General features: G+C 40.5%; 5 protein-coding genes across 6 annotated transcripts; 1 reads left to right on the top strand and 4 right to left on the bottom strand.

The window, feature by feature from the left end:
• Positions 1-6,024: 6,024 nt before the first annotated feature.
• Positions 6,025-21,241, bottom strand: LOC102299987 (voltage-dependent calcium channel gamma-1 subunit). Its single transcript, XM_005925470.3, has 4 exons — positions 20,534-21,241; positions 10,547-10,621; positions 8,469-8,606; positions 6,025-8,054 (listed from the first exon to the last, which is right to left on the bottom strand). Exons 1-4 carry the CDS (start codon positions 20,772-20,774, stop codon positions 7,822-7,824), a joined length of 687 nt encoding a protein of 228 aa, XP_005925532.1. The 5' UTR covers positions 20,775-21,241; the 3' UTR covers positions 6,025-7,821.
• Positions 21,242-25,456: 4,215 nt separating this feature from the next.
• On the bottom strand, positions 25,457-43,951 carry LOC102299673 (voltage-dependent calcium channel gamma-4 subunit). The gene is made up of 4 exons (XM_005925469.3): positions 42,884-43,951; positions 31,228-31,311; positions 30,199-30,339; positions 25,457-28,315 (listed from the first exon to the last, which is right to left on the bottom strand). The coding sequence occupies exons 1-4, from the start codon at positions 43,104-43,106 to the stop codon at positions 27,789-27,791; spliced, it is 975 nt and encodes a 324-aa protein (XP_005925531.1). The 5' UTR covers positions 43,107-43,951; the 3' UTR covers positions 25,457-27,788.
• Positions 43,952-45,912: 1,961 nt separating this feature from the next.
• On the top strand, positions 45,913-49,551 carry zgc:161969 (uncharacterized protein LOC569044 homolog). Its single transcript, XM_005925468.3, has 2 exons — positions 45,913-46,376; positions 46,684-49,551. Exons 1-2 carry the CDS (start codon positions 46,185-46,187, stop codon positions 48,394-48,396), a joined length of 1,905 nt encoding a protein of 634 aa, XP_005925530.1. The 5' UTR covers positions 45,913-46,184; the 3' UTR covers positions 48,397-49,551.
• Positions 49,552-50,054: 503 nt separating this feature from the next.
• Positions 50,055-54,174, bottom strand: aimp2 (aminoacyl tRNA synthetase complex interacting multifunctional protein 2). 2 transcript variants are annotated; one of them, XM_005925465.2, is made up of 4 exons: positions 53,920-54,174; positions 52,358-52,570; positions 51,813-52,047; positions 50,055-50,926 (listed from the first exon to the last, which is right to left on the bottom strand). In XM_005925465.2, the coding sequence occupies exons 1-4, from the start codon at positions 54,046-54,048 to the stop codon at positions 50,538-50,540; spliced, it is 966 nt and encodes a 321-aa protein (XP_005925527.1). In that variant the 5' UTR covers positions 54,049-54,174; the 3' UTR covers positions 50,055-50,537. The 2 variants fall into 2 exon arrangements, with proteins under 2 accessions (XP_005925527.1, XP_005925529.1); XM_005925467.2 differs by having other exon boundaries at positions 54,034-54,174.
• A 10,622-nt stretch (positions 54,175-64,796) lies between these two features.
• pvalb8 (parvalbumin 8) lies at positions 64,797-67,470 on the bottom strand. The gene is made up of 5 exons (XM_005925464.3): positions 67,233-67,470; positions 66,664-66,731; positions 65,971-66,103; positions 65,325-65,434; positions 64,797-65,064 (listed from the first exon to the last, which is right to left on the bottom strand). The coding sequence occupies exons 2-5, from the start codon at positions 66,722-66,724 to the stop codon at positions 65,039-65,041; spliced, it is 330 nt and encodes a 109-aa protein (XP_005925526.1). The 5' UTR covers positions 66,725-66,731; positions 67,233-67,470; the 3' UTR covers positions 64,797-65,038.
• Positions 67,471-71,028: the final 3,558 nt, after the last annotated feature.

Genomic DNA, 71,028 nt, shown 5'->3' with positions numbered 1-71,028 from the left:
TTGAGCCTAGTGACATAATCATGTTCCAAGCATCAATCAGAAGATGGGTATACTGTGGCTATAAAGGGATGGACATGTTTAACAGCCATGCTCAGGATGTGGCATTTAAGCAATGCTCAGGGGCCCTCGTGGTTTGTATTGCAGACCAACTCTGGATGGTGCTGAGACTGTGACAGACTCACTGCAGTATTCTCCTGAGCATTAAGTGTCACTAGTCAGACAAAAAAATCTGCATCAGCGCTGGAATAGGAGTATAGGAAGCTGCAACACGGAGCAATCTAGTTTCAGTTTTGCTATATTGTATTTGCCTTGGGAGTCAGATGTCAGAACTGGGAGTTACATCACTTCTGAGAGGGGTGTGTTCCAGTAGAAAGGCCACAAAAGCAAGGAAAAACAGGATTTCTTTTGGTAAGCTAGCACCACTCATGCATCACTAGCAATACAAAAAAGATGCTTCTTTTGCTTCTGCTTTTTTCTCTGTGCTTTAAAACTTCAGAACATTCACTGATAGATGGATGGACAGCGATCTGTGTATGGATTATTTAAGGAGTCACAAATCACAAGAGTGGCAGAACAGCTTTTCACTTTTACCAATGTTTACGTGTACTGCTACCATCCTGAAATCAGGATGAAATCAGGGTTGGTGGGGCTTCCTGGACTTTCTGAGTTTGAAGTGAGGACATACTTGAAAATTCTTCTTCAGAACTTGGAATTTCTGAATTCCTACTTCAAGTGGAATGCTGCATTTTTTTTTTCAACGTTTTCTCCTTTTTCAACATCTCCATCTGTATAATATTTAAATATGATATAAATCTATGCGCTGATGCACTTATATATTATGAAATGGTAGTAAAAAACCACCACGATTGTACACTTTAGCACACCTGCACTGGTCAGTCTGCCTGGGTGACATTACAAATATTGAGAGATGTAAGACCAGCTGAAACAACACCAAAGCATGGCTCACAGCTGATGTTACATTGCTTCTGGCGGTCACCACAGTTTGTGATAGTGACAACAGCAGGTATAACAGATCCTTAAGACGTCAAAAGACATCAAATTCTGTACAATTCAAATCTCACAGAAGAAAAGATGACTCATCGGATCAAGCAACTGTTACTAATTTGTTCAATTTTGGTGAGAATGTTGCAATTATTGCCTTTGTTTTCTGTTCTTAGCAGACAGGAGTGGCACAGGTACAGCAACTAAAAGGAAGACAAGATACTCGTCTTCATTCCTCGGTTATTATAATAACTGTTGCCTTCCTCTCAGCTTGAAGCAGTCTGACCACATACTCCTCTGATCTCTGGCAGCAACAAGGCTGAATATTTTTCTCTTTTTCAAACCATTCTCTCTGAACCCCACAGATGGCTGTGTGGGAAAATCCCAGTAGATCAGCATGTCTGAAATGCTCACACCAGCCTCTCTGGCATCAACAACCATGCCATGTTCAAAGTCTCTTAAATCACTGTCTTTCCTACTCTGATGCTCAGATGTCTAAATGCATTGACTTCCTGCCATGTGATTGGCTGATTGAATATTTGCCTTAACATGCAGTTGGACAGGTGTCACTAATGAAGTGACTGGGGAGCAAAATCAGTCCAAGTTCAGTTCTCACTGGACAGTTGTGCTTCTCTACAATATAAAAGCAGTTCAACAAACATTGTATAAATTTTTTTTTTTGTAACCAAAGACAATTCAAAGTCTAACTATAAGTGGGATGCAATGATAAACTGGAATTTACTCCTAAAGGCATCATTGCAGTTGCTTAATTAACTATGACGGAAAATCTAAAATCAAACAAATGTAGGATGTAGAAAGCACATGGGTGCTCTTAGTATATGCTCTAGCAATGCTGTTCTCATTCTTGTAAGGTAAGTATGTCATGAATGATTTAAAGATTTTCATCCATCCATTACATCCACTCCTGAAAAACCTTAACTTGCTGAATGTTAGGCGTCTGAAGACTTTCCAGTAGGTTTGTCTCTCAATTCAAGCACATTTTCTGGTTGAAAGCTTCCCTGAACGCGGTTCACTATTAATTCAGTGTTATTATGATTGTACCACAGTAACAAATGTCTCAAGTTGCTTTATACTGTAAGGTAAAGACTCCGTGGTGCTGAAGACACTGTAACTGTAAAGGCAAAGTGAAAAAACAAACAAAACGGAAATACAATGAAATGTTTGGTCAAGAAATGACTTAAAATACCACTTTTATTTTGAAATAAATAAACAATCCACTTTGTCACTCTAAAGCTAAACATATCAAAACATAATAGGAGGGAAAGGCCCTGTTTTATTAGTATTGATATGATTTCAACAGTAATGTAAGTACAGAGGCACTAGCATGATTAAGCATGAGTAATAAATTAGTAGACATTTGAAGGTCAATGTAGAAGAATATGCCCCCCCAAAATGTAAAAATTCAACATTTACTTGCACAAAAACAAAGAATTAAAAAGCTTTACTCAACTTTTTGATGAACATGATCTTATTCTTTAAAAAAGCTAATCACTGACATATAAGAGCAATTTTACAAATCAAAAGTAAAAATCACCTTGTTTATATAATTACTGTATTCACACTGAGTCAGGCTTTTTTCACAGAACTGGTATAAATGCTTTATTATACATATTATTATTATTATTATTATACATGTCTTGAGTCATTCTTTGGCTGTTAATTATTTTAAAAATGTGATGTCCAGGTTCAGTCACAGGATCATTTCACATCCTCATTAGTGGTTAACAAAATGAAGATACATGCAAGTTTTATTTAATATTCCTAAAATACAAAGGTGGATATTGTACTGGTGTAAGGAAAATGGGATTGTTCTTTCTCAGAAAGACCTCGGAGATAAAAGTAATAATGTCTTCTTGTGTTCTTGAGTGAAGCATCATCATTCAGGGATCTTTAATTTTGCTGTACCTGCACCAGCTGAATAACTCCGTGGCTGAGTGACTCACTGAGAAATAACATATAAGATGTAGACAGTTTTTTTTTTTTTTTTTGGTTAACATTTTGTTACAAAACGACTGCTGTCAGGTAAAATCAGGCATTGGAGTTTTTGTTGTTGCAGAGATCATCTCTGATTCATTTCATCTGTGAAACTGAATAAAAAGCCACATCTTTCCGATCATGGTTTTCTTTAGACAGCTAAGATATAAAATTCTTCATCATTCGAATTACTATTTTACATTCAATGACAATACTTAAAAAAAAAAAAACACGACTTATTCTAAATATTTGTGACCCCATAATGGAAAATAACCCCAACAAAAATGTGAATACTGCATTGGAATGAAAAAAAAAAAAAAGAAATCTTAATGGTCTTCCTGTTTTGTTTTGTTTTTTCTTTTAAAACAACATTACTATCTGGAGCAAAACTGGAACGATGGCCGATCCCGTTTAAAGGTAGACAAAAGCTTTGGCTCTTTAGTTTGGACAGTTTTTGTCACTTGTTAATTCAACCAGCTGTTGTTAGGTAGCACTAGGACTATTGATAAATTATAATTATTATTATTAAATTAATGTAGATTTTTAAATGTTCACAACTGATAAGTTGTAAGTGACAATCCCCTAAATAGTTAATAAATAAGCAGTGGATTGATAGGCTGGAGCTGCTGTTATGGCTTAGTCACACTGGAGTAAAAATAGTATGGCAACCTGTAGTATACTTGTAAATGACTGGTTAAAATCAGTGGTTGCCTGGTGATTGCACAGATTTTTATCTTGTTTGGGGGGGTGACTTGGAGACTAAGATTGCAAGTAGCTGTAATGACCAGCTGGTTGCTCCGAGGTTGAACGTGCAACACCCTAAACCTCTTGGTGACCACTCTCCGTGACCACTTTCAGGATGATTGCACAGGCTACCTGGTGGGAGGAAACTGGTCTCCAAGTAACTGCGGTCTAACTTGGACTGAGTGCAAATAATTGCCTTCTAATTCATAAACACAGACAGATTGCCAAAACATTTCAGTCAACAGGGGACACGACTCTGCTGGTTGCCAACTGGTTTTATTCTGGTTCTATTCTTATATAAACGTGAAGTTGCCGAGGGCGTGTGTCATGCTGCTGGTAGATTGCTGTCCAGCAGCAACTATGTCACTATTTGTGAATGTCTCTTTCATATCTACGAGGTTCTGGATGAATTCTGAATGTAAGTAGTTAATATGAATTTCTGTGTACATAAACAACAGGTTTGCAGCATACGGTAACACATTTGTGATTGCCATATTATCACAAACAGATGTAACTGCCAACTTGAACCTATTCAGCTGCAAACTGATAACAGATTGAGTCAATCTTATTGCCATTTTATCACCGTCTTGATGCACCAAAGAGTGCGATTGGTTGCAGACCTGATCCCCCAGTTCATTCAATAAATCATACAGCATTCATTGAACACTGTATAATTTTGATCTTGCTGTGTAACTGTTTAGCTTACATACCTGAAACTACAGTGGGGCAAAAAAGTATTTAGTCAGCCACCGATTGTGCAAGTTCCCCCACTTAAAATGATGACAGAGGTCAGTAATTTGCACCAGAGGTACACTTCAACTGTGAGAGACAGAATGTGAAAAAAAAAAATCCATGAATCCACATGGTAGGATTTGTAAAGAATTTATTCGTAAATCAGGGTGGAAAATAAGTATTTGGTCAATAACAAAAATACAACTCAATACTTTGTAACATAACCTTTGTTGGCAATAACAGAGGTCAAACGTTTACTATAGGTCTTTACCAGGTTTGCACACACAGTAGCTGGTATTTTGGCCCATTCCTCCATGCAGATCTTCTCGAGAGCAGTGATGTTTTGGGGCTGTCGCCGAGCAACACGGACTTTCAACTCCCGCCACAGATTTTCTATGGGGTTGAGGTCTGGAGACTGGCTAGGCCACTCCAGGACTTTCAAATGCTTCTTACGGAGCCACTCCTTTGTTGCCCGGGCGGTGTGTTTTGGATCATTGTCATGTTGGAAGACCCAGCCTCGTTTCATCTTCAAAGTTCTCACTGATGGAAGGAGGTTTTGGCTCAAAATCTCACGATACATGGCCCCATTCATTCTGTCCTTAACACGGATCAGTCGTCCTGTCCCCTTGGCAGAAAAACAGCCCCATAGCATGATGTTTCCACCCCCATGCTTCACAGTAGGTATGGTGTTCTTGGGATGCAACTCAGTATTCTTCTTCCTCCAAACACGACGAGTTGAGTTTATACCAAAAAGTTCTACTTTGGTTTCATCTGACCACATGACATTCTCCCAATCCTCTGCTGTATCATCCATGTGCTCTCTGGCAAACTTCAGACGGGCCTGGACATGCACTGGCTTCAGCAGCGGAACACGTCTGGCACTGCGGGATTTGATTCCCTGCCGTTGTAGTGTGTTACTGATGGTGACCTTTGTTACTTTGGTCCCAGCTCTCTGCAGGTCATTCACCAGGTCCCCCCGTGTGGTTCTGGGATCTTTGCTCACCGTTCTCATGATCATTTTGACCCCACGGGATGAGATCTTGCGTGGAGCCCCAGATCGAGGGAGATTATCAGTGGTCTTGTATGTCTTCCATTTTCTGATGATTGCTCCCACAGTTGATTTTTTCACACCAAGCTGCTTGCCTATTGTAGATTCACTCTTCCCAGTCTGGTGCAGGTCTACAATACTTTTCCTGGTGTCCTTCGAAAGCTCTTTGGTCTTGGCCATGGCGGAGTTTGGAGTCTGACTGTTTGAGGCTGTGGACAGGTGTCTTTTATACAGATGATGAGTTCAAACAGGTGCCATTCATACAGGTAACGAGTGGGGGACAGAAAAGCTTCTTACAGAAGACGTTACAGGTCTGTGAGAGCCAGAGATTTTCCTTGTTTGAGGTGACCAAATACTTATTTTCCACCCTAGATTTACGAATAAATTCTTTACAAATCCTACCATGTGGAATTCATGGATTTTTTTTTCACATTCTGTCTCTCACAGTTGAAGTGTACCTCTGGTGCAAATTACTGACCTCTGTCATCATTTTAAGTGGGGGAACTTGCACAATCGGTGGCTGACTAAATACTTTTTTGCCCCACTGTAAGTATTGGGACCACCACCCAAATTCTTTATATATCGAGTAAGATATTGCTGTTATATATAAATAATCAGCGATGTTCTTAAAATTGATGTTTGCAGTGTTTTAACTACTTTTTTCTGGGTCTCGACTAACAACAGAACATTTCTAACATATAAAGCACAGGCCAGAGGTTCAGCAGATATTATTGACAACAGTATGGATCAGAGCTGCTAGACCTAAGTCACCAGGGATCTTGAACAGTGACTCAAAAATCAATGACTTATGTCAACAAGGGAGTATCCGGGATGCGGTGTCTCTCTCACGATGATCAATGGCATAAATCGATTGTAGAAAGTTGGAGGAATGAAAAGGCTGCCGACCATTACAACTCATTAAAGCGTGTAAGCTCACTCTTCCTATCTGTTGTGGTGGGGTACAGATTTAGTTCAGTCTTTCTTAAAAGAAAAAAAGTCAGTCTTTCTTTTTCTGATTTATTTGTCGAATTTCAGTATAATAATGCATTTGAAAATGATCTTACTTTAATAAGGACTCGATTTACTGCAGTTGGACAGTACTGGTGTCAGATAAATCACAGATGACCAGATACATTATGAATGTATATGTAACTGCCCAGCAGTTTGGACTTCTTTACAGGCTAATGTGTCACAAACAACTAAATGTGATGTACAAATGAAAAAGAATCTGTCTACACAGGACGTAAAGAGCATTCCAGATGTTTTTTTAATGTGTTACTTCTTCCACATTTGTACAAAGCATACCATAATACTTTAGGCTGATTCATTCCTCAGTTATAGCCATCCACTTGTTGGATCCAATATCCAGTATTAAAAAATCAAACTGCTGATCTATTACATTTACACCTCATTAAAACCTGGCATTATATAGGCTCTTGACAGTGACCCCTGAAAACCCAGTCACACAGGCCTTGAGACCAGCTGGTGACGGCCTAGCAACCACTGGTGCCTGACTGATTGGTGAATTGTTGCTCGAGGTTTCTGGCTGTCACTGGGGTAAATTGGTCACACAGAACTATACAGTGTTGCACCAAAATCCTCCTTACAATTGCTTTGGTCAGTAAGACACTGCATTGGCTGCCTGTAGTTTGTGTGAAAGATGCTGACATGTCGGCACTAGCCAAATATATGCTAAGCAGAAAAACTTCAGACTTAATTTCCTTTAATGCAGTAACATTTCAGGAATGATTTACTGGTTGACATACAGACAAAAATGACAAAAAAAAAAAAGCCTGGGACTGTTTGAAGGAATCCAATCTTCAGATGTCACACAGCTTTTGCTAATCATTGTGTGTCCAATCATTTATTTATTGTCACAACGATATTTACTTCTTTCTGGTACTGTAACCTAAGTCATAGTTACTTGAAAATATGAATTTTAAGAAAAATAGGAGCTTTTAGAAATACAGAATAAAGATGAGTCTTGGCAAATCAGTCTCAGATCTCAGATATAACTTACCAACTTTTAAACAGTCCTTGGTCCCAATTGTTCTACAATGTGTTGATATTTTGTGTTAATATTTTGGTAAACACTGAATGAAACCAATGGATGTGATCATGAGAAATGATGCAGAAAATCTTTTAATGCTTTGGAAAATTGATCGCAATAATAACAGAAAGAGAAAACATCTCCTTTCAGAGTAAAGTTGGTTATAGTTACAGTTGTTTGTGTGTGTGTGAGAGTGTGTGTTTTTTTTCTTTGTTTTTTTTTAAAGATATAGCTGTTACATCACCTGTGGCTAATCTAAGGTGTCAGGCTCAGCGTCCATGCATGTCTCCCAGGGGTTACGTGGCATGTGAGGCATGGAGATGAGGAGTAGGGCGACTCCACTGAGGATGAGCAGCGTAAAGGAGGCACAGGCGCAGGTAAATGACCAGGAGTAGTAGTATTCAATCCAGATGGTCTCATCACTGGCGATCATGCGCTTCACAGACTGGCGCATTACTTCGACAGAGATGATGATGCAAAGGCCTGCATGCCAGAAAGAGAGAACTGGTTATAATCGGCTTCAGAAAAAGCAGATGCTTCATTTGCATTCATGCCATTTGTGTTGTCAAGACGGTTCAGTCAAACGCTGTCACAGTTTCTCGTTTATACTAGAAGATTGTCAGTTTTATTTTAAGTTTGGAACAGATCGGCGCTCACACCAATCATAGGTAATTTAACACTTAGATATTTGAAATTGTCACCTCAGAGAAACATCAACTCTATCGGCATTTGACACCTCTCTCTCTCTGTCTCTCTGTCTCTCACAAACATGAAACAATTTTATTAACTCTGCATAAGTAACATTTATCACCAGTGAAGAGGGTGTGCAACACAATGACAATGACACAGCTCATATTGAGCTGTAAATACAAGGCAAAATCATCTGTAATAGCTGACCTGCAAAGGCAAAAAACATCCCAGCAGGCCGGAGCAGATAGTCCCGCCCTTTCCCAAAGGAGAAGATTACACACAGGGTGCCCAGGATCATGAAGAACAGACTGAAGATGGCAATGGCTGCTGCTGAGATATTGTACTCTGCAGAAAGAGAAGAAAAAAAATTAGTAGAAATTAGTAAGAAGTAGATGAATGAAAAGGGGAAACGAAGAGAGGGAAAAATACAGTAAACACGGTCGTCTTTGAGAGCAGGGGAAGAAGAGAAAGTGGAGGTGATTAAAAACCGAGACAGTGGGTAGGAACAGAAGAGCAGGATTACAGTATCGTTTACATAATAATTGTTTCAGTACTGCGCTCAGCAGAGTTGTGTCACAGATAATTAGCCTTTAAATTAGCCCTACGTTTAAAACAACAGCCATTTATCCAAACTGGCAATAATGCCGCTTGCATGACAGATAAGATACTGAAGGCTTATAACAAGATGATTAGAACTTGTCGCTCTCTTCCCGCCCTCTTCCTTTTTGTCTGTTTTCCAGATAAAGATAATCTATTCTTTTCTTCTCTGTAACACTCCAGCTGTGACTCAAATGATCCTTGGAGCGTCCTATTCCATTTCAGCACCCCGGCTGGGGAATAACACCGAGTGTAAAACAACCTTACACTCCGTCTTTCCAGTGCAGGTTGTTTTTCAGGACTTTTGTCTGTCTGTGTGTATGAAGGTATGTGAATGCATCCCAGTGTTTGTGCATTTCAGACACAGTTACGTGTTTGTGCCTCACTGCTGAACAGGTGTTTTCAGACAGTCTGAATTTGATGTTGTTTCTTGTATTTTATTCTACGTAAAGTTTTCTGTTATAATTTATTTTTAGACTTTAAAAAAAAATCATATATATTGTTTATTGCATTTGGGTTTTTTTTGGTCTCAGTGTTGTAAGTGATGTTTCCAGCCATACTTGTATGAAACATATTATAAATGCCTTTATATGGAGTCATATAATAAAGCATGAATCTGTAGAAGGCAAACACGGCTTAATACACCATAAAAATCCACACATAAAGCAGTAACTATAGCCATAAATATTTTACATATATTTTTTCATGTATTTCTGCACATATTATTATCATATGAAAGTATATTTATCTTGTATTATTCTACTACAAGATAAAACTATGAATTCTTGTTTTTCCCATTCATCTATTTTTTAAAATATTCTTGATATTAGCAAATTTCATTAGTGTTTACAGGGTACTGTAAATGTCCTGCCCTGTCTTTACACTATATGGACAAAAGTACTTGGCAAGCTACAAATTACACCTACAGGAGCTGCTCAGCCATTCAAACCCCTGGTACGAAGCTCCTGGCAGACAGTTTTGCCAGTGTTAAGGCTGCAGGAGGTTTGTGACTCTGCAGTCTTTGAGTCAGCAAAGTAACGGTGACTTATACACACCATGGCAACCCTGGTTTGCCTATTTGTGGCTAAACACTTCCATATAACACAGCACTCAGTTGGTGATGGAAAATCTAGGAAGAGAGAAATTCAATGTGCTTTTTAGAGTGACCCATTTTTTAATAGATGTTTGTAAAGGCTGACTTCATGGCTAGATGCTTGATTTCATACACCTATGGAGATGGGACCTAAAGCACCTGAATTATAAAACTGAGAATATATAGTGTATACTGTGTAGTGCATTTATACATATACTGTACCTGTTGAGCGTACCTATAACGTTTATCTAAAGCAGTGTTCTCTAAACGTATATCTTTATGTCTGTGTGCAGTGTCTTTCTCTCTACCTGAAGTTAAAAGCATCAGCTTGTCATCATAAGAAGAGAGTCGCTTTTTCACTGAATCACATTTACTTTGAAAATACAAAAGGGATAAAAAGATCAAATCTGAGGCTGTAGAAGATTCATTTCTCATCTGATTTCTGAGCGAAATGGTGTGCACTGTATTTATGTTAAAGCTTTATCTTATTATATGGAAAATCAAAAGGCAAACCACAGCGTTCTGCCTGGTTTTTTTTCAGAGTTGGATGCTGTTGTAACACATGTAGCCTGTGTGGCTTTGAGGAAACACCCACCTTTCTGGGTCTTGACTTCAAAAACTTCAGCTTCCTCCCCCGACGTAAAGTGTTTGAAGTAGGAGCAGTTTTTTGCTGCAGAGTAAGAAAGGATGGGGAAAAGAGGTGAGAGAGAAAGAAAGAGGGAGATGAAACAGGAGGGTGAGACAATAGTACAGACTGAATCCTTGTAGTCTGTTAGAAAACCATATGAATTAATTACACACACACACACACACACGTCTGGTTTGCTATCCTCGTGGGGACATCCCATTGACATAATGCTTTCCCTAGCCCCTAACCCTAACCATCCAAAATGAATGCCTAACCCTGACCCTTACCCTAAACCTAACCATAACCTAATTGTAACCCTGACACTAAAACCACATTTTGAGAGTAAAAATTGCTTTCAACCCCGAGGGGACCTGGATTTTGGTCCCCACGGTGCAGAAACTCCCCACCAGTATAGTAAATGTCAGATTTTGGTCCCCACACACGCACACGCACACATACATATACAAAGCTATGACAAACTAAACAGGGATTGTGGTTTGTTGCATTTCTACTAACCTAAACCTAGTTTTTGTCCATGCTGTGCTTTAAACTACCTTATTTATCAGCTATTATTCTATCAATAGACTTTATGAAACTCATGCCTTGTGTATCTAGAACTAATTTCACACGCATGAAACACCTGATAATCATACTATACTGTAACTTGTAACTTTTTTGGAAGTTAATTATTGTTAATATAAATCTGTGTTTTGTGTTCATATACAATGTTCTTGATTTATTACTTCTAACGAGCAGTATTCTGGACTTAAATCTTTATGTCCCTTTACTGTGAAGGATGGCAATTTTCACAGTACAGTCTGTGGGATGCTCTAACGACTCCAGTCCACACCAGAGCTGCCGATTGATCACACTGACAAAGCTGAACAGCTTCCACCTACGTAGATCTGGTAGCAAGGTAACATTACTGACTGACATTTTACAGTTATGACTGATACACTACATTAAATGGTGCATAAGACTATTGTGAGCACACAGTACTGCAAAAACAGTCTTGTTAGTTTTATCATCTGGAAATTTTGTAGATTTGCATGAACAAATGTTTTTTTTGTAATACTGTTGTGACAATGAACATCTAAACATCTAAACTCTGTGTGTGGCTATATGTAAAGTGGCAGCCCACGAGGGAGGTTGAGAATGAAGATCCTGTGGGACTTCTATGCAGATGGATCCAGATACAAGCAGAGGAAGAAGGTCATAGTGACAGATGTAGCTATAACGAATCATAGCAACATCAGAAAAAAGGAAGATGTAAAGTCTGAGAAGTGCCAAGGGTGAGTGGTTCCATCAGATCCCACAAATGACATCTGAGATCTCTGTCCAGTAGAGCACAGTCCTAGGAACAGCAAAGATGCTGTGCAGGGCCCTTAAACTCTCATGCCTCTGGTAAAGGACCCGTGTTTGAAGGATTAAGATCGCCCACAGGGTGAGTTGAAAATCTGATATATATTGCTGTTAGGCTTTTAGGCATGTACATACTGTATAGTCAAGAAAACATACTAAAGCTCAAACTGAATAGGAATAAAAAGGAAATCGAAGGAACAGATGGGCTGGTCTACTGGCATTTTCTCACACAACCATTTCTATGATTTGCAGAGAATGTCCAAAAAAGAGAATATATCCAGTACCCTGGGTGAAAATGTCTCATCGATGCCAGAGGTCAAAGAAACTTGTTACAAACAAGGTATGCAGAAGAGCACTCTGACCACACAACACATTGAGCCATGACGCAAATAGACTACAGTAGACAATTTATATGGGCTCATCAAAACTGGAGAATAGAAGATTGGAAAAACTTTGTCTGGTCCGATGAGTCTCGGTTTCTCCCCCGAAATTCAAATGGTCAAGTCAGAATCTGACATAAACACCATGAAAGCATGGAGCCTTCCTGCCTTAGTTCAAAGTTTCAAACTGCTGCTGGTGGTGTACTGAAGTGGGGGAAAGAGAAAGAAAGTAAGAGCTGATACTTTAACTTGTGTTCTTACTGTCTTGGAGCAGCTGTGACCACATAATTTCCTTCCGGATTAATAAAGAATTCAGTTTCTGATTAATTTCTTGGCGCACCTTCGGTCCCTTAGTACCAACTTAGCAGTATTTAAACACCACAGCTCACCTGAGTATTCATGCTGACCATGCCCATATGGAAAAGATATATATATATAAATCTTATAAAGTTTGTATCTGTCTTGTGTGAAACTTGTATGAAAAGCATACAAGAGTGAAAACAGATATAAGATCCCTTGAAAAATTATATAAATGAAACTTGTATGTTTTGGATACTTACTAAAAAAATATATGAAAGTAATGAGAAAGTGGCCCCTTTCATGAGTAAATCATATAAGCCTTATATAATTCATTATATGAAGTAGGCCACATCTGATGCAAGTCTTTTATAAGTTTTTTCTTTTCCATATGGGTGTCCACCCATTTATGACCACAGTGTACCCACCTTTTAATGGCTGCTTACAGGAGGATATTGAATCATGGCACAAAACTCAGATCATCTCAAACCGATTTCCTGAACATGACAATGACTCCACAGTCACCAGATTTCAGTCCAATTGTGCATCTTTGGGATGTGGTAGAACAGGAGATTTGGATCATGGATGTGCTGCAGACAAATCTGCAACAACTGTGTGATGCAATAATGTCAATACAGACAAAATCTCTGAGGAATGTTTCCAGGACCTTATTGAATCTGTGGCATGAAGAATTAAGGCAGCAATGAAGTCAAAACGAGGTCCAACCTAGTACCAGCTAGGCATACCTTATAAGGTGGCTGGTGAATTTATGTAAATTAAATAAAAAGAAAGTTGTCCCAAGTTTGCTTCTTTCTTTTACAGGTAAGCTAATTTAGACTGTAAAATGCTAGCATTCTGCAAATTAATGCTAAGTGCTTGATTAAGGACATACGAAAACAATTCAAAAACAAACAAACAAACTTAATGTATAAATAAGAAACGGCCCTCCATGTCGTTTGATGGTGACCACTACAAAAAGGTCGGCGTCAAATATTCTCTGCTGCACGGTTCTGTGGCGTCCTTAATACTCACAACACTTAAAAAATCAACAATGATAATGGCTGAAGTTCCTCTTTGGCTTTATGATCTCAGTATGCTCAACACCCCCTCCAAGTCATAGCAGTGTTCTGTGGCGTGCCATCATCTTAGAATAAAGTTTATACTTAAATCCTTCACTGTCTCCCCTGTTGGCTGTATTCTTCTGAAATGAGTTCACACCGATTTCTACAAGGGAATGATGCATCTCTGCACTTTGCTTGCCCAAACTCTGCTCCTTTGACCACAATCTTCAAAATAACCTCATAGCTGTAGAAAAATGATTCCTGGGTGCAGTCATTTCCCACACATTTATCTATTTGTTGCCTCTGAAGGCAGCTTGGCTGAGAGCGAGAGGTGGAGTGGACCTTAAAGGCCAAGCGAGTGTCCCTTCGTTCCCTTCTCGCTGAGATTAAACCCATAAAGCAGACAGGTGCTTTCTCTGTCTACACAGAGATGGACAATGTTTGTGTGCCGGTGTCTGCCTATATGTCTGCGTGTGTGTGTGCATGTACTACGTGTGTGTACCAGGCAACAGTGGGGCTGTTTGTTACTCGGGATGAGAAAGAATCACTAAAGAGGTAACCTAGCAACAGGCTGCTGCAGGTCTTGGCTAGCCTGAATGCTATTTGCACATGTAAAAGCATATTAAGGGGACTGTGCTTGTATGTGTGAGCGTGTGCATGGGTGTGTGTGTGTGAGGCTGGAGGTGGGGCCGAGGTCAAAGTGCAGCACAGACATTATACAGATATTATTAAAACAATATATTATATAATACACAATAAATTCTTTTTATCGGTCATCTCTCATTAAGCGTTTTTATCTCTGAGGCTAATCTAATCTGACTTAATATGTGTTTGTGTGGCTGTGAGATTTTCTCCTGTCTCTCTGAAGACCATCATCTGCCTTCCACACAAAGATAAGACAAATAAAAGACCCTTAGAATTATGCAAAGAAGCGCCAAAAGACAAAACCGCTCTTTAATTGTTTTATCCTGATTGAGAGTTTCAATGTTGAAAGTAATAAAAAAGGATTGTTGCTAGTCCTCTGAAGCTTCCCCGTCTGTTTGCGGTTTATGTGGATAACAGTGATTTATCCCCTGAAATTTGCTGCACTTTTAAGTAAGTCTTTGATTTCAGTCTGTTTTCTTCTATTAGCTGCTCGTTAAAAAAACAAAGTTGAATATTGTCCAACTGCTGCCCCCTAAGCACCAGACATTCGTAGACATTTTTATAGCCTGTGTTGTGTTTTCAGGCTGTTGCAGACTTGAATTCAGACAGATACTTCCAATAATTAAGTGTTGCTTAGAGATCTAAAACATCTCATCATACAAACACAGCGAGTCAGGTTGAACCCGGTTCAAAAGCAAAGTTCAGTAGATGCTTGATCACACCTAGCTGTCTACATTCATCTAATGCATTAAACTGATATTTTGTTTATTGTGAAATGGTCATAATGACACAGCCACTCCATTTCAACATAATAAATAGACTTGAGAACGCTGGATACTTTCTCTGCTTTGGGCCAGATTCTGCAAACCCTATAGACTGTAAAGTATATAGTCACAATGCTGCTTTTACATGAGCAAGACAGCTTGGAGAAATAGCTTAACAATCTAGATGGAACACAAATGGTGACAATACAAAGTCATTAAAGAGCAATGTATTGTTTTTCCCTCCAGTGTGGGCAGGATTTAACAGTGCTCAGTCTCCATTCTAACAAGCTGATGACCTCTGTGGAAAGCATGGAAATAATAGAGCCTCATTGTTAATGTTGCAGCATGGAGCTGTAGCTACGCACAATGTTACGACACTTTCAATTAAAATTTAATCTAATTCCAGTAACCCTTGGGGAGTGAAAGTTTATGAAACACACTGTAGCACACAACTATAAGTGCGATTTTATGTATTTTAAAAATAATACACAGATGTATGTGAAATAAATCTGGAAAAATACAGGTTGATGGTTAACAAACTAAGTCATCATTATGACTTGTATACCTAGTACCTAACAGATATTTCACATTATGATCTTCCAACTGCATTTTTTATATTGTAAAAGCTTTAACAGAACTTGTTTGTAGCTTCAAAGTTAAATCAGAGCCTCAGATTTTTTGTTGTTGTTGCAAAAGTAGCATGCCAGTCTCCACATAATCATTTTTGTTACATTATGTGATTTGCTGATTCATTGAACGAAAAAAAAAAGATCATACCACATAACTAGAAAAACTCAAAGTGTTAGAAGATGAAAAGTCCAGAGAATAAATCTCTCTTTTCCTCATTGCTTAAAACAGACAGAAGACAGGGCGGGCAGCTCAACACATTTTCTATCCGAGGTGTCAAAAGCCGCCGGCATCGTGGAGATATGCATACGTGATTCATCAAAACAATTTAACCGCACTGCTGCTTTGTGCGTGCCAAAAAATTGTAACTTCTGTTGCCAAGTTACGGTTACCCTGTTGTTAGTATGATTGCAATCCAGCACAAACATTAACATTTTGAATTTTAGCAAAAGCACGCTGTCCACAAATAGTTAAAAAAAAAAAACCCAAATCAAGCACGGTGGTTAATCTAAACAGTGAGCATTCACAGAAAAAGAGAACATCTGGGTGCGTATCATCAACCTTGCAGTCAGGGTAATGTGGAGATTTAGTTCCAGGGGAGAGTGATTAGGACGAGCTATCGCCTGTCATTTTAGTTTCACCTCTTTCCATTAAACTCTGCTGCTGCCACCTTCTATCTTTGATGTTCAGCTTCCAATTTACCCATTCCTTACTCTTCATCCTCCTCGCTCTACCTGTCACTATGCCCGTTTCTTTCTTCCACCTTAGCTTCCTTTCAGTCTTCCCCCAGTTAAGCATTCCTGTGGTTTTTGCACTACGGTTAAACAGAATTGCTTCTATGTTTTTAAACATAATAACCTAGAAGATTGTACAGAATTTGCTGCAGGATTGTCAAAGAAAACATAATATTTGGTAATTAGGAAACTGTTCTGGTTTTCTAGCTTAACAGAGCAACCGGGTAGTTCTGGGTCAATGTGAATGGGATGCATCATGGTGGTATTTGAATGGCTATTCCACCTGAGCACTGGTATCTGGGACAAAACAGCACAGGAGAGTCCTCACTACCCTCATGTCTCCTGTGTGTGTCCTGACCTTTATTATGAAATTCAAAACAGTAAAGTTTCTTAGTCCTCTGCTCATCCTGCAAGCAACACCAGTAATTTCTCTGTAATTTCTTTTTATATATTTCTAATTTACATATCGTGGAATGATTCATCTGAAATTTTGAAGCTGTGAGTTGTTTTCTGAATACCAAATTCCAGCGACACACCTCCGCAGTTTTGGGCTCTGCGCTCAGAGCGTGGTTGGAAAGAAAGAGAAAAGGGTGGCTCAAGGGGATGTTGGTGCTACTGTGTCTATGAATCGAGGGCATTTGAAAGGCACTGTGTCAGAGGCAAGCTTTTATACTTGAAGGTGTTTTTTGGAGCTCCAAAAAAACACCATGATGGTTGACCTCTTGGAAGCACTAAAACATCATTGATAATGAACTCTTCTCCCTCGCTTCTCTGAGCACATATGTGAAGGAACACATACGTGCGCACAAAAGCACCATTTGTGCTCTTGATTTCCCAGCCGAGCTGCATGATGCGATCCATAAAGGGTTTGTTTGGTTTTTACAGCACTCAAGCTGTCATGCGTCATTTGTGGGAAGCTAATTTCAAAAGTCATTTGGGTTCACTGCTTTGCTGCCGCTGTTACGCAACCCCTTTCGCAAAAGCTGTGTAATTGTGTCTATATGAAAAAAGGGGTTTGTGTACGCTCCTCATGACGACTGACTCCCCCTCTCTTTGGGGAAAATGCAAATCTGTGTTATTAAGTCCAATAACTGCTGCTTGCTTGGGTATACTCTTCATCAAGGATGTAATCTGTTATAGTGCACTCATGAGCAACCTGTTTTTTTTCTTCTTTTTATGCTTGACACATTAAATTTAGAAGCAGATAAGGTAACACAGGTGTTAGCCAGTCAGCCCCTCTGCTTGCTTTTGCTTGCCTTCAGAATCTGGCATGCTTGTACATATTCCACATATTTTGGTGTCATATTTGTCGCCTGGACTAATAAATCCAAAACTATCAAAGTAATTAATTAGAACTGCATGGCCAGCCACACTAATTGGTTTTTAGCTGTTGTCTGCAATCAATTAGAACAGTCAAATTTACTTTTCAAGGCAGACCTAGTTGCACGGTTTTGTTGCCTGGCTTTTTAAATTCAAACAAAAGCCCCCTTATGTTAAAAAAAAAAAAAAAAAAAAAAAAAAGACACTCGAGTATTTTAGGCACATACAATGTGCGCTCTACCTAAACCCTCACCGCTCAGCCTCATAGCACTCCATCAAGAAACAAGAAGACCTCTGAAGGCAGAGAACGGCTGTTTCTTCCGCAGTCCTCTCTCGCCTCATGTCAAACTGCGCAGACCTGGCAGACTGATCTGGTGGATGGAAGTGGAGAAAAGCATCTCAGAGGATGCGTTTTGACACCTTTTCCTGGGCACTGGAGCGGGTCAGTCAGCCTGGTAAGGATGTTCAGTGACACAAAGCACAAAATAGGCTGACCAATCAGCGTCTTGCCCTGCGTCGTCTTTGGATTACAGTGCATAAAAGGAAGCTAGAACTAGAGAAGCACCGCCATGCCTACAGAGAGCAGCAGGGTCACAAATGAGAAGAGATGGGCTTGTGTAACCAAAACTATTCAGCCTGGCGTGGGAGTAAAATGCTAGGGCAACCACACACCAAAATCTCTTAATCTTTTCAGTTGATATAAGAGTGACTCATTTTCTCTCATTACCCAGATGTGAAAGCGTCATGGTGGTTGTGGGAATGTAGCCAAGGGGTGTCTGACAAAACAGCTGGTATATTTTTTTTGTTTCTCACTGCAGACCCGGAGAAATGGAAACAAACTTAAGGCTAAGCTGAACTCTTGGTGTGGCGCCAGAGAAGCACTTGAGATTTCGCACAAATATTCCGACACTGTTTTAGTGCTTCTGTCAGGCTGTGATGGTTGTGACTGGATCATTTGTCATACTACATGCTGCCCTTCATGCATTCCACAGGTGACTGACTTGTCCACGAGGAAAACAAATCCCTAGCAAAGGTCTTAATAAACAAAAATGTATCTGTGACTATTTTTGCAAGGTGTTCAGATTTTTATGACAGGTAGCTGTCACACTTCTTTTCCACCTGCCTTTTGCCTCCACCTCAATTTGCATGAGATACATGCAGTAAAATAAGGTGCAGCATCATCTTTCCTCTCTCTCCTCCATCTTCAGACTCTCTAAAAGAGCACCCAGTCTCGCTCTCTCCACATAGGCATTCCTGCCTTTACACGCCCAAGCAATCGTCTGTTTCTTTCCCCCCCAAGTCTTCTTCATTCCTCCTGAGTCTCCCAGGTGTACTCTAACTCATGAGCTGGAGCGGGAAGCCACACTTCATTAAGGCCTGCGCTGATCCTGAGGTGCTGAAGCCGGAGGCAAAGTCAATGACAGAGTCAGAGCGAAATCTTTCAGTTAAGCTGCAAGGCACGCACACACAGCCAGAGGCCAGGGAGAGACACTCTTTACCCCCAGGGCTGGCTCTGTTCAGAGAGTTTCTAATTAAAGACTTTTTTTTTTTTGGTGGAAAAAGAGTCTTAAATAAAAGCTTGACTTGTGTTTTTGACTTATTTTCAGAGTTACAGTATGAAATGTTACGCAAGTATCCAAAAGGACTTCTAAAATGACTGAAAATTACCTGACTTTTTGACAGATTTTGCACCATCTTTGGCTCTCTTGTACTTTTGCTTTCTTTTTTTTAACAGCTTGCAATTAATGGAGTTCTTTCCACAGCTGAGTGAATTTAAGCATCCTTCAAAACGCTGTTTATCAGCGGCATCAGAAAAAAATCCTTAAAAATGGCTCTCTAGACAGTTATGTCTATTTTGATCAAAGCCAGTTGCAAATCTGTTTTGACACTATGAGTCAGACAAGACAAAAGAGGTATCAGTTAAAAAGCATCCGAGCTTTCATTTTAATATAGAAAGAGTCAGACGGTATTTTGACAAATGATGTAAGACTATGCTGTTTTCTGAGAAACAGCAGGGAAATTAGAGGATAAGGCTGTGAGGTAAACTGACTTTTATTTCTCTTTGTACTCTGAAGGTTGAAGAGCCCGAACGGAACAAAATCAACAAAGTCGTGTTAACTGTGAAGTACGGCAAAAAAATAAAATAAAAACTCGCACTTCCGTTGCGAACTTGACTTCAGCCGTTGGAATGTGCTTAATTGGCAGTCTGTTCAGTGACTTCCTCTGAGGAAGATAATAATGGTTCGCTGGGAAGCTGGTCATAGAGCTGTTAAACATTCAGTCCAAGCACATGTCCGTGTGTGTGTGTGTGTGTGAGTTTGTGTGAATGCATGCACACATGCCAGCACGTGCCAACATATGTGCTGGCATGTGGCATTGTATGCGTGTGAAAGGAGAAAATAGAGAAAGGGACAGCTGCACAGATGGAAAAAAAAAAAAGCTGACCAGCACTGCTGCAGGCTCACACTGACACTTGAGCCTCACACGTTTAGAGAATGGGTTTGTTTCCAGTTCCTCCTAAAAATAATTTTAGGAGGAATGAATTTTTTTCTTGGTATTTTATCTATTCAATTATATGGTTTTATAAAGCTCTAATTATTATTCACCAATTCCAATCCACATGTCACAAAGTTTTCATCTTCTCACTATAACTCCTGGAAACTCAAGCCAGGAAAGCTTTCCATCAGCTACCACACAACAAATCCACAAATCAGATTAAATTAAAGATAAATAAGACATGAAGATCACCTTGACCTCAACGTACCTCCAGGTAAGCTGATTGGCCCGCAGCCTTTGCCCTGAGGGTCCTCTTCCACGATGAAGATGCTCTTCTTGCAGAGCCTCCAGAGGCCAAAGTGGGCCGCCTCGCAGGTGGCGTTGAGCTTCTCCACCCGGGGGCTGAGCACAGCCCAGTGGTCAGTCACCACCGCCGCCAGCATTGCTGACATGCCGACGACGATCACCACGGATGTGATTTTGACCTTGGTCGCCTGCTCCTCGAACATGCTTGTGGTCTTTTCCGAGCCAATGACGCAGGTTTGCACGTCCCTGCGAGTGTGCGAGTCAGTCAAGGTTGTCTTTGTGCTGTTTTTCTTCAGGTCCTTGGTGTCAGATGTTGACTCTGGAGGTTCCCACGTCCGGACTAAAGCTTCACTTCACTGCTGGTGTCCTCTCCTTCTCTCCAAGGCTCTTTCTTTCTCATTCTCTGCTTTCTGCCTGGTGGTTGGTAAAAAGGGGCCAGATAACAGTGCCCTAGTTTCTACCTCGCTCCTCTCTTCCTCTCCCTCCCTTGTCGCCTTTAGTGAGCTGAGGCCATTCAAATATAAGTAGACGATGTACCTGATAGAGCTGACACCTGTACACTAAACACTACCCACCAAGTGGGTTAAGATCAGATGCTTTCAGTTTAAGTTTTGCTACAGTCTGTTGATCATCTGTACTTTTGCAGTTTGACTGCAACATCAAAGATGATACAGTAAAAAATCTCCAGCAAATGTTGACAGTGCTTTTCAATATTTCACTGATATGCCAAATACAGATCAATCCATCATTTATCCAGAACATTCACTCTCCCATCTCTCTGTCATATTCTTATTCAGTCCAATCCATTTCCAGCTCAATTGTCTCAGGCTCTCTGTGCCAGGGGACTCCCGAGGCAAAGATGTCCTCTATTAGTTGTCTTCTGAATAAGCTGATCTACTTATTTAGCCAATCAGAAGTCAAGGTTTGACCCAAGGGTCCCACCTGATGCCAGCAGCTGATCCAGATACAGAAAAACACAAAAGAAGCCTCTAAAATTTGGGGTTTATTCGACTGACAGAAGAGTGTTATTTAACACGTGTGTGTGTGTGTGTGTGTGTGTGTGTGTGTGTGTGTGTGTGTGTGTGTGTGTGTGTGTGTGTGTAAAGACTGAAATCCTACAGGTGTCTTTGGAAAGCTGCATACAGAAGTGCTTTCATCATACCCCAAATCTGATTTTATACAAAATGCTTTTAGAGGTGTAACCAAAAAACAAAATATGACACTGTTTGAAGATGGGGGGAAAATCTGGTAAAGCCTGATGCACTTCAAAGGCACAATCAACCATTTTCCTATGAAAGGCTTGAATAAATGGACATGCTTTTAATAAACCACTGTGACCCACATTAGACAGGACTCTGGCCCATTTTCTGTCCTGCAACACTCACACAGCTCTGCGCTATTAAACCACTGAAAGGCAAAACATTAAACCAAGAGCACACAAAAAAGAAAAAGTCAGGGGAAAGTCGCTTGAGAGGATGAAGGATATAATGCTGGCACACCAGTCTGATATCTCATCTTCTTAGAAATGAACTTAATGTGTGAGGATCAGAGTGTTTTGTAGCCATCAGTAACTAACTCAACCTAGAAATTGATCATAAAAGATAAATCATCTCCTATTTGCCTTAAATAAAGAACACCCACTGTGGGGGGCGAGAGGAGATGAAAAACAGTTGTGTTCATTATCGCATCTCACCTGCAGCGAAAACTGCTTTTTCTCCCAAAGGGCCAGTCGCTTGTCAAGTCTGTGAGAGCAGCCACTTGTCTCTAACTGTGTAATAATAGTGTCTTTTGGTGCTTCCTGTCTTGCAGCGTGGCCCTCTGACCTGCTTCATTTGCTCGCGATCCCCCGGTGACTGTGGAGAGACCAAACACCTCACAGCGGCGCAGTCTCTAAGCAACAGCCGTGTCATACTGGAGGGATCACCCCATGCCAGTCGACCGGCGGGGAGAGACACTGAAAAGAGATGACAGCATCTGGCAAGAAGGCAGCTCTGACTCACTTGTGAGTGCCACTCGATGAATTGTTATCAGCATTACCGGGAGTATCACATGTGAGCCGTCAGTGCTGGAAATGTGCAATGACAGTAACGAAACGTACAAAAGCACCTCTCCTGAAATCAGGACTGCCACGTCTGAGCTCAGCAGTGATTAACTTCAATTATGGCAGCCAGCTTCCTTGTTAGAGTTTTTATTCCGGGATGAAAAACAACCTTAATTGGTGGCTAATTTTACCCATACCAGACTAGATTGCACAGCCTTCAGAGGGACCCAACTGTATTCATTTCCTAATGACAGGCAACATTACTCAAGCTAAATTAGATTACCCATGCCCCAAGGCCATTTCTATGAAGGTCATGTTAATATTCTTCTATAAAACGATGGGATTGGATACAACACACGTTCGCCTCGGTGGCACCACCCTCACGTTTTTGTCTTGTTCTAGCAAAAGCTTTGACCATCGATTTATGGGGCAAGGTTTAGCTAAGGGGATTTGGGATGGTGAATTGTGAGTTAATTGTGAGCATGGGTTGAAGAAAAATGAAATTAGACTGAAATTACAAAGGGTTGGTTTAGCTGCTGTACAGCAACATCAGATATTAACATCTGAAGATAACTCCCCTAATTAGATTAAAATGAACCAACACCAGTGTGATTACACCTATAAATGAGTAATGCAGTTTTCATTTTGGATGCGAAGCTAAATGTGGAGTATCTCACTGTGTATCCACCAGCACACATGATGCAGATATTCCATATATGGTGTATTGTGCAGTAATAGCAGCTACAACACATTTGACAAAATACATAGCCTTTTGGAAATGAGGAAGAAAATATGGGCAGCTTTATTTAGCATCACCAATTCCTCTCCTTTGCTCACAGACTGAATCAGCCGGGTGACTCTTGATATATATATTCTTAAAAATTGCTTCATTTGTCCAGGTGGTATCGCTGTGAGTGAGAGTGCAGCAGCTTTTCAACATTTTGATCTATAGATCTCTGCCATCAGTGTGATTCCTGCTGATTTATTTCTTTGTCAAACAATGTGGATCCTCCAAGGCTGAAGTGGCTCATAGTTTATTCAAGATGACAGTGATTCAGTCTCATGCAGCTGAATAGAAGAGGCATTTAGGACTCTGAGAAGGTCAGACAAACATCTGAATGAACCATTGAACTTTCATTGAAAAACAAGCTGCATGAAGAGGATTGCACGTGGCTGTAAATAGCTGATAAATTTGCTTTACTTGCCAGCATAGCAATGATGCAGTTGTCCCTTAACAATCTGGTAATGTTTTCATTTTGTTTGCTGCTGTTTCACCCCCCCCCCCCTTTTTTTTTTTTGCTAAACTGTGAATGCTTATTATCACAAAATCAACAGGTTCAACGTCAGAATGACTAATCAACGAGAAGGAAGAGAAGGCAGTGTAACTGCAGCAAGCAGTGCAATCAAAGCTGTCTGCTAACATGTCGCAAGTCTCTGATGCAAATTCTAAAAATCAGATCATCAGCGGCCACATGACAAATAAGCAAGGATCGTGCTTGTTAAGTAAACTCATGGAGACTAAATCTCTGTGTAAACTTCTTAAATGGGAACACAGATAGGTGGCACTCAAAGAAACCTCAACAGAAATCTCTGACAGAAGATTGTCCCTATAAGACTACTTTAAAAAGGTATGAAATTAACTTGCAAATAGTAGATGACCAACTCTACCTCCTGAACTATAGTACCTAAAATGCACTTGATTAACTGATCCTCAGCTTTTATAGAGAGAACCACTATAAAAGCTGAAGTTTTGACAGTTTGCTGCTCTGAAGCATTCAGGTGTGCATTAACACAATGCTACAATCTTCCCAGGAGTGGATGTCTCAGCAAATTTGCCCCAAGGTCAGACCATGCAATGTTCAGAAAAACTGCAACAAACCCAAGAGCTTTATCTCAGACTCTTCAGGCCGGCGTTAACACCTTGAATGTTAAAGTTCATGACAATCAAGTCAGTAAAAAAAGTCAGTTTGGGAGGGTTGCAGGAGAATGCCTCTTCTTCTTTAACTTTGCAAACCACAAAATCACGAGGCCAAAAGTGGAGAAGCACAGTGCCATGTTTCATGAAAATCAAACACAGCATATCAGCACAAACACATCATAACTGTCAGGCACGCTGGTGGAGGGATGATGATTTGGGCTTGTTTTACAGCCACAGGACCGGGGCACCTTGAGTTGACTATGATCTCCTCTGCATACCAAACTATGCTAGAGTCAGCTGTGAGGCCAGCTGTCCAACAGCTAAATCTTGGCTGAAACTTGGCCAGGTAACAGGACAATGACGACAAGCACCGCAGAAAAGGAAAAAAAATTGCAAGGCCCAGTCAAAGTCAGGACCTCAACGTGAGTGAAATGATGGCGGGACAGAGAGAGCTGTGCATATGCAAATGCCCCAAACCTCAATGAACTGATGCAACACAAGATAAGTGGGTCAAAACTCCTCCACAGTGATGTGAGGGGCTGATAAAAATCATGATTATGCCAGATTACTAGGCAGCAGTTCATAATAATAACACACTGTTGAGGAATGGTTAAGCATTACTTAATACTTAATTCATTATTTTAAAGTATAAACTAGTACTTTACTAATGATTAATAGTGTGTAGTTATTATAAAGTGTAACCAGTTGTAGCTTCTACAAGCTATAAACTCATTGGATGTGCTTAATTTTTCATGGGACTACATAAATACATGTAAACTTTCTTTTAGGTTGATTGTGATTTATAACTTCGCCGCCAACCTGTTAAAGATGATATGATGATATGATACCAACAGTACCACTAGCATGTTAGTAATGCCACTATGAACACGATAGTGTGCACTTAAAAATCACAGCTGAACACAAAGTTTAACCCTGATTTTGTTTATTTATCTGTACACGTGATGTTTGGGGTAGTACCTAAAAAGTGGCAGAGACAAAAACAGTGTAAATTCAGATTAAATAAAAATGCTTTTTGATTGGAACATTAAAAGCAGGTTTTACAATAGATTATACGTCGAACAAAGGCACTGAAAATATCCTTACAATAGTGATGATATTGTGGCCGGTTTGGTTGTTTTAACATGGAAATGTACTTTTTCTTCTCTGCCTATTTAAACAAAACAGCTCATCCGACTCTCTTCCCTCCAGAAAATCCATCCTCAAATGTTTACAGTTAATTTTCTTGATGAAGAAAAAGAATGTGCTTATATCCATAGTAAGCCATAAATCAACATAAGCACATACAGTAAGGTACAGCTGCTTCATACACATGGAATAGAAAATATAGTTTCTCTTCCTAAACAGACTTACTGCACTTCACCGTACAAAACAGAATACGTAATAGATTCACAGCAAAAACAGCGTGTGTTTATCTGAATATAAAAAGGTCAATTGAAACACATAACCACTGCCAGATTTATCAAGGCATTATTATTGTTCTGTAAAATAATGCTTTGAATCTCTGTTCATGTCTCTGCACATTCAGCTTTTTTTCTCTGTGCTTATATATACACAACTTTGCAGCTTTACATTACAAACATATTTTTCCCCACACTGTAATATAAAAGTGAAAGATTTACACTCAGAACAAATCATACTGATGGCTTCATATAACATGTGCTCAGCTGGATATGTGAAGTGATATCTCTAAAGGAATATCAGGCGCACTAAATACAATCAAATACTATTCTGTGGTTGAGTGAGCCGACTCCCAAAGAAACCTGGCTCTGAGATCAAGTTCAAGCAAACGCTCACAGCTTTAAATTAATGCCGTAACAGCATTTTGTCTTCTTTTTTTTTTATCAGGTTTATCTTTATCAACAGTCCATTTCTTTAAGGACCTCAAAAGCGTTCAACCTGCCAACACTGCACTGTATTTCCTGAGGACTTGCAAGATGAAACACACATATCTTGTTATTATAGCCAAATCTTCCAGGGACCCACTCAGCTCCCTCTGCTTCTGTCTGGGGCCTCTGTTTGACATAGAAGCCGGGTTGGGTGGGTAGGTGGGGGGCTAGCAGATGGACTGCCAGGCTTTGTGACAGACAGACAGACACACATTTGCCGCCTGGCTCCGATCCTCCTGGATGTCGAGACTCCATTCAGAGCTAAAGGAAGTCCTGACCTGTGCTGTTTTCACAGTTCTGGGCAGCCCTTTTTTTGTCAGCTTCTCTTCTTTTGTGACAGGCACATACACAATGTAGCCTCCATCAGGGGGTGTGATGGAAGGATCGCAGGCAGATATGGAAGTAGGCAAAAAAAGGACCATTGCAAAGAGGTGCTCCAGTGACAAAGAAAAGGACATTTTGCTCCACAGACAAATGTCAGAGAAGAATAAGGAAAGAAAAAAGGAGGAGACGGCAAGGGAGGCAAAACCCTTGCTACCTTTCTAACTTGCACAATCTACTACTCAAATATTAAACACTGTATACATTACAACTGAACTGTTTCATAAAGACACAGTACATAAACTTTCTCATTCAAACCCACAATTAAAGTATAGAGCAGAACTAAGTATGAGGGCACAATGCAAAGTTTGAAAAAGAGCCACGCTCATAAGCAGTGGCAGAAATCTTTAGGGAAAGAACTCTTTACTTATACCTTTTTTTTCAGTTTTCACTCATTGTTTGATTAGGTTTATGCAACAAAACTACAGGATCAGACATAAAAGAAAAGATCTTTGTTTCCAAAATGTTAATCATGGCTCACAGATCCTGCCTGTCAGAAAGCAATGAAGAGAAACTTCACCCACGCGCACACACAAAGGGAACACCTTTATGGTGAAGAGCACATATCAGTTAGCACCTTGGTATTTAATTTGTGGGCAGAATACTGCTGAATGGCACATCTCTTCCCTCTCAGGTTTACCCACGAAGCACAATCACCATTACTCAAATATCATTTACGATTGACACACTGCTCATATAAGAATTTTGGCACAGTTGAAAGATAATGCTAATGTTGGACTGGCTACTGCACATACAATATTAACTGTATTCCGCTTTAATATTCTCTAAAAGCAGATGATAAAGCGTCCTCCAGTCTTTCTTTGGTCCTTTTCAAAGTTGACACTCTCTCTGTGAAATGCCAGGTTGTCACAAGTGCTCAGTCTCTTGGAGGTTAGCCCAACGCTTTGTCATTCATTCATTTCTTTTTCTGTCCTTCATCTGGTAAACTTTGAGCTACACAAAATGCTGCTCACACTGGTGTGGTCCTGCGATTCACCCCATCCTTTAAATCATTGGGGAAACAGTTATGGACCTGGAGGAACTCAGCAGCAGCCTCATGTTCAGGGCTGTACGTGTTCTCTGTCACGCTGTCTCTTGCCAGGGCGTACATGGACAACTCATCCAGGGCCCCACTGGAAGATGCCGCCCCCTTCAGACCAACAATGGGCGAGTTCTCCCGGGAAGCCTCCGTAGAATGAGAGCTGGCGTGCGACGTCCTCCGGCGGTAGCGAAAGCTCGGAATCCTTGAGTACGGAGAAGAGGAGGAGAGTGAACGGATAAACTCACGCCGCGCCTTCCAGCGAACTTCCTTGTTTTTCTCGATGTAGATGTTGATGGCGAGGACGGCCACCGTTTCGGCTACAATGAAGGAGAGGGCGCCAAAGTAGAAGGACCAGCCGTAGGAGTAAGTGTACTTCTTGTCATCATCACGTTTGTCACTGGGATCTCCTGCATTGCTTGAGATGTAGACGATGATGCCAATGATGTTGCTCAGACCTGATAAACAAGAAACAGATGAAAGGTGAGGCTCAGTAACACGAGAAACTTCAACAACCAGCGTTTACAGGCTCTCGTCACAACCGAGGTTCTAAATGTGTACACTCTGATTCTTACAGTACAGAGAATCTTGAGCCACCACCTTATTTATTTATATGTTGCTTCCAAACTTGCTTGTAATATCTTAAAGTGGTCTTTAACAACAGTTCTCCAGGCTTTCTGAAGGTCTTTAATTTTTATTTATTTATTTTTTGTATGGGAGCGTTTACTGTTTTTTCAGTCCAGTCTTTGTATCTGACTATTTTCACTGGATTACTTTTCTTTGTTAAGCCACTTGACACTAACCCATGACTCACTGAAGCATAAAAAAGGCACCTAGCTCAGGGGATTAACCATTATTGTATCTACACATAACAAGCAACAGCAAAGAAACAATTTTGAATTGAATCATTAGCCTCTTTGTTACTGTCACAAACAAAACCTATAATTACTTCCCTCTTTAGCAGAATCTACAAAAATAGCAGAGTTCAACAAAAGTAAATCATAGTATTGTACCAACTAGATTATTCCTAGATAACTGCACAGTGTGTCCTTGAAAGGGCAACTGCACAAGCAGAGGACCAAAGAAGAAGTGGAAGTCCTAAGAAGCTATCTAAATTTGCATATGTACAGACAAATACATTTAAAAAACAAGAAAATTATGTTTTATTACATTTACACTGATTTTACGTTAATTTACATTTAATTTACATTTGAAATGTAAAATCACAGTCTATTTATGTAAATTTAATGATATTCTAGAAAAACAGTACAAAACTGTAAAATACACAGTAAAATACTTTTATATTACTTTTTTTTTTTACAGTGCAGATAAACAGTATCTGAAAGTCATGTCCTTAAGTAATGGGGGGGAAAAAATCCAGCTAAGACTTGACACAGGACCTGAGATGGCTGGGGAAACAGGCCTGCAAAGGCTGAGGTATGCCAAATTACACAAGAACTGGAGGTCTTATTGAGTGATAAATTTGAAATTTTTAGTTCAAATCCTCATCGATATGTGCGGAGGAGGTCAGGAGAGAGATCCAATATCAAGTGCCTACAGATATTTTAAAAAATACTCTGTCAGGGTATTTTGGGTAATTTATGGAATTTGGAAAATAGAAAACTGCCTCAGATTCATGTTCAAGTTCCTGTATTGATACCCTTAGGTAGATTTGTTCCCTTTTTTTGATTTTGATCCAACATATAATAATATCATATGGAAAACGTTGGCAACCTCTTCATTTTTCAGCATGACATTGATCCCTGGAAATCTATCAGTGATGGATTGGCCTTCCCAGAGCCTGGAGCACAACATTATTGAAGCAGTGTTGGATCATGTTGAAGGAGATCAGAACAAAAAGCAGTCAACATCCAAAGAAGAGCTTTGAATGTCCTTCAAGACGCCTGGAGAACTATTCCTGAAGACTACTTAAAGAAATGCCAAGTAAGCTTTCCTAAGAGACTGCTGTGGCTCAGGCTGTGTTAAAAATGAAGGTGGTCATACCAAATATTGACTTTCAAGCTCATTTAAATTGTACAAACCCTATTTTTGCCTTATTTGCAGTATTTCCATCTATTTCTGCACATGTCTCACTAATTCTCTGAACCTGGTTCCCATTTTTCTAATATAAATAAATCAGGGGCCGCGCAAGACTTTTGCTTGGTATTGTAAGATATGTGAAGAATGGATATGGTGCCTTTTTTTTAGTGGCAAATAAAGCTCATCATCATGATTGCACCTCTGACAAAGTACAAGTTACTTCCCTCCATTTGTAAAACCAGGATGCAAGACTGGACTTGACTGTAAACATGGACGACAGTGCATGCTTCCTCCAGCTCACCTGCAGCTACGAAGAGAATGCCAGCGCTTAGGAGCACATTGTTTGTCTTGTTGTAGACTCGGCCCACCCCAACACACAGTCCGCCGAGCATCAACAGGATGGTACTGAGGATGGGGAACACACTGGAGGCGCGAACTACACCTGCAGTGGATGGAGGAGTCACTGTAAACGGCTTTAAAAATGCAGTTTATTTCAAGACTGTATGAATTAATGTAACAACCAAGTTTCATAAATTATCAAATATATTATAAAATATATATTTTTTATTAACCTTTCGAGTCCAGTACCACTTCTTTTCAACCTCTTCTTTGATCTGTTTTTTAAGCTCCATTATTAGTCATGTTTTGGGGCTTTGTTGTGACAAAGCTTTGCTAATCAGCTGTGGGTTGCAACACGCACTCTCGCTGACTATCACCAACCCTAAAATGAATCACTGTGCCATTTTACAGGTTTCCAAAGATGAATGAGCTTATTCAATTGTAAAGTCCTTTATTAAGCCCTCCTTTTATTTAGACTGGCTAATGGACTGAGTTTGGACTTGACAAGTCTCCTTTGTTCTTGCATATTAGGCAGATTCTGAATCAGCTTTAAGTGATGGGTCTCCAGTGACAGAATATTCATTGTGTATCAGACTAATCACAAGTCATGTTTAAGCCAGTTTTTCAAAGAAAAACAAGGAAAACTCTGGTTTAGACTCATTGTAACAGTGATTTTGCAACTGAAATGTAAAATCTAAGACATCAGTTAATGAGTAGAATAAAGATGAAGGCTATCCAATAGATACAGCCAAAAAATTGCTTGTAAACATATAATAGTGTTTAATAATGCTTTAATGACTTTAAGCTTTGAAATGTGTGAAACCTCACTGTCTCGTATATCTTTCTGACTCTACATAGATAAGTCAGTTATCTGTCTGCTTTCACAATCAAATGACAAGATGCTGAATGTCAGAAGACTTCCTGTTTTTCCTTTTAGGACTAACACAGTTTTACCGGTACCAGACGAAATGTACAAGTCGGGAACACTTACGTAGCAGATACTCCGAACTGTCTGTGTCATAGTCGTTGTCATCAGGGAAATGGTTGATTCTGTAACAGCTGCCTTGATTAATGCCTGCAGGGCGAAAAGCACAAGAATGAGCCTCACTAGCCCGCTGTACACATCAAGGCTGCATTTGATTTAAACATTTAGGGTGATTTCTTTCCTATTCTTGGAAAGATATCCCAAAGTTAATCCCCTCCACCTTCCCCCCGTAACAACGTACAACTCATAGGAGCATGGTGCTGTCTAACATGTTTAAACAGTGACCTTTTTCAAAGCATCCCTTTCCAATTAAAATCTACAAACACAGGTGCTGCTGTTCACATTAATTAAGGACAGGCTCAAACGACATTAATGTAATTAGTAACACCTGTGTTTACCTAGTACTTCATGCCAAAATGGTTGCTGTGAAAACAATGTGTTGAAAAACGGGTGATAATCTACTCGCAACCCCAAGGAAGCCATTTTGACAGAAAGCGAAACTTAAAGATGGTCCTGGACAAGAGTCAAGCTTCCCCAGTGGGAAGTTAGGCATGTTTATTCCACCACCACTTCCCCTGCCACTTAATGCAGATTTTTGTTGCTATATATGCCAGATCAGTAGTGTTTATGTGAGTCATTTCAGACAGAAAGAACAAACAACCTATATAATCATTTCGTGGGTGGAATCGTTGCGTGATAGCGGCTGATGCTTCCTCCCTGTGGGCAACTTTTTTTTTCCACCAGCAGTGGCAATGTGTCTTTGTCACTGTGGCATAGACACAGGTCAGTGTGGTTTGACCTTGTGGGTCTGTGAGCTGTGTGTTAGTGTGTGTGTGCTGCTTATGCAAAATGTGGTCCTGGAAACACTGGTAAAAATGCTTCTAGTCTTACTGACAACTCAAAGTTTTTACACTACAAACGACATTCGCACATTACCTGCAGCACTTGATCTATCCCACACACTCTCACTGCCTGACCCTTTGATGAATATGTTTATGGTTATTTGTGTTCAGCTGTCTGGATATCCATAGATGGATGTTGTCAATGAAAAGATGGACATCAGTGACTAAAATCTGCCCACTTTGCTCACTCCCAGTTGAAGCCTCTTAGCACATTCTTTTTTTAATTTTGGGGTCTTCTCTTTATTGGCTCCTTTGAATTCAATAATAGAATTTAAAATCTTTTTTCTCACACACGGTCTTAAATAATCACGCCCCAGGTTATCGTGAAGACCTCATGATATAGTATTACCCCGATAGAGCATGTTGCTTTCAGACTGCTGGTTTACTCGTGGTTCCAAAGGTGCCTTCAGCTTTCAGGCATCTCTCTGGTATAGCCAGCTACCAGTTTGGATTTGGGAGGCAGACCCTCTCTACTTTTAAGATTAGGCTTAAAACTTTCTTTTCTGATAAAGTTTGTAGTTAGGACTGGTGGACGTCTTTACTCACCTCTTTTCTACTCTTTATGGGTTTATATTCCCCTTTGCAATTACTTAGTTATTATTAACTTCTGACTCTCTACCACAGTGTGTCCTTTGTCCTCTTTCCCTACTCTACCCCCAGTAGATCACAGCAGATAGCTGACCCTCCATGAGCCTGTATTACTGTGGGGCCATTAAGATATAAAAAGCCTTGAGGCTACTGTTGTTGTGATTTGGTGCAATATAAATAAAAGTGAAATGAACTGAATAAAATTAATTTGTATCTCCCTAGCTTATTAAAAATCTTCGTCTGATGTATAAATACAGAGTGTCTTTGCTAAGTCTGCAGAGATAAGATGCTTTAGTGGATCTAGATAAAAGAAGATGGAGTGAGAAGACACTTCTCAGATGACCTCAGACTATTTTTCATGTTTAATAGTGCTTCTTCTTCAAGGTAAAAGTGAAACACAGCATGGCTCCCACTGGGATTCATTTGGTCAACTATCAGGCAAATGTTTGTGTGTTCATGATGTTAAAAAGCCTTCCCCTCTTTCATAATAAGCTCTTTTTTCCTTTACCTTTTCTCTTCTTTCAGCGTTAGGCTGGAAACATTTACTTGAATCTGTACATGCAGCATGCAAAGGCTACACGTTTTCCCAGATTTCATTGTTAAGACTTTGACCTTTGACCAAAACTATTGTTAAGAGCTCGCTGAGTAGACCGTGAATTCTGCAAAGTTGAAATCACAGTTCAGTGCACACGCATTTGAAGAAGAAAAAGCGGCAGGACTATATAGCTGTGTGATTAAGATTGCAATGCCCGTAGGGATTTGATGGCTTGTGGTGCGTGTCCAAATCCAGCTCAGGTGAATGGTTGAATGCCAGAACAAGAAGTCTATTTAAACAACACAACAATAGACTGTGCGGGAAGCTTTTAACGCCAAGGTGAGCGAATGAAAGAAAGAGGAAAGAGGGAGGGAGAGGTTAAAGCTCAGAGAGGCCCTGAGCTGTAATTGAGCGCGAGTATAAACAACACCTTGTGAAGAGAAAGAGGGGTTAGGGGTGGGGTTAATGGATGTGCTCTGTGCAGTAGTGGTAATGCAGTGAGCTCTTTGACTATTCATTAACCATATGAACATCCAAACATCCAAAGTATTAGAGATGGGCTGCACTGGGCTCTAATTTGCATATATTTACATAAACATATCTACAGCCTATGTGTTGCATGTTCATGTGTGCTTGTTTGAGGTTGTGTGCAGAGGTATTGGCCATAATCCCTGCCACCTAGCATGTTGCTAAACGATAGGGAAAATGTAAAAATCGGACACCTCTTATTGTCTATGTGACTCATGTTAAAGTATTGTGTTTTGTTAATAATATGCTAATAGTCCTCATACTCTATTAAACCTATGTTCTAACACATGAGGACATCATTAAATATTTTCCTTTCTCTTTTGGGTTTGTGCTTTTAGAGGCTAAAGGCTCTTTAAACTTATTAAAGTCATTTATGTCTCATATTGAAGGACCTGCCCCCTACTTTGGCTTGTGAGGACGATGAAAGCCTGACATAGCTTTGCTAGTTGCCTCACCATCATTGGACAATTGGTGTTTAGGGAAAAAGGGGTCTGTGAATGGTTCATTAGCTGAGGCTCAGTTAAGCTTTGCCTGCCTCTGTAAGCATAAAGACTTCTACCCATGTCGAAAATATATTCCCCCTTTCATCTCCGCCTGGTCTAAAAGACAAAAGAGATGGGACCTGACCCGCTGCATGAACACCAACCTTCCCATTAACAGCACACAGACAGATACCTGTCAACTCCATTTCCCAGGTGCCTGAGGGTGAGCCACCGAACCACCTTTCTCTGTCGCTCAGCTTTTAAGGGCACGCTCGCTTCCATTAACTAGGTCTGCTGCTTTATAAGGGACATCAAATTAATTAGTGTCAAATCAGTCTGTGGAAATGGAGCACAAGTTTCTGTGTATAGTCACTGCTGGAAAAAAAAGGGTTTTGGACTATTTTAAGCAGCAACGTGAGACTTTGTGCCTGGTGAAAAAAAGAAACACACACAAACACATCTGGCTCATGTGGTTAAACAGCAAAAAAACAGGCACCTGAGCTGTGCTGTTAATTGCTGTGTAAATACCGGATCGTGCTGGAGCGGCAAGGCTTGTTGCAGATTTTACACGCGCATTTCTGTTTGCATGATTGGCTGTGTCTTTTTCTGCTTCTGCATCCAAGTGATTTTACACTTTTTATACGCTGCTTGCAAAAACAAACCTTTCACTGTGAACCTAAAATGTTACTAATAGCCAGTCCAGTCTCAGCTACTCAGCCAGTCTGATGCCTCTGTTTTCCTCTGTGTGTGTGTGCGTTTAGATGTTTAGACATCTTTGTGAGGACAGAAAATTGGCGAGCTGCTATATTCGTGGGGACCAACAGTCACTTGGCGACAAAATGCCCATCAACACGGGTTTGAAGGCATTTTTGAAGCTCAAAATGTGTTTTTAGTGTCATTGTTACAATAAGGTTATGGTTAGGTTTAGTTTGAGGGTAAGGATCAGGCATTTATTTTTGATGGTTAGGGTTAGCGCCTAGGGAAAGCATCATGTCAATTAGATGTCCTCATTAAGATACCAAAACAAGTGTGTGTGTGTGTGTGTGTGTGTGTGTGTGTGTGTGTGTGTTTGTAAGAGAGTGAGAAAGAGAGAGAGAGAGAGAGATGTAGATTGGAAGAGATAGAGGACAATGTTGGTACTGATTGGAAGTCTTTTTATAAGTGGATGCCTCAAGGTTAATGATTTATGAGTGACAGTTATCAACACAATATCAGGGTTTAGTGTGTGTGTGTGTGTGTGTGTGTGTGTGTGTGTGTGTGTGTGTGTGTGTGTGTGTGTGTGTGTGCAGGCTGTGAGATGGACCCTTCATGAAATGAAATAAAGTCTGAATACTGAGCAGGTGGGAGGAGGAGGGGTGAAGCGGAGATTAAACAATGGAAGAAGGTACAAGGAAATGAAACAACAAAGGCGAGCAGAGGAACGGTGAGGATGGCGTAAAGATAGGAGCCAACCTTAAAAAGGAGAAAGAAATTAGGACGGGGAGAGAGCGTTTAAGGGCAGAGATCTGAGATCAGCTGCAGGAGTGCTGGTGATTAAAAAACTAAAAAAAAAAAACTAAAAAAAAAAACGTGCTTATCAGGTTGATGCTTCCAGTATGACTGGGTCGAAACAAACTGGGAATTATTCCTACACAGTCAACATATTAGTGGGGAAATGATGGGTTCCCAGGGCCTTATTCGAGTTGTGAAACCCCATGCTGAGCATCCCGTTTCCCTCTTCTCCATGGCAACCCCTGTAAGTTTTTAATAAGCTCATTTACATAAACAATCTCAGAGGATGCATTTGACATTTTCATTATATCATGATACCCGTTAAATAAGAGACTTCCCCCTTCAAAGATCTGTCAGTGCTTAAGCGGGCATGGCTGTGAACACAAATGGGCACGTGCCTATACAAAAAACAACAAAAAAACAAAACAAAAACACGTGTTCATACACACTTACACACATTCATTGGAAGCAGCTGCCACAGCTGTGGTGCCACTGGCAACAGCATGATGCACGTTGTCGTTGTTTTGAATTAGAGCAGCTCAGCCTATAGCAAATGACAGGGCGGCCTCGGTGGAATACACCAAATAACGTTGTCTCATCAAGTCACTGCTCGCTCACCCCGGTGTCTGCAGGAGAACTGCAGGTGATGGCAGTAAGCTTCATGCGACACGTTCCCTCACTTCCTCGTTTTCACACCTTGCTGGCTCTGGATAGATTGATGTGTGAACCAATCAAAAGGGACATCAATGTTGCATTTCACTGGAGCTGCGTAGCCTCCTCTAAGCGATGCACCTTACACTCTTTACAACAAACGGGCTCAGCAGCAACCTGTTCTGCTTTATTATCCTTACTTCTTTCAGCTCTGCGACGGAGAGCAGCTGATGAGGGAGAGCGCTCTGAGCTTTACAGAAAAAGGAGGGATGAATCCATTTTATGAAGCCGTTAACAGACAAAACACTGTAAGCGACGATACCACAAACGACTCGCACTGATTCCGCGTACGATTATTGCGCTGCGAGCTGGGGATGGCAGGACAGGGGTGAAAAAAAAAAAGAAAAAGAAGAAAAAAGCTCTGTGTAATAAAACAAACCCCTCCTTTCTTTTCAGTCCAAGTGAGGATGAGAGAAAAGCAATTTGGCGAAGACATCAGTGATTCAGTGTTGATATGACTGACAGTTGGTTAATTAAATTGTCACCAGGCTGCAATTTCTTCAAACACAGCTCCGCTTGGGTTCCAAGTTGTTGGAAGAAAACTGTGATCTATCACGTAGTCTGCTGTGAAACCTGTTATGCTCTGCCACTCATTTAAAAATGTACATGTATAATGGATTCTCAACATGGTGCTTGAGAGGTCATTGTAAGAGTGTGGATTCAAATGAGAAAGCTTTAACATATCTGCACAGGTGCTCTTTGGAATTTTATGTCATACGGTTGATATTTTTCCAAATGAATTCTGTTACTTTCCACTGTTGCTTGTCTGTATGATATCATTACATGGACTAGAACCAGAGACATATTGGCTTCTGTTCATTGGATCCCTGTAGAATCTTGAAGTGTTGGTCTTGAATATTCAGGCCCCGGCTTGTCTGAAAGACCTTATAGTACAATATCACTCCAATATAGCACTTTGTCTTAGGCTTCAGGGCAGGCCTGGCGCATTTTAATTTTGTACTTGGCTTTTCTTGGCTCTTCCTGGCCGGCTGTTGCACACCTCCAACTCACTGTCATCATCTGGATTGTCTTAATTGTCTTAAGGGCCATCTGCAGCAATGCTTCTCTGCCTGATCGTTCCATCCACTACGGTGATGAATTTGCTGGAGCGCAAGAGCTGCCTGTGGATCCCAATACCTCCCCACGACCCACCTGCTTGCCCATTCTTCACCATTCAGCCCACACCTCTCTCGGAAACCAGCCCACCTAAGGAGCCTCTCTTAGCCACCTGTTCTCCTAAACCAAGTAAACACGTCTAGCCATTTATAAATCTTGACAATCTGCTCTCAGACTGCTGGCTTACTTGTGGTTAAAGCGCCTTGTTGTAAATTGTCACTATATAAATAGAATATAATTGAACTGAGTTAAACTGAATCATAACCATGGCGTGTATCTGGTTTGCGATTCAGATTGAAATCTTTTCCTTTCATTACCTTTCAGGTGACAAACAACCCACTCTTAAAAAAAACAACTATATTACAGCAGCAGCTTCAGTATATAAACATCACATAGGTGAAAAACATGTGCCTTTCCTTGCTGTGGGGACACACTGGTTTCTCCAAAATGACCAAACGCTTTTCATGAATGTTGAATTTTCCCTCTACAGTTTTACATCTATATACACCGAAGATTTGATGTTACAAAGTCTTTACATTGTTGCAGACTGACTGTTAAGAAACAGAGTAACTCACTGCTGACTCTACCTGCAGCACAGCGACAGCACCACAACCCATTTGCTCACCAAAATGAGAGAGTTGCTGGCTTTTACGCTTGGAGCACAGCAGTGGTTACTTCATTAATTACTTATGATAAATTATCCCCAGAGACAGACTTGATCAGGATCTGAAAGCAAATAACATTGTGGCTGTAACTTCAGGCAGGTGACTCACACAGAGTCATAGTTTATGAGCTACATTTTAATAAGTGTCTGATCAATTTATCAAAGTTTACTAATGTGTATGCACAGATACATTGTGTGATGTGGCTTCACTCATTAGAGGTGCTTTTGGTACTGTGTGTGTGAATGAGGCTGTGAGGAGCAATAACTTAAAGAGCCCTGTGCAAATGACAGAAAGACGCCACTTTATGAGACTGATTATGTCAGCAACAGGATATGTTCCATCACTTGCAGAGCCAGTGTAATCCCAAACCACAGGATAAATCTTTGCACAAGGGTAAGCCAGTAAGTTTTGTCATCTATATTTTAAGGTTTTTTAGGTGTTTGACCACAACAGTAAATCTAGATCTCGTCAGAAGGAGTTAAAAAACACCTCTTCCACCTTTTCAAGAATTACTGTACAAGGTTAAAATTGCTGCTTTTGTTACATCTAGACTGGACTACTGCCAAGCACTGTATGCTGTAGTTGGTCAATCATCTCTTGCTCATTGACAATTATTCCAAAAATGTCTCAGGAACAGAATCCAACAAAAAGCATCACTGTTTTTATTAAAAGCCTTAAACAATCATGCACCTGTATATGTGGTAGTTAGACATGGGTCCACACACTCCTTCAAGATCATTAAGGTCTGCTTCCCAATCACTCCTGACCATCCTGCCATTATTTCAAGAGGGTCTTTGCTGCTCCGATTGCCTCTGAAGTGGAAATTCCAATGCAAATTTTATTTATACCAATGTTTTATTATAAGTAAACTTAGTGTGCTTAACACAGATGATAAAAAAACTGAAAAAACGTGCTGGCAGTAAAAACAGCAAAATAAAACTTGACATCAGATAAACATGTAACTGTCTTTGAATCTAAGCTAAAGATATGCCTTTCTTTGAAAAGCCTTCAGAAACCTGAAGGCTTTATTGTTGTGTTATGTTACATGAATGATGTGGATGTAAGTAGAGGAGTAGACGAGTTTTAGAAGCTCTTTTGTTTTTATTGTAAAACCCTTGGATTTTAAATGTGCTACAGAAACAAAATGTGCAGACTAAACGCGAAGGCACATCGTGCAGACAGTCTCGGGTTAGTACACAGGCAGGAAGAAAAGGTGCAGACACTTTTCTGGCTTAATCTGGGCTACTTTGGACACTCAGTTTTGAGGATGGCCTTCCTTGGGTTACAGAAACTGTTTTGTGGGCCAGATGCCCACCTGACATCCGGCCCATATAATGGAGACCTGTGGCTGTGACTCATCCTGAGTCAGCACTGTCAGTCAACACAAGCTGTGAGAGAAGCATAAGAGAACTGCAGATGTGGGCCAAACATAAATTGCCATCTCACATGTGATTGCCAACACAGAAAAATGACACTTCTGACAATCCTCTCCAGTCTTGGAAACAGGTGATGGTACTGTAGCTCTAGAGGCCTGGGTTCAAATCTGCCCTGAGATCATTTTTGCCCTGCTCTTTCTTGCACCTTTCCTGTCTTTTATTTACGTTCCTATCGCAACAAAGGCTAAAAAGCACCAAAAGATTTTTTAAGTCCCCTAATTTGCAGTGGCGGTTGTGTACAGCACAAAGACGAGGGTGTGGGATTTAAAGGTTTGAAGAGATCAACTTAGATTAATCATCAACTATTTTTCATCAGCTGTTTTTGCAGAGGTTTCAAAATCACCACTTTATGAGCTTCATCTAGAAGACACCAGCCCCTAGACCCTAAATATGAGATGAGCAAAGGCGCACTATTCCATAAAACTACAATTCATTTCATTATCAGTGGATCTGATGCTAACTATCTTCAATAACAGAAGTAAGTTTAGAAAAGGTATCTGTCAGTAATTTTCTAAAGTCAAAAAACTGCTTTTTTAAACTGATGAACAAGCAAATATTCACATTTCCCAGGCTGATGGCAAAGATTTTTCTTGGTCCCAATGATATAAACCGTGGTCAAAGGAGCTTGCAAAGAAAAGCGTCTGGACTTCTTTAGTTGCTTTGCAAGCTCCTTTGACTACAATGACCTGGATAACTGAGAACCTTCACAGTGACATAAACCGTGGATCTGTGGAAACTATCGAAGTAACAAAGAGCTAAGTGCAATAACACAGAACAGAATGAGGAGAACTGAGGACTTAAACCTATAAAACAGAGGAAAACATCGCATCAACCTGAGGAACAGAGCATGGCATGACTGGTGTTAGAAGTTGGGCCCTGCTGGCTAATTAGTGCCCCTTCACGACTTCTCAGTTGTTACATTTTAATTACAGACTCTTAGAAAATGGCAAGAATAGCAAAGTGACCCCCACACAACCTAAACTAGCGCTCCCACTGACCCCCAAGAAAAACAGCTGCCTCCCGACTCACACCAATCCGCCACCAGCTGGGACGTTTACTGCAAATATGTACCTGGTAATTGGATTGTTCATTAGGTTATTTCTCGTTTTAAAAAGCTGGTTGTATTTACTAGAGTCACAAGCAATAGTCTCTGATGCTTGCCGATTCTGTTGCAAATGAGGTGCACTCTGTGGCCTTACAATATTCATGTGGGAAAACAAACATTAAAGGGGAAAAGAAGTCAAAACAGCGGCTGTGAAATGCAAAAGACTCCACAGAGGAGGGAAATAATGACCTTCCGATAAAGTAGACTCATTTTATATATTCCTGCCTACTCCTTAATTGTCATTCAGGCCTGCTGAGACAGAGAGAGAGAGGAGAGAGGAGGTAAAAAAAAAAAAAAAGAAAAGAAAGTGTGTGTCCAGAAATGTTAAACACATTCATCACTGGATTCTGGGAAGGAAAAAAAATGGGGCTTAACAGCTGCTGTGTTCCAGAGATTTGATGTGACTGAGAGAAAGACATGCTGTTGCTGTAATCTGTTCAGCAAAATGTGATGATGTTTTCTCCAGAAGCTGTGATACACACAGAGGCGTCCCCGTCAATAACCCAGTCTGTATGTCTTTATGGCCAGAGGGGTGTGTGTACATTTGTGGTTGGAGTAATGGGGGGGGGGGAACTTCCTCGCTTGTGTTCTCCTCTACACTTATGAGTCTCCATGACAACAGAGCCTCCAGCTTATAGTTTTAGGCAGAGGCACAGAAGTGAAACTATCTACTCGTAACAAACGAGGATGTTCTCCTCTCCGAGCCGTCCACCTTCACCCAGAACAGTCAAATCAATGACGACAACTCAATCCTTCCCGATATGTGGCCTCTGATGACATTAGCTCCAGGAAATGTGATTCAAAACAGGCTCATAATCAACAGAACTGCAGAAATGGAAAAGCACTGATTCTGACACCAGCTGATTTTACATAGGCTGCACAGGCATTGTATACAGAACTGTGTTTTCTTTTTTTCTGATACAAGTGTCCTCAAAAAAAAAAAAAGTCAAGAAAAGAAAAACATACACCAGGAGATGTATCCTGTACTTCTATATAGAATGAAATCCAATATATATAAACAGTTGTTAAAGTGGGATTCGGAAGGTGGGGGAACGCTAAGATCAGGTGTAGCCCCCTTTGTCATTTATTCTTCTGTGTTTTATTTATTTTTCTGCTCGTTTTGCTTCAAACTGTCTTCTATCAATCACTGCGTCATAACAGACGTCTGTGCCATAAGCAAATCGATCAGTTGAAGCCACTCTCTGAGGCAAGAAGTCAAGAGGTGGTCGGAAGGAAGATTGGTCAATGAATGAGTGCCTGTCTGCCTCCGAAATAAGACGTCACTGCCAGCGCACCTCCTTATCGAACATGTAATCAGAAAAAGGGGGAGCAGGGGAGGAGAAAAAAAAAAGAAACCCCTCAAAACACATTCGGGAAGGTTGAGCTTGTGAAAAACATATTGTTTACCTGATGCTCTATAACAACAAATAAGTTTTTTTTCTTTTTTTGCTCGGACATGACGTGAACTCAGAGTCATCTATTTTTAAATCACCGGGCATGTTTCCATAGCAATTTCAGGGATGTTGCCAAGCAACAGCAACGGATACAATGAAGACATGAATGAAAGTAGACTGATAGCGCGCACATTTCCTGCCAGCTTAAAAGTGAATGGGCTCAGACGCGCCGTCTTGGCATCATATTCGTTTGCAGACTATTCAGCCGAGTTGACTGTGTGGGCCTGCGCTTGAACAATGAGATGTAACAGTTGGCAGACAGCTCGAGAAGAGCATGTACAGCGGGGCAACGCCGGTTTCTTTCCCGTTTTTATGCCCCTCAAATCTGTAAATGTGTGCATATTTGTTTTTTCTGTCTCATTCTTTATCACCTGAAAGTTGTTCCGCGTGTGTGATCTCTTTCTCATTGTGCGCCCATCTCCAGAAAGAGACACTTGGCATGCGTAAAGGGAAGGCGTCTTTTGTGCGCTCAGACTGAGACTGATTGTACACACTGGGAAGCAAAAGGTTCATACGGAAAAACCCCCCCCCAAAAAATAGTTCCTAGGAGAATAAAATGTGCTATATTTTTAACAACATTTCACTAGAAACCCGGCGTGTTTTTGTCAAACATGAGCACAGTTAAATCCACAAAGTGAGCAGAGCTTACCCTCGATACAGCAGATTCTCCACAGCCCAGAGTGGGTGAGATCGCCCTTCTTACTTTTGGGTTGTGGTTGTGTCTCGTCTGTGGTGGCATTAGTGCCGTTGCAGATGTATGCCCGAGAATAGAGCCAGTAGTCCGTGCCGATGGCGATGGTCATCAGGCTAAAGGCAGCGAAAGCCCCCACAGTGGCCAACAGCGTTTGAACCCCGCGGTCACACCAAGCCATGGCGCTTCATACTAGTCCACACACTCACCGGTCCAGCATGCACGCATCGGAGCGCGTCAGGGCGCGGATTCTTTGGTCATAGTTGTTTTTCTGCGTCCCATCTGCCCTGTGGTTAAAGTGGAGTGTATAGAAGCCCGGGGTAAAAGAAGAAGAAGCAGGCTACAGCTACTATATGAAATGTTCACCTGATGCTCAGAATCTACTGGTTGCTGCTGTGAACAGAAGAGAACACCGGTTCTGCTCACTCCTTATGCTCCACGCTGATCGGAAGCGCTCCGGAGAGCACATCGCACCAACTCAAAACATTTCAAACCTTCTGATTCTTGCTTTTTTCCCCCTCGGAACACTTTTTCTCTGTTCCTACACAGACCGCATCCTTGTTAAAGCCCATTGCCAGTGAGGGCTATGTCAACTGCTCTTAAGTGAGACCACACCCTCATCAAATCTAACCAATGGAGGAGATGTGCATTTGAATAAGTAAAGGGAGAAATTGTGTGACATTTAAATCTATCTCAAAATTGGAACACTTTCGCATGAAACAAATTGATTTGACTTTTTCTTTTTTTAAAACAATCTGCGCCTTGTTTGCGACACTTGGACACTCTCCTCTGATTTCAAAAATCTATGAACATTACCAAACCAAACTCAGAGTCAGCTGTCATAGGGGAAGGGTGGAGGCGCGAGCCTGTGGAAAAGAAATAATGACAGGCTTTGGCACAATGGTCCTTCTCTGTGGTGCGCAACTGCCAAACAACCATTTCCCCGCAGAGCAGACCATTAAAAAAGCAATTAGATGCTTGGCGTGTGCGCACACAGCATTCTAAATCACACGGAGTCATATCGGATTTTCCCAAGACGGTCACAGGAAAGCAGGAAGCTGGAACTGAAAAAAAAGTACGTATTGACTGACCAAATCTATGACACCTCCTTAAATAAACCTTTCCCTCCGCTGCTTCTGACTTTGATCATGCACCTGACAAATTGGTTAATTGGATTTGCCCCCAAAAAGCCACTGAGCCCACAGAGTGAACACCGAATGAAAGACATGCTTAATGCATCTCCAGATGGAAGATTTTTTATATCAGCAGGAAAACATTTTAGGAGCATGCTGCTCGGATGGCTTGAACTGGCAAGATGCATAGGGCTTATGGAAATGAATGAATGAATGAATGAATGAATGAATGAATGAATGAATGCATAAATAAAACAACTCTTGATGGTGCTGAAATCAAGGCAGGTAAGGCAAGCGCTCACATTTGTTTTAATGAACAATTGTGTTCAGGATAGTTTATTCTTCATATTACACAAACTCGGTACAAGTGTGTCTTTACGTTCCCATATGCTGCTAAATGAATGAATGAAATCAACTTGGGAAAAGCACTGAATAAACTCTGTGGTCATTTCAAAAGACTTATGGCGACAATGGACTGCGCTGCATTATACAGAGAGGAGTTTGTGTTGTTATGCTCAGATAAACGAAAGAATAACAGAAACGCCAGTAAAGAGAGCCGTAACAAACAGCATATTGTCTGATTGTTTGGCCAGGTTGTATATAATTTCCATGTGTGCCAGCAGAGTGTATTATAAAGCAAATGAAGAGTATTTATTTGTGTCATGAGTTGTTTTATTTTATTATGTCACGAAAGTGCTCAATTTCTCTCTCTCTCTCTCTTTTTTTGTATAATGGCAACGTTTTCATTATGTATTGTGACCATGATTTGTGAAAAAATAAATAAATTTAAATTAGAAATTTAAAAATAAATAAATAAATAAAATGCCAACAAATGTTTTAAAAAAAGAAAAGAAAAGAAAGTGCTCGATAACCTCGTTAAAACACAGAAAGAAAGTTGATGCATTCCTTAATTTAAAATGTAATGTTTCCTGCTTCTCAGTAAATTTAATACATTTTTTCTATGTTCTCTCAGGGATTAAAGATTTTATATTACATTAACATTACATAGCTGCACACCACAGCCAACTGTAAAGCTAACAATTCAAGTTCATTTATATAGAGCCAATTAGTAACAATAGTCCCCTGAATGTGGTTTATACTATTAGGTAAGACCCCGCGGTATTAGAGCCCCCCCCCCAAGAATCGTGCAACCCTTCTTGGCAAGAGTTTTTTTTAACAGGAAGAAACCTCGAGCAGGACCAAGCTCAGGGAGGGCGGCCACCTTTCCAGCTGCTGAAGGAATATGATAAAAACACTAATACAATAGAAAGAGAATGGCACTAAAGTATAAACCTGTACAACAAAAATGTACAAATAAAAAAAAAACAGAAAAGAAAAACTGACCGCTGTTTAGAAATGTGCACCTAAAAACTGAAAGTGCGGTGTGGAAACGAATGGGACTCAGTTAAAAGTCAGAACAAAGCGGGCTGAATGCCACATCATACCTTTGCGTTAAATGATGCACGAACATCTGTCTGCCCGCTGAATCTGAACAACTTTAAAGGCTGTCCAGACTAAAACAATCCAACAGTTGTGCTTGTGTTACTGTCGTTTTAGCCTTTCAGATCCCCCGTGTGAAACTTGTGATAGGCTGTAAAAGGAAACTGTTCTAAGCTTCTCTTTTTCCCCCATTAATTTTCTTCGCATGGTTATTTTCTGTAACTGCTTGCTCATTTAATATATTCGGTCTTTGAAACAATGTCTCCATTGATTGCGTCGTTTGTCGTTTCTTACGTCTGCTGCCTGGTGGTGGCGCCAACTCGCAGAAACACAGAGGGGAAAAGGAACTGCTGGTGAAAGCGCCACAGTCAACGCAATCAAACGTACAAGGATCGGACAGTGACGACACTCTGATGGGACTCGTTTGGGTATGGCGCATGCGTACTTCCGCCAGTGTTCCCATTCTTTGCCGTTGCTGCTCTCAGAGCGCATGTGGGGAAGCTAGCTGACGGTGTTGTCGTCTCCTTCTTCGTTTTCTGGGAAGCATCTGAACAAAGGCCTGCCCCTTTTTCATGAGGATTGCTCTACCGCCATCGTTACTTTACGTGTAATCACGATTACTAAATCGGATTACGATACTTTTATTATATTTCAAGGTACCAGTAACAACAGAGACAGAATTCGAAATGGATGCGGATCACCAAGAAACCAGCGGCGAGACCAAATCGGCCATTAATACTTGGCGTTATCGACACCATTTCACGTACAAGGCAGATCAAGGGAAAAATATCATCGTCCAGTGTAATCTGTGCTTGCCGAGGGTTAATCTGCTGTCCACGTCAAAAACCTCCACTTCAAATCTAAAGAAACATTTAGACGTAAGTCAGTCAGCCTAACAGCCCCGGTACAACTTCCCGTTCCAGTGTTTGTTAATGTTTAAAAGACTCAATGAATGAATAGCCACCCTCGTGATTAATAACGTTACATTGCAGCTGCATGCTACTGGCGCTGGAGGCTCGTAGTGCTCAACTTCTCTGGAAAGAAAAAAAAACACAAACAGTCGCTTTACTCTGCAGAAGTGTTCTTAGGAGTGTTTTTCAGTGCAATTAAAGTTTATAAAATGTTGGGAAAGTCTGTTTAAAGAAAAAAAAAACAACTGCCATGAAATCTTTCTTTGTTTTCTAGAGAACACATTTAGGCTGTGAAGCCAGGCCTGATGCCAAGAGAGGACGGAAAAAAGAGGAATACAACGGTGAGGAAAGCAGACACTGCCAGCTCAAAAAGCTCAAAGCGGAAATCATCTCCAAATGCCTGACCCAGGCAAAGATCGATGATCTGATCTTCAACTTCATTGTGGAGGACTGCCAGTCATTTTATGTGCTGGAGCAGCCTGGCTTCAGGAAGCTGATTGCCGGTTTAACTGAAGGGCTCAAATCCATGGACAGGGTGACCCTGTTTACTAAGGTGGACCACGGATTCTCCAAGATGCGGGAAGAGTTGATGTCTAAGCTCAGCAGCGTCCAGTATGTGTGCACCACAGCGGACATCTGGACAGCCCACAACAGGAGCTTCTTTGGGATGACCTGTCACTGGATCGATATGGATTCTTTGGAGAGGAAATCCGCCGCCCTGGCTTTTGCACGGCTGCAGGGCAGGATCACGTATGACACCATCGCCGGCCGCATACACGACGTCCACGTGGCCTACAATATTGAGAGTAAAGTTCAGACAACAGTCACAGATAACGGCAGCCCCTTCATCAGTGTCTTCAGGGAGTTTGCGCTGGACAGCCAAGAAAGTGACGACGACATCGGTTTCTACGAGAACGTGAGCACCGTGCTCGAGGGTGAGCCGGAGCAGGACATGCTGCTGTTTCTGCCCACCGTGCAGCGCTGTGCGTCACACACCCTGGAGCAGATCGTCACTGATGACTTCTGGCAGGCTGTGTCACAGGGGCCCATGTGCCAGCTACATTACAGTGCCATGGCTAAAGTGTTTGCCATATGGAGCAAATGCCACCATCTCCAGGTCGGGATGGACGCGGCAGAGGAGATAGGGAAGATGGCACTCGTCGTCCCCACCGTTATACGCTGGAACGTAGAGTACTGTGCCGTGCAGAAGATTGTCTCTCTCAGCGAGCGGGAGCTGACGGAGCTCTGCGCTCGCCTCGAGGTCCCACGCTTTCAGCCGGAGGAGATGGCCTTCTTGAAGGAATATGTGACTGTGTTTCACCCGCTCGCATTTGCACTCGAACTTTTCCAGGCGGAGCAGAAATGCTACCTGGGCCTGGTCATCCCAACCGTACTCAGTCTGAAGAACAAGCTAAATGAGCAGAAGGATGCCGCAAAATACTTCGGCGATGCCATCAACGCCATTGTAATGGCTATCGACGTGCGGTTCCAGGAGCTGTTTGGCAGCACCGAAGCGAAGATTGCGACCGCGACCACTCCTCAGTTTCGCTTGTGGTGGATGGCGGCCTCCGAGAGGGAGGAGATGTGCGCCCTGCTGGCCTCGGAGGCGTCCCAGATGGATCCCTGCACCGTAACCGAGGCGAACACCAGCCGCAACCTGTCCACCATTGAATCTGAGGATGACTTCTTTAGCTACGGCTCAGTGAAACCGGCCGTCCAGATCCAGCAGCGGGGGGTGTTGGAGGAGATTCGCAAGTATGTAGAAGGAACGGGGAAGAGCCTCGAGTGCCTGCAGGACTTCCCAAGAGTGAAGCAGCTCTTCCTAAAATACAACACCACCCTGCCGTCCACGGCCCCCGTCCAGCGTCTCTTCAGCCAGAAGGGCAACCTGGTGACATCACAGAGAAACTTTCTGACTGACGACTATTTCGAGCGCATTCAGCTTTTGAGATACAACAGCAACCTGTGCTCTCTGGTCAGCGAGTGAATGGGTTACCGATGTCCGTCTCAGACTTTTAACCGACACAAAATCAAACCATATTGTTTTGAAGTCATCACAGGAGAACACTGAACAATATCTCATTTCAGGCACTTTAGCCCAAATGTTCTTTCTAATATTTATCCCCCCTGCCTGTTTTGGTTGGCAAAGCATATGTCTCCCACTCCAGAATGGCTTAATGAAAACATCTGATTGACAATCATAGACACTGACACTCGGACTGACAGAAAGCATCTTTATCTGTGCTGTTGTTGTGATTTGATGTAGCCACGGGGTTAAACTGAAGTGATTTTTGTCTTTCAGTTTGTTTTTTTTCTACAGCTGTTCAGTAAGAATGCATCTCCTGTCTGTATTTTATATCATATATAAAGCGACAAGAAGAGACCCCCCCCCCCGCTCCTTTTGTTTGTTTGTGTCTCGCCTTTTTCCCCCCCCCCTTTCATAAAAACCAATTGCAAGCCACAAGTAATTAGATTAGTTACAGAATGACATCAGCTGCCTTATTTACATGCAGCACCAAACGCGTTCGGCAAACACTCATTGCACTTTCAAACGCGTCCGGGTGTGTTTGTGTGCGAGGAAGATGCACAACATGCAAACAGTGAAATTCCAGTGGTGCACATTTCCCCAGTGTATTCTTTGCCATGTGCCCGGATGTCAGCTAAGAGCTTTCGTCTTGTCAGACAGCTGCCTGGAGACCAACAGGAGGCTGTCAGAGAATGCAAACACAGGCTCTGTCTGGACCCGAGCTGTCGAAGACCTGACATTTTTGAAAATGCAAAAACCAGCCCGCAGAGAGCCTGAAAAACCTTGGGATTTGCTTTCCCTTCGATATATTATTCCTAAATATATTCTCTGAGTGATTTTCCGTGAGTTTGCCTACAGCAGTCACAGAGGATTAAACGGACTTGAAAACTGAAAACCTATTTCTCTTCTGAATTGGGATTCTGTTCCATAGTGCAGCTTCTGATAGGGAGAAAAAACAGCTTACACAACTGATTGCAGAGAAAGAACAAGCTGGAGGAGTGTAGATTAAAGAGTAAAGCAACAATTCTTTGCTGCTGCAAAGTAAAATGAAACAGAAGTATCTGGAGTTGCACTGAGTTCAGGGGTCTTTGTTTATAGACTGTAGGAGGAAGCTGGGAGTACCTGTAGAGAACCCAGGAAGAGCGTGTAAATGTACTAAAGGCTCAATCACAGCTTCTGTATCGTTAATATGTGGTTGGATGACGCAAAATATGCACTGATCAATACAGGGTTTAGGGGCCATAATACTGGGAGTTTGGGGGTTCTCTCTGGGTATGCCAGCTTCATCCCACAGTCCACACACATGCATTTTAGGTTAGTTGCTGACTTTAAATTGGTAGTAGGTGTGAATCTATTCCTGTAGCAAAGAAGTGGGTTCTTGTGTGTGTGTTTTTTCCGCCCTTTTGGTTCAGTGCACCTCTGTTTGACTGGATATGATAAACATCTGAATAAGCTTGATGAATGACATGCTAGAAAATTATCTTCTGTCACTTAATGTCACTCCTGCCACCTGTTAGACACAGATGTGCACTTCAGTAAATGCCAGCCGTTTGTCTACTTGGAGTGAAATGGTTTTTGAAGTGATCAAACAGTGCAACAAATCAAACCTGGGCACAAAGTTTGAAGTAGAAAGTAGAAGTTTTAATGATTTCAGAAAAACAAAACACACGAATGGTACAAAGTATTACTTCTGAAAACAACAAGCAATACCCATCACCACACACATTTTTAACAGGGTCGTGTTAGGCACAAAGTGGGTGGAAGGTGTAGAGTGTGTGTGTGTGTGTGTTTGTCTAATAACCTCCGTTAGTATCACTGATTGAACCCATCACCAAACCCTTGTCCATACCATCTCCTTATTCTTCCTCCCTCGCAAAATGCAGCTTTAGGATCTCTCTATAGCATCATGGCAAAAATAAATACCGTTGAGTCACTTTACCCATCTGCCATAGTGCTTCTACTTCATCTGTGTCAGTTCAGTGTTACGCTAGAGCAAGGAAGGAAGCATCAGGAGGTGTTTCAGACATGGTGGGGATATATTTTATTATTCTAATGCCCTTCTCTCACTTTGCATCTGGTGTCTGGCCCTGGAACAGCCCAAGTCATTTCAGAAGGAGCTTGGCATGGCTGAAGTGGCCCAGGTTCTCGCAAGACTTGATCCAGCGCTGGACGTTAGCCGGAGATGAGGAGGCCGAGCCGCTTTGCAGCACGCAGCAGTAGCAGGCGACATCAGCCAGGGAGAACTCTGGTCCGGCTAGCCAGGGGTTGGAACCCAGAGTTGAGTTTAGGGCCCGCAGGACAGCGGATCGCTCTTTGACACTGCCCTCTGCCAGCTGGAAGAAAGCCGTATCCACCCAGCTGTCCACCAGGGTAGCAACAGCGGGGTCACTGGGATAGGGGGCAAGCAGCTTAAAGAGGAAGCGTGCTATGTTGCCCTCACCCTCAATGGGACACATGTTCTTGATGCTAAACTTCATCTGTGGTTTAGGAACTGTGGATGCAGAAGAGAAATGAGGTCATAACTTTTAGACAAATGGTGTCAATATAAAGATTAAAACATCTGCTTTTGTAGGGCATGGGTCTAAAAAGTGAAACCAACACTTAAGTGCCATAAACCCACATTCTTTCTAATGACCAGGAGGGGGCGGCTGTATAAAAAGATTCTATGAAAAGAGTCTGTGGGAACAAAACTCAACTACTCACTGGATCTTTGACCTCAGTAAACACTTTCCTGATAGATTTATGGGTACAATTTTTGTTTTAATAGGACATGCTTCTAATTTTTCTAGTTCAAGTAAAGAGTCAAATATACAAAACAGCAAAGTATGTTGATGGTAAGTCACAATATGGGCGTGCAGCATTCCCAGACTTCACTGCATTAGAAAACTGAGGTGTTTTTGTTTTTGATAATGAATTCATTATCTGCATCTCATAAATGAAGCATTGCTTCCTAATTATACACTAAAGAATAAAGTAGCTGAACGCCTACTCAGAAGACTATGTCTGATTGCAGTTGTTTTTGTTTGTTTTAAAAATACCCTGACGTGGTTATGGTATGATAATTGGTTTCATAGTATTAGAAAAACTAGAATTCTATGAAACAAGCCACCCACATACTTTCACAAGACATTACATCCAAATTAAACTGTATCAGCACTGCCTTGCACCAGCACATTAAAGTGAGCAAGGACACAGGGCCATGTACAATGAACATATGACTACTACTGTTTTAGGTTCTTGACTTTCTAGAACTTCTAAGTAGGATTTCTAAACTGATTCTTTGGAAGAAACCAGAAAAACATCCTCAAGCATGTGTGACTGTTCAAATCTGACACTCAGAACAAGCCTAATGTGCAAAAGTGCCCAGGTGACCTCACCATCTTTCCATATGAGGGTGAAGCCCAGCTGAAACATGTGGCGGGCGTAGCTGTCTGTGTGCCGTGGTCCGAGGCAGGACAGAAGCTGTGGTGGCACACTGGCAACAGAGGAGTGGACGTGGACAGTGGAGAGCACTCGATAGTGCTGACAGAGCAGGCTGTGGAGCACCAGCAAGGTCAGGGGTGGCTGCACCGGGTTGGCGTTTATGACGATATCACGGAGAGCACCGAGATCCTGGTCACATAAAGATAGGCTCTGCTATTATGACACCACTACAGCCTGCACATACAGCTAATATTCAGTCTATACCCTAAGGTAGGCTTAAAAGGTAAACTCAATTATAGCCAGGTTGAGCAGGTTAACAGTATAAAAACCTGGAATGACAGAGGAGATGTGATCAGGAAGATGGATAAGAGATTACTACTACTGGCAAGAAAAGGCAGTAACAGTAAAGCATTCAGTTAAAATTACTGCCAGTGAGTAGTTTGAAAGAAATGTTACCAGTAGCGACAAACAAAAGACAAAAAAAGATTTTTTTTTATACCTTGCCCAGTACTGTGTCCAGGTCTGTGGTGTTTTTGAAGGTTGTGGAGCACTGGGAGGAGAGGCTGCTGCTGACTGTCAGGTCCAGATCGGCATCAGGGGTCATCACCGTCTTGGCCAAGCCCTCCACAGCTGCTTTCAGCTCATAGAGTTTTCTCATGATCTCATCCTGCCGGGCCTCCAGAGCTTTGACGGCTGGGTCCACCTCGCCATTCTGAAGCAACACAGAAAAAAAAAAACAACAACACTGAATCTGGCTTAAACCACACAAGTCACATGAATGACTAATGTAAAGCAAAAAAATACTGGCGACTACCCCTTATCCTCCTATGAGGCACACCTATGGTACCAATTTGAAGCTCCTATGTCATTCCATGTAGTAATTACTAACAGCTGCTTTGACAAAAAAAAAAGTAGGAAAAAAATGGCTCATAATTTGCTATACTTTTAGTATGCTTAATTTTTTGTTTTTAAACTAAATTTTGATCAGTTTTACAATCAAAATGTTGTGGTGACTCAGCTCTGCAGAGGTCAACAGAGCTGAGTGGTTACTCAGTCAGCTATTTTCAAGATACACAAAGACTACACATCTATCTGAAGTCTGACTACAAGTTTATATGTTAATGCATAACACCAGAAATCTCTAAGGACAGATGAAGTTCAAATTCTCTTCATGGCCTCAATCTCATCACATAAACATCATTGAAATGTGCAAAGAAAACATGCTATACATTCATGAAAGCCATGCTGTGAGTCATGAATCAACAGAATCGTTTATGCTCCACTGCAGATGCTGAAAGTGAAAGCAAAAATATTACACTATCAAAGCATGGGGGGTTTACAGCTGCTTCTATTGGCCATTTTGGATCTAAACTGGTCCAGCCACTGAAATAGCATGCCTTCATGATGATCAAACAAGAAAAATCTATAATTAACCAACAGTAAAATTAATTAAAATGAAAAATCTCTAATTAAGATGACTATTCAGTAACACGTAAATATGGGTTCAATATTACTTGCTGGTATATAGCTGCCTAGTTAAGTCTATAACGATGAGATAATTACATCTATGATAACATTAAGTTTGTAACCAAACGTGACTGCTGCAATTTCCCCAATACAGTGTCATGAACTTGCAGATGAAACAGTACAGTCGGTGCACCCCCACAAATGAAGAATGGTCTCAAATCAAGACACAATCCTGATCGATTACATTAAAAACAATGTCACAGACTGGAGACAAGCTAACCGAACCGTTTCACTACTGTATGCCGTTTAATAATCTTGATGTAAAACAGCGGAGACACGCTGTAGTTGTTGCATCAGCCTAAAACTGAGATTACTCCCTGACAAGCTAAGTTAGCTAGCTCGGCTACAGACAGCTCCAGCTAATATCGCGTCCGAGAAGCGCAACTATGAATGGAAACAACGAACAGGGAGAGGAGCATAGCCCAAACGAAAGAGTTAATAATCATAATCATAATAATAATAATAATAATAATAATAATGATGATGATGATAATACAAAGAATAAAATTATAACTTCGAAATGTGATTAGTTACCTGAAGCGCGTGTTCGGGGGTGCAGCTTTTTCCTTGCTGCGCGTGGATATTTGGTACCTTGTACATGCAGGTGGGCAAATCAATCTTTATGTCACCCCCACAGATGGGCTTTACCTGGTACATGGGCATGGTGGTGGAGGACAGAGTGTCACAAAAGATTAAAAACAAAAACCCGGACACACAAGTCTTGTTGACAGGCAGCAGCAGCGGCAGGGACTACCACAGCTCACGGTGACACGGGAAAGAGGCCGGGGTGACGTCATATCCGGTGAAATCAAAAAGACGTTTTATTTCCGTTTTCTAATTTTATTATTATTATTATTATTATTATTATTATTATTATTATTATTATTATTATTATTAGCCATTCATAAGCCAAATTTCCAGTTGTTATAATAAACTTCTGACAATGACTCTACAACTCAAAATTTCAAGCTATTTTCTCGGTTTCACGTTAATTTGTATTTACAATACAGGGGAAAAAGCTTACATATGTTTCAGCTTCTAACAATAGATAAATAAATAAGTCGAATTCAAAATTTCGACTTACTAAGTCAAACATATGAGAAAATAACATCAAAATTGTGAGATAACAACCCACCACTGAATTTTATTTATGAGGGTTTTTTTTCAGTTTTTTTTTTTCTTATGCTGGATTCCATGAAATAGAAACCAAAGAGCCACTTTCATTATTCATAATACAAAATTTATATGACAATATTAGATTATGAAGAAAAAAGTTAATGAATTAATGTAGAAAATAATTTTAAGAAAAATCAAATATATATTTTAAAAAAGCTTATGTCAAATTAATTATAATCACTCCATAAAGAAAATATTTTAAAGGATTTTTCAACTACAGGCTTCAGCTGGTTTACTGCAAGGCCAGCCATAAATCTATACAAAACTTGCATTTATGTTAAAAAACAAACAAACAAACAAAAAAAAGCAAAACACTTCCCAAGTAAAACAAAGAGAGTCCAAATTACAATTTTCATCACACATTCAAAATCTGATTGGTTTTGCTGACAAATGTGGTAATTCAATCTTCTTACCAGCTGCACATATTATTCCAGAGAGGCTGCACTGATTCACAATGGAAAACCGTTATTCTAATTTTCAATCTCATTTTCACAGAAGACATAATTATTCACATCCAAATTAAATCTCAGATATGAGAATTCATTAGATGGGTAAATCTTATTTGGGATATTGAAGCTCGTCTCTTTCACCTAAGGAGGGAGAGAGAGATATATACTTTCTTCTCAGCACTTTAACCTCTTCAACATTAAATTCCTCCATAATACTGTTCTTTCTAAGGAACTAGGATAGATTATAAGTCTATTGGTATAATTACTATCACATAAGTCAGTTCCTGCTATGCAGAGCTTTCTCAGACCAGGGGAAAACTATTATTGTTGAACTCAAAGAGGGTGGTATGGCTTTAATTAGAGCAGAAATTTCTCACAGGACACCTCATGTTGCAACAGACTGAGCTACATGCAAAAATCATTTTAGCTCTTTATTCATCTTTCTGCAAAGGTTTATTTGATTGTTTTGCCAAGTAGTGGATGCCTTTAATTTTGTGTTCTGTTAAGATGATCTCACACTGCTTCAATAATGCTCCAGAAAGGACAGTCAGGGACTGATAATGTTCCATTGTGTGGTTTTATTTTAATTGCTGAAAAATGAAACAGTTCCCAATCAGATGCTTTCCAGACATATTACCTGGCCATGTTTTTATCGCCACTGTTTAATTTTACAGAAGTACAGTTTACTCCTCTTTGAAAATCTTGTTAAATACATCAATGTTTGTCATGTGTACAGAAAATGGTTCATAAACAGACATTTACTCTGTTTATCACTGGGATAAGTAGAAGTCACAAATGACAAGATGTTTGACTGTTTGACATGATTGTATTAATCCTTTGAGAAACAGTTCTTTTGGCCAGTCTGCATTTATTTAAACACTGTACCCATCCATATCAGAGAGCACAATACATCGGATATGTTCAAATGTCAGCTAAAAGATGGCTGAATGATAATCAGTTTTGTCACCATTGATTTAAAATTCTGTGGTGCACATTTTTCTGCGTGAATAATTCAGAGGTCAGTGTTAAGTTGGCTTAACAAACAAACAAACAAACAAACAAACAAAAAAACGGGTCAGGTACAAGGATTGGACCTAAAATGAGTGAAATGTCCAAAGAAAATACTTTGAAGGAGCTTCAGAAAGTATACTTGTAAAAAAAAATTACAAGAAATTCTGGCTCTTTGGAGACGAAATATGAAGAAATAATTAGTGGCTCAAGACTTTTGCATAGTTCTGAATACAAACAAAGGTGGTGATTAGAGGCAACAGTACCTGAAGAGTAGCTTTTCTTCTTCTACGTCTAAGAGTTTTACATCAGTTGGGATTTCTTAATGTTTTTGAGTTGCATCATAGGCCCTTTCTGCATAGCCACCCACCATTCTTATTCTTTGCGTAATGCTTTCTGTACAGTTTTAACAAAAGTCCAAATGCTTTTAAATTTTCATGCTTTCTAAAGATCAGCTTCATTCTCTCTACTGATTCCCCACATTGATGCATATTTTGAAACATCCCCTCTTTTTCCCATCTCCCTTCGCCCCTCAAATCATATCTCTTCTTACATCTTTGTACTTTCTGCACAAGATACTGATTAGATTTAATGTTTGTGTTTCCCAAAAATGATAACAGTGTCTGGTGAAAACTGAACTCTTTAAGTGCATCGAGTTCTTAATCTGCTAATAAACATCTGTTCTTTCTTTTTGGATCCCCTGCTTCTTACCTCTTCTACTTTATTTTGTATCCCAGTAACTACTTCCATCTGTAGCCACTGAAAACTTCCTCAGTGTGCTGTGAAGACCATGTTTTTCTCAAATGTTGATGTTGAAGCAACGATGAATTATCAGACAGTATTTCAACAAGCTAAAGATGCTCCCGTTTTAGGTTTTGATAGACCTAGTGAGTTACTATAGGCATGTATGAGTATTTTCCTTTCTCTTACTTCCACTATGAATTTGAATGTGACCAAATTCACTACAGATTGAAAACATCTGACGTTCTTTGAATCAATGCAGATGACTGGCAATCAATCCACTGTTGAACCTATTAGCTCTGTTTATATATTGTTTGACTCTGTGTATCATTCCCGTCTCCATCATTCCTTTACTTAGGTCTCATTTTATTGCTTAAATTGATGTTACAAAGTTCCAAGTATTTTCAAGCATCTCTACTGATGTTACATTGGTCAGATATTGCTTATTTAAGGTATTTGGTAATAAATATGACTATTATTCTAACCAAAATTGTTATTTCTCAATAATCAGTAAATAATCTAGACTGTGCCACATCAGATTAAGTATATTAAATCCACTCGTTTTGATATGCAGTAGAGGGCGCCATGGTATAATTTCTCATAGAAGTTTACTGCAGGTGGTCAGTAGCCAACAGACTAGCTGCTCATAACGTTTTGACTCATTAGGCTACAGAAATATATGCTGCAGAAATATTGTTATATAGGATATTTCTCTTGTGTTTCTGTTGTCTGATCCTCTAATCCTTTTTTTTTTTTTTGCAAGAGCAATGTGAAAAAGTATCTAAATCAGAGGATGGTTATACTAAGTAAAAAAAAAGGGAGCAATAATTTATGCCAAACATTTCTTAACTTTTTAGCTTAAAAAATGCATATTTAAAGCTAAAGTATCTATCTATCTATCTATCTATCTATCTATCTATCTATCTATCTATCTATCTATCTATCTATCTATCTATCTATCTATCTATCTATCTATCTATCTATCTATCTATCTATCTATCTATCTATCTATCTATCTTCTAATTTTTCTATCTATCTATCTATCTATCTATCATTATCTATCTATCTATCTATCTATATCTATCTATCTATTATCTATCTATCTATCTATCTATCTATCTATCTATATCTGGTGTAAATTTAATTAATCATTACAGTGATTTTACAGAAAGTTGAATGTATTTCAAAAATATGGTAACATTCTGTTAACAGCAAAGCATTCTGCGATTTGCAGAAGAACTAGAGGATGAGGCTGGGTAGAAAAATTTCTGGGCATCTCTGCCCATTATGTAGGACTTAATTCATTCATCTGCCTGTCCTTTCGTTACCTCTTTGTTCTTTTAAACTCATTGTTGTTGATACTGCTACAGATCAGGACCTGGACCTGGTGTGCTTTTCGTGTTAAGAAATGTATTGAGGAGATGCACTTTGAGACAAGTTTTTGATGTTTGCCATGTTTGTTTGTTTTTAAAATGTTGGTCACTCTCTCTATTTTGCTTCATGAACTATTTTAGGGATCTACTGTAATGTTTCCTCACCAGTAGGATTGCAGCTGGCTTTGTTAGGGTTTTCCACTAATACACTGCATTTCCGTGGGAAATGCAATCATTGTTTTTAGGAAAACAATAATAAGACTGTTAATATGTCTGTAAATGTAAACATTATCTTTTAAATAAATGTCAACATTTTAAAAAAAATGCTACAACACATATGGGACACTTATACACATGATGAGTATTAAGTATTTGTTATGTCAGCTACTACATTTTCACAAAACAATTTAATGGGGAAATTACACTATTACTGTAAAAATCTGTTGTAAACGTTACAGTAAAACTAGATATATACTGTAAAAGCACAGAATTACTGTAAAAATTGCCTAAAACAAACTCACTAAATGGATAATGCAGAATTTAAACTATTATTTCTTTAAATGCTGTAAATAGAACATTGTACTGACAAAAATAAAAAATCCTCCTGTAAAATAAAATAGTATAAAACTGTCAAATAAATTATAGTATGGTGACTACATTTTGCAATATAGTCCTGGCAACACTAATGATAGGATTTTTACCATTTTCTTACAGACTATGTCTCTAGAAATCTTTAACTATTTGTTCAACATTTTTCATTTGTGAATATGTGAGTGCTATGTGTTGTTTCCTTTTTTGTATGTGTCTCATTCGACACCAGGACCTTTGTAATCTTGGGTGACTAAACAGCTAAAAAAACAAAAAACACCCCAGCTTTATTTCTACAGCATCAAACGTGTGACACCAATCAAAATCAATTTGCCAAGTCTAGCCAGTGTCATTCGATCTCAGGTGATCTTTTGCGTCAGTCAAAACTAGCAATACAATCCATTACCAGGAAGCAGTCGAGGAGCCCACGACATTGACGCACACCAAGCTTCTCCTTTGACTTGTCCCCTTGCAGTCACCTTCTTCACTGTCACCTCTCTGTCAGAGGAATCTTCTTAGTACCGTTTCACACGTGAGCAGCATCCTTTCCTCTCCAGCCACTGCCCCCAGAGACGGTTAATGAAAAACAGCACGATTGAGTTTAATGTTGCAACTACTTGTTAATCCTGAATAATTCACTATTCACTGAAGTCTGACAACAGAGAGGGAAGAAGGGGTTGAGTTTTGAGGTGAAGGAGTGGGGTGGTGTTGATGCAAACCTGGCACTAATCCTGATGTAATAGTCAGATCTGATGGCCTATAAGACCTGAGCTCGAAATTGAGACTATAGTCTCTCCTGTTCAGAGGAGGAACTGAAACCTGACAGTTCACAGTGGTTTTTTAAGTCATGTTGAACAAGGGAGTCTGTCAGGCTGTAGATAGTATGAGATTAAGGTAGGTGCTATCATATACTTAGGCCCAGTCCTGCTGAGCAGCTGACAGTGTTAAACAACGAGGGAATGAAGAGTTGGCAATGATTGCTTTGAGATGCCTATAATAACAATTTATAAATGTAGTGCATGCTTCAGAATAGGGGTGCATTTAGGTCAAAGAACAAATTGATCATGTCATAGCATCAGTTCTCACATTAGGATACAGGATACATTTCAGTAAACTAAAGTTAAAAAAACTCATGCTTGGTGGTCTTCCCCTCAAAAATCACATGAATTTAATTTAGTTTCACTCAGTGCTTTTCCCCATGGTTGTCCAGGTCCAAGGTGTGGTGAGTATGGCTGTGCGGAGAGGAGGATTTAACCAAGAATCACAGACTTTTAAAAGGACAAAATAATACAAAAGGATCAGCATATAAGCAATAATTTATGGGTGTATAAGCTATAAAAAAGTATCCAAACTTCAGTTTCAGATGCAGACATAAGCACTGTCTGAGTTTCTGGATGTCTTTTTGGATGTCTTTTTGGATGTCTTTTTTTTTTTTTTTTTGAAGCTGATTGGTATCTACTGACACTTACGGATGTTGCAATGTGTTTACTAACCAAACTCCTACGCACGAACGTTCTTTATTGGGCCTCTAGGTTTGTCCTGGATCACAGTCGTCACCTTATCTCATTGTGCCTTCTTATTTGAAAAGGTCTGCAAAGTACCTGTCTACTTCTTCATGACAGCCATTAATCAGTCTGAGGATGCGTCAGCACATGCAACAGCTGCTCGGTGGTTTAAACAGGGTGTGGCTTTTAGTTCAAATTGCACACTTGCCTTATTCTAGCTAACAGACACACACCTTAAACTATATTTTAAATATGATTAACATAACTGCCAACCAGTTATGTGAACTGTGTATGGAAATAAATTCGAAGAAACCACCTTCCTCTAAAGAAGCCTCACAGAGACATCATGAGTAGAGGCTTAGAAATAATGCTTGTTGGGGAACAGAGGCAATGCTGTCATCCCCTGCATTATGGATAGAGTTCCTCCACAGAGCTCACAAAGCCCGTTCAGTCATCCTAACACGGCGGTTAAATCTTTTACGATGCACCTCTTTGTACAAACTATCAGGTAGCAACATCTCTGATACCTTCAAGTTCTAAAAGACTGGGGATGAGTCAAAAATGGGGACAATATTTTTCACAGCAGAAGCTGGACATCCTGAAGATATTTGCAGGGTTTAGTGTCTCTGGTTTGCCCAAGTACATCAGGTTGTTTTCAGTTGAAGATGGGGTGCACATTAAAGTTTCACACAGACTTAATAAGTAAGGTGAGCCTGACACTCCTTTCTTGATATGAGTTTTTGGTGACAATGAAGCGAGTGCATCAATTATTGAGGTGCCATACAGACAAGCAGGCTAAGCCTATGTGTCCATCCCAAAGGGCTAATCCAGGCATAATGCCAGGTACAGTAGTAGCAGACACGCAACGGTTTAAACAGCTAAAGTAACTTTGCTTGCTTACTTTATTTCATCTGGCAGTTATGTCATCTGATTTTGTTTGGTATCTTAATCTTAACGTGTCAGTGGCAGGATCATTTCCAGGATTTTTTTTAATTATATCACATTAAAACTGTTTTATATCGAACAACATTTTTTACTATTTTTACTTTTACATAAGTAAAAGCCACATGTTTAGCATAAAGAACATAAAGTACTCATTATACAAAATGTATATCACTTTAATGTTGCAGCTGGAGAAGGTTTTACTTACTTATATGCTTATATGCTACTTAGGTGCTGGTGGTCAGCTGCTTGTTAAAGCAAATATCTAATCACCCAATCACATGGGTTCAACTAAGTCCATTTAAGCATGTAGTCATGGACAAGACGACCTGCTGAAGTTCAAAGTGAGCATCAGAATGAGGAAGAATGGTGATTTTAATTATTTGTATAGTGCCAGATGGGCTGGTGTGAGTATTTCAGAGACCACTAATCTGGGATTTTCCCAAATAGCTGTTTCAGAGTTTAAAGAGAATGGTCCAAAAAAAAGAAAGTATCCAGGTAGAAGCAGTTCTCTGGGTGAAAATGCCCTGTTGATGTCAGAGGAGACCAGACTGGTTCAAGGTGGAAGGGAGCAGTAACAAGTAACTACATCTTTAAGCCAAAGTATGCAACAAAGCATTTCTGAATGCTCAAGACTTGAAGCAGATGGGCTACATCAGCATAAGACCATACCAGGTGCCCCTCCCATCAGCTAAGAACAGGAAACTGAGGCAAGAATTTGGACAGGTTCACCAAAATTGGACAATAGTAGATCAGAAATATGTTGTCTGATCTTATGCACCCAATTTCTGCTGTGACATTCAGATGAAATAGTCATTTGGCATAGACAACATCGGTTTCATGTTGCTTTAAATTATGTTTATTAGTTTGGTGTTTTGTGCTGTTTGCCCATCAACAGATCATGCAGCAAAAGGAGATTTAAATGTGTGTGCGATACATCTGAACATTAGTTTCAACTCTTGAAAGATGATAGTGCTGCCAAAAGAACATCAATCTGCTGCTGTTTGACATTTTTTCCTATTCTCCCCTCTCTCTCAGCAAAACACATCTCCATATTTTGCTTTTCATCCCTCTGCCCTTGAGTCCTCGTAATCTGCGTGTCACATTATCTTATAGTGCTGTCCCACACTAGCACATCCAGCAGTCAGCGTCTACCTGTTGGCTCACATTTCCTTCCTGTTTACCACTCGCAGCTCTTGACCTGCAGGGGTCACAGCTTTATTGTGTGTCCCTTGGCTTGTGTTACCTACTGGCTTCCCCAACCTTGTCCTGCAATCAGCCACCATAGTCTGCCCTCCATGCCACCCCCCGTCTGCAGAGATGAGAATTCAAATCTGATAACAGCAGCTAAGGGTAGCCTACATGATAATCTAATCAAGTGCTGTCGTGCTTGTACAGTGCTCGTGTCACAATACAGTATGTCTGCTGATGTGTTTGCTTAACACACACAATTGTGCATTTATCCAGTTAAATTCCATATTGGAGTGATGTCAAGGTTATAGTTTTTTAAACTTTGCACAGTTTATAATACTTTTAAATGTTATGTTCAGAATTAAATTTAAAATTGTCCTTCTCAAAGTACAAAATTGTGAATAATCAGGCCCCGTCATGTCTTAAAGACCTCATAGGACAATATTATCCTATCAGAGCACTTCACTGTCAGGCTACAGGATCAGTTGTGGTTCCTATAGTTTTCAAAAGCCCATGTACTGTAGAGACATCCCCCAGTTTGGATTCAGGAGACAAACACCCTCTATACTTTTGAAACTCATTTTTGATAAAGCTTATAGTTATGGGTAGATCAGGTGACCTTGAACCCTCCCTTAGTTATGCCACAATAGACTTATGCTGCTGGGGGGCTTCTTAGAATGGGTTGGACATTTCTTCTTTACTCATCTGTTTTCACTCCCTGTGTGTTTATGCACTATTACTGCTTTCATTATTAACATCTGGCTCGTTCTCACTTTTATCCTGTCTCTCTCTGCTCTCTTCTCTTTTCCCTCATCCCCAACCAGTCATAGCTTTCTTCCTGTTAAAAGGGGGTTTTTCCTTACCACTGTTGCCAAGGGCTTGTTAATGTGGTTGTTGGTGTTTCTTTCTAATATTGTAGTGTTTTTACCGTACATCATTCATGAGGCTACAGTCGCGAGTTGACAGTATACAAACAAAGCTGTATAAAACTGAATTGAATCTAGTGGTTGATTTCTTATTTCCTTCATGTGTATCAGTCTAACCTTCAAATGTTTCCCTTTAGCACACCTTTACCTTTTTGTACTACACATATGCCAAAAAGTACTGCAGATTATCACATTTAATTCTGGACTTGACTATTTTGTTTATCTCGTTATGTTTTTTTCTTCTCTGCTCTGTACTGATTGGTCTTGCAAGTGTAGTTTTAAATTGCATGGCCTTTATTGGTTTATTCTGATACTGTGTTTATTCCTATTAAACTGTAAGTGTCCCTGACTTTAGAAGAACAGCTCTGTATGAGTCCAGTAGAGAAAGAAGGAATAAAAAGCTTTCGTCGCAACAAAACCTGTGAATCAAGCATCTAAATGTGTGACTGCACGACTACATTTGTGACTGTGACATCAAGCTAATGCCAGAGTAGGCCCCATACTGTGGTTTGGAGTGGCAGGTGTCTGCTCTAATAGTCAGGTTCCCCCTGTAATATACACATAATTAAAATGATACTAATGCGGAAGCCCTGAAAAAAAAAATTGCTACTCTGTATTTTGGCGCCGCTAGCGGGCCGGAGAATAGTGAGGTGGCTGTTAGTTTTAATCCCCCAAATCCTGTAAGTGCAGAGAATGAAAAATCAGTGTGCTATTTAAAGTCTTCAGGGTGTAGGGGTTGTGATGATGGTTGTAAGGTGGCCAGAGTTCTGTCTGAGAGCTTGGCAGGTTGTCCCACATCTAAAGTGACTATTCTCATTACCCATTGGCTTCAAATGAACGTGCACCAATTAATTTGTTTAGCAAATTTCTGTGCTTATTTAAAACTGGTTGTTTGCTTGCTATCTGTGTCTAATCTCTTGATTTTAGCTGATGTATCGCATATTATGTGCAGCATGTGCAGTGTTTTGTTTGCCTAGCCTGAGCAGCACCAAGGTGTAGCTGGGTTTATTTGCAAAGCTGAGGTCAGGTGTCACCCAATCCAACCACGGTGACACTCAGGTGGTCATCAAGGACACCTCTTCTGGTTTCTCCCTGTGTTAGCTCTATGGTTCTAAAACTCTCTCTCTCTGTGACACACACACACACACAAAACTACAGTGGTACTGTACATACAGTGTTTGTGTCAGTTCTCATATACCTGACACTGACACTGTCTGTCTCATTTACTGCTGTGATCAGGGTAAGTAAAGATTTAAAGGGCACCTCCAAACTGTAAATGAAATATTGTAAGTGGGTGTTTACGTGTGTTGTGTCCATACAGGTATGTGTATATGCAGTATAAATCCCCATACAATAAGAGTTAATTAGAGCTCTTCTTGTGCATGTAAAATTCAGTTCAGTGCTTGAACTGCTGTTCTTGCAAACCTGCACTGTGACATCCCAAAGCAGAGGACATACTGAAACACACTGAGATCTGCACTTGTTTATAAATAATGAAAAGAAATGCATGACATGGATTTATTCTTTTATTTTTCTCTGTAATTTGCTAATTTGCACATTTATTTGAACAATACAGCTTTAGACTCTATCTAGAAGAAAGCTATTTAAAAATAAGAGAAGAACATAGATATCTTTGGACCATTCAGGCTTCATCTAACTAGCGGGACAAAGGTTGACTACAGTAAAAGCCCCTGAAGCAGTTGGATAAGGATGGCAGGGGGAAAAATCTAGATGGAGTCATGGAATCCAGCTGTTTAGGACAAGACCATGGCTTGGAACTCTGTTGAGGAAAAACATGGATCAGTAAGATGTAGCTCAGTGTAACAAAAATATGTTTATTTTCTTTGCAGCAACTATGGCGATCTTATACCAGAAGAGAGAAACAGTTTGATGGCACAGTTGTAATATCAAAGTTAACAGTTTGCAACTGACTCGAGTGTATAGCCAGTTATAAACCTAAAATCACAAATGTTCTAGAAAAACTGTGTGCAAGCATGCAAATTCAGGAATTATATGTCAAATAGGTATGAATTGCCTCACCATCTGCTCCAATCATACCATCGCTATCATCATCAGCAGCACTCAGGAAAGCCTTGGTCTCCTTATCTGTCAGAACACGAGCCCCGGGACAAAACCTCTGGAGGAAAAACCTGGTAGGCACAAACAGGGACAAACACGATCCAAAGGTAGAGTCACTCCTCAATGACAAGTGGATAAAAGGCAAAGTAAGTGAAAATGTTGCTAATTTTAATGCAAGCGTAGGCCTATCACACTGGCTTCAGTCGTCAGCCTTAGATGCTGCTCTGTGTGGTATCCTGCAGCCACAGCACCCACACTTTAAGACCTACCTTATATTAACATTGTCTCGTTGTGCTTTAGGTTTGCTTTTTGCGTCTGTCTTTTACTGAGGGTTTGTAAAAATATGTGACTGCTGCGATGCATTGTTCAACTTGAATATATTTCCCAGAATATTATAAATTGCTCTTCCAGCTTTCACGTCAGCCTTCCAAAGTCTGACAGATTAATGCTGAGGCGCATCCTCTTTTCTAAATCTCTCATATCTCTAAAAGAATAAGTGCACATGAATTTGATTTTGCTTTGAGGAAGCCAGTTGAACTGCTTCTTCTGTTAAATCCTCTCTGCACTAAAGGGGGGGAAAAAGTTTATGAACTCTCTTCTCACTCACTTGAGCTCTTCTTCCTCGATGAAGCCACTGGCATCATTGTCCAGAATCCCAAAAACCTTCTTTATATCCTGAGGGCTCTTCTTGGTGAGGCCACATATCTGGAAAAACTTCTTAGCACAGAAGGAGTCTGGAGCTGGAGAAATAAATCACAGTGAGTTTGGTGGATGACTCCAAAGTCTGCCTTCCATTCATTAAACTGACTTAAACATGTAAATACTAATATATGAATGAGTAATGTCAGGTATTTTTTCAATAAACTGGTATTAAAGCAAAGTTGTTATAATACCTGCAAAGCCTCAGACTATTTATGTGACTTTAAATTACAGACACATGATAACATACAACCAACAAGGTATTATTAAGTATGATATAAAACGCGTAGTCTTCTTATTTAGGGTACACATCATGAAGAAAATCACCGTTTCAAATGTTGTATCTTTATTTTATTTTTTGGACGCTGGGAGGCCAGTTACTGGGATCTTTACCTTTTATATTTTATATATTTTCTGTGCATTTATGTCAAGACTTTTTATGTCTTCCATTTATGGGCTTTACACATAGTTACTTGGACATATAAATATATATGTGTGTCCTTGTATTCTGTTTATGTTTTTATGTGTGTGTGCTTTTAAATGTAAATATATCAGGGGGAGAAAATCTCCATACTGTAAACATATTGGTGGAAAACGATACCTTGGCAGTCCTTGATAGCACTGTCGATGGCATCAGCAGAAAGGATAGATGAGAGCGACATTTTATTCCTGCAGGAGGAACAGCCATGGTGAATTATTAAGATTAAGCCGGGTGCAGTACAAACCTTCTAAGCTGACACTGACTGACAGACAGACTGGCAAAAGATGCCCAAGTGGAAACACTGTTACGGAGAAGTTACTGAAAAGTACGGCATGGAGTTAACGGAACAGCATCCTTACACAATGAAAGACTTCGATCTTAAAGAGTTGTAAAAAAAAAAAAAAAGCCCGTAAAACTGCGATAGGTTTTCTCTTTGCGACCTTTTTAAGCCACTCAAGCAGCCTACCACAAATTAAAAATGATCAAATGAACGTTTCGCTTCTCGCTTTGCCCTTGTTTCCCCGCCACCTACGGCGAGAGTCAGTCACAACTTTTACGCACGCAATTATTTGCCCTGTCACTCAACTAGGCGACCACACAAAAATTTTAAAAAAAAATTATCTCACACAAAACTTTTCAGTTTTTCTAAAAGCAGTTAACTTCCTGCCCGACTTGGCGCAGCAACTCACCGTGTTATGGGGGTTCTCTCCCAGGTAGACGATCCAGCAGAGAGATGAGGTTATGTGGTGGCTGGTGTCCGTTAAGACGGATTTATATAGGTCTGATTGCCGTGACAATGGGGATTGCTTGGGTTACCCGTCTATGGATCAAATTCTAACTGCCCGCCCCTGATCCAGTTTCTCGGCTAACTAATTAACCTTTACTACTTATAACGCCCAGGCGCAGAGAGACCGGAACGTGAACGTCTGTAACGCCCTCGTAAATAGCATATTAATTTAAGAGCGCTTTCTTCTTCCCATCCTCCACTCCCTCCTTTTATCCCAGCGTCCCTCCTCTAACCTCCGGGATTATACAGTAAATGCTGCTTTTCTCCTTATCCTGCTGTTTCTGAGAGGGTCCCCATCCCACCCTCTCATGCACGTATCCTTTTACTTGCAGCACTCCCCAACCACCGTACTCCTCTGAAAATATGCTCTTTTTATGACATCTGAGTAAGTATGGGAATCCCAACGTTAAAAGTCTGTTTTGCTGTAGTCTTGCGCATGTCTTTTCGTATGTCATCTTAGCTTGTTTAAAGCAAAATAAGATTTCACGGAAAAGATGATTTCAGAGATCAACACCTGAACATGCTCTGCAGATGATGCTCTGCAGTCTGTCCACATGTATGCCTCATGGGGTCATGCTAAATGGGGCTCACATCATCTCCAGTAATATCTAAAGCGACCTGAAACGCATGCTCATGTCAGGGACGCCGGTACAGTGTCTCTGAACTGCTTTGTCAACTGTGCTCATTAAGGGACGGGCAGTCATCCCCCTTCTGCCACTATCCCGCGACAATGCAGGCACAGGGGCGTAATAATCAGGGGCCCAATGACAGGAGTGACCCATGCAAGCCATAAAAAGAGTTTTATTTGTCTTAAAAAATATTATTTCTAAAAAAGAAAGAAAGAAAGAAATGAAGTAAAACAAACTGTGGGAAGTCGGCTGTTAACACATATCTTTAAAAGAAATGTGAGCAGGGCACAACTATCAGATTAAGAATGATTTAGCTGTCAGCAGCTACTAAAGACAGTGAGCCAATGTCAGGTGTGACCCTATATCAGAATGACCCAGCACAACTTAACACCAAATGCATGAGTCTTTCAGAAACAGCCAGCGAGCATAGAAGCAGCAGCAGCACATCCCTTTCCAAATGACATAACACAACATGAGCTCACATGGTGGCAACTAAAAGTTATTCCAAGCATTCATTTGTATTGACATCCATACCAAGGTACTGCAATTTTAGTATTGCTGTTTTGTAAACATAAACAAGTTTAGACACTTGTTTAACCATTCATGATTACCAAGATAGTATGGTATGCCCTGATGATCTGGCTCAACCTCTCATGTACTTTAGTACCAAACAGGCTGAAAACAGTATGACAGTACGAGGCTGTAAGCAGGTTAATGGGTAAATATCAGTCCTATATTCTTCTGGAGGTCTGCCTTTGTAGCAGATAGTGAGCGATAAGATGAGATAATGGCTCAGGGAAGTGAAGAGAGGGAGGAAAATAAAGGTTGCTCTGAGGGTAATGGGGAGGATGGGCACAGAGGAACATGGTTGAAAAACTGAGGGCAAGCAGAAAATGTTTTGCCCGAACACCTCACTAATCAGTAGAGAGGAACAATTTCTTGGAGACTGACCAACAAGGGTGTAGAAAAAGCAGGTATAACCAACAAGCAACCAAGATATGGAGGAGAAAACATTACCAAGTTATCTTCAGCATGCCGAGTCAGCCAAAAGGCTATTTAAATTGAGAGTGCACAAGCACTGCACATAAATGCTTCAGTAGTATCAATAAATAAGTACTTAAATAAAAATGAAAAACATAAACTTAAAAATGGTAAATGGCCTGTATTTGTATAGCGCTTTATTAGTCCCTAAGGACCCCAAAGCCCCTTACACATCCAGTCATCCACCCATTCACACACACATTCACACACTGGTGATGGCAAGCTACATTGTAGCCACAGCCACCCTGGGGCGCACTGACAGAGGCCTAAAAATAATCTAGTAATAAAATTATGCAAATGAAATTGTGACATAAAATAATAATGATAACAAATATTAATAATAAAAAAGACACGTAGGGGAAAATTTGTTAAAATTAGTCTGAACTTGAAAAAGCTGATGAGGAGAGCCATGTTTTCTGCTGGGATTTAAATAATGTAAGTGAGGTAGATGACCTAATCTGATGAGGGAGACAATTCCAGAGTTTTGGAATTGCCCCTGAGAAAGCCCAGGTAGGCGCTAAGAGCCAATCGGGATTCTGGAATTACTAAAAAATGCTGATCGCTGGAAGTGAGCAGCTTGAGACAAGGAATTTTAAAAAATCTGTGTGACACGATAAAAGACCCACACACAGCGTTGTAGGTTCAGTGTTTTTATTGTCAGACTGTCTTCTGCTTCACAGGAAGAAGGGTTGGGGTTATAGAAGCAGCTTATTACTGGCAACATAAATGGTCAGTACAGATTGCTATATACAGTATACACAATAATTTGCTTAAAAAAAAAGATGTGTAATGAGGAAAGGAAGGGGGTCCACAGAGACAGTTAATACACCTTGCCCAGAGTTATTTGCTGCGCCCCTGGTGATGCATAATGTGCAGTGCTTCATTTATAAGAAAAAACAAACAAAAAACACAACAGCGGTAAGCACTAGTTTCATATCAATTACAGTTTAAGAGTTTTTTTTGTGATTTGCTCAAAGTCAGAGCAGCACATTGGATTTTGTTTCCTGTACGATTTGTCCAGTTGCAAAACGACCAGGTCGGCTTGCCTTTCCGAGGACGTTTGTGTCCTGGTCTGACACACAGACTAATGCAAGGGTCATTAAGCACATCCCTGGGAGATTGGTCACTGCAGCAGGACACGGAAAAGAAGGTTATATCTCTCCATGAGATAAGGGGGAGGTGAAGTTGTACAGATGTAGCAACCAGCACCTGCTTGGTTTGGAGATGAACACTTACAATTTCAAAGCTATCAACGTGGACAGAAAAGCATCAGTTAAAACTCCAAACGAGAAATTAATCGAAGATCCCACGGAGAGTTGAAGTCAAATCCCTGGATCCACAACTGAGTGCTAACTATTACATCATACAAAACAGTATCCGGCTTTTCCCGATTATTCCCAAGACCTTTGCAACCCGACACCGAGCCTCATTCTTAATTCTAGCCAAACGGTCACAATACCTCGAGGTCACTTAACGTACGTGTGCTTGAAGCACGGGGCGAACCTTGGCAGGGATGCGCTCCCTCGCGCATCAGCTGGCGAACGCGAACAGCAGGTAAAGTTGCACTGGAGAGGTATCGCGACATGTGCGTAAAGATCGCATTTAAACATTATTTAAAAGAACAAGGGTGTGAAACTGCTGTCAAATTCGTGGCCCGTGTAGTGTGTTTGGTATGACAAAGTACTCCCTCCCCCACCACCTTCCTCCAAACCCAAAGAAAAACATTTTCAGTGGAGAGCGTCGCATTTCCCAACATGTGCACAAAAATGATCAGACTTTTATTTGTTCAGACCTTCTTTTTTTTTATTTTATCAAATAAATGAATAAAAACTGAGATGGAAAGGTTGATTTGGTAGATTTTTCATGTGTGGCAAATGAAAGATGTTGATTACATCAGGATGGGCAGGTAGGTGATTCTCTGTGTAACATATTGTGTTCCCGTGTGTCGTATTAATGTACGGGAATTCTTAGTGTTTTTATTATATTATTTTAAACGCGTGGTGAACAAAGTTTATACACAGCATGCGC

This window comes from Haplochromis burtoni, unplaced genomic scaffold, assembly GCF_018398535.1.
Source record: "Haplochromis burtoni strain Fernald_Lab_line unplaced genomic scaffold, NCSU_Asbu1 Contig_81, whole genome shotgun sequence".
Classification (NCBI taxonomy): Eukaryota; Metazoa; Chordata; class Actinopteri; order Cichliformes; family Cichlidae; genus Haplochromis; species Haplochromis burtoni.
The sequence above is the reverse complement of the archived record's forward strand: the minus strand, read 5'-3'. Positions and strand labels throughout refer to the sequence as shown.

Bases quoted from the DNA above. Each gene is read 5' to 3' on its own strand.
- LOC102299987 (XM_005925470.3), bottom strand. From the start codon at position 20,774: ATGTTCGAGGAGCAGGCGACCAAGGTCAAAATCACATCCGTGGTGATC. The intron at 10,622-20,533 runs GTACGTTGAGGT...CTTACTCTGCAG, and splicing joins GCCAATCAGCTTACCTGGAG to CAAAAAACTGCTCCTACTTC. The intron at 8,055-8,468 runs GTCAGCTATTAC...TCTGGCATGCAG, and splicing joins GATGTTTTTTGCCTTTGCAG to GCCTTTGCATCATCATCTCT.
- LOC102299673 (XM_005925469.3), bottom strand. From the start codon at position 43,106: ATGGCTTGGTGTGACCGCGGGGTTCAAACGCTGTTGGCCACTGTGGGG. The intron at 31,312-42,883 runs GTAAGCTCTGCT...TTCGCCCTGCAG, and splicing joins GAGAATCTGCTGTATCGAGG to GCATTAATCAAGGCAGCTGT. The intron at 28,316-30,198 runs GTGAGCTGGAGG...CTTGTTTATCAG, and splicing joins CATTCTCTTCGTAGCTGCAG to GTCTGAGCAACATCATTGGC.
- zgc:161969 (XM_005925468.3), top strand. From the start codon at position 46,185: ATGGATGCGGATCACCAAGAAACCAGCGGCGAGACCAAATCGGCCATT. The intron at 46,377-46,683 runs GTAAGTCAGTCA...TTTGTTTTCTAG, and splicing joins ATCTAAAGAAACATTTAGAC to AGAACACATTTAGGCTGTGA.
- aimp2 (XM_005925465.2), bottom strand. From the start codon at position 54,048: ATGCCCATGTACCAGGTAAAGCCCATCTGTGGGGGTGACATAAAGATT. The intron at 52,048-52,357 runs GTATAAAAAAAA...TTATGTGACCAG, and splicing joins TGGACACAGTACTGGGCAAG to GATCTCGGTGCTCTCCGTGA. The intron at 50,927-51,812 runs GTGAGGTCACCT...CTGCATCCACAG, and splicing joins CACCCTCATATGGAAAGATG to TTCCTAAACCACAGATGAAG.
- pvalb8 (XM_005925464.3), bottom strand. From the start codon at position 66,724: ATGTCGCTCTCATCTATCCTTTCTGCTGATGCCATCGACAGTGCTATC. The intron at 66,104-66,663 runs GTATCGTTTTCC...TTATTTCTCCAG, and splicing joins TGCTATCAAGGACTGCCAAG to CTCCAGACTCCTTCTGTGCT. The intron at 65,435-65,970 runs GTGAGTGAGAAG...TGTGCCTACCAG, and splicing joins ATCGAGGAAGAAGAGCTCAA to GTTTTTCCTCCAGAGGTTTT.